Here is a 68296-nt window from a genome sequence, read left to right on the forward strand (position 1 = left end):
ATTATCTTTATTTATTTATTTATTTATTTTTTTGGATTGATTATCTTTAAAACAAAACCAGGGGCTGGGAATTTGTCCTAGTGGTAGAGTTGCTTGCCTAGCATGCATGAAGACCAGGGTTTGATTCCTCAGTACTACATAAATAGAAAAAGCCTGAAGTGGTGCTGTGGCTCAAGTGCTAGAGCTGTAGCCTTGAGAAAGTCCAAGGACAGGGCTCAGGCCCTGAGTTCAAGCCCCAGGACTGGCCAAAAAAAAAAAAAATCAGGCTTAGTAAGATACAATTTACATATCAAAAGGCTCCCTTGTTTTGTTGTACATTACGATTTTTTTTAGTACTTTTACATTCATGCAGCTGTCATCACAATCTGAACTATTTTTATTCCCAGAAACCACTATTCTAAAAGCTGTAGGTGGTGAAACATGGTTGTTAGACTTAGGCCCAAAGTGTAAGAGTCCCAAGGCAATGCTTACCATTTACCCCCATATGCCAAATAAAGAGACATGTTGAAAGACAGGGAAAGGAGATTTATGACATGACAGCCATGGGAAGGCAGCATTTCAGTATATCTTCAGGCATCTTTGGAGGTACAAACACTTGCTTCAGAGTTAAAACAGTCCCAGGCATGGCCTGCCTGGTTGACCATTAGCTCAGTCTTTGTCTTTGTCTTTTGTGAATTCTGGAGATGTTTTTACTTTATTGGGGGAACAGAACAGGAACAAGATGCTCTCCTGAATTTTTGATTGTTTCCTTTAAGATAATAAGTAGACACTGCTTGTTTGAGGGGCAGTTGGCCTTTCATAAAAGGTGCATCTATTCTTTCCTCTTGCAAACAGGTGATTGCAAAGGGATTGCAATAAATAATCACTCAGATCAAAAGGCACAGATAGGCAGGAATTTGGCCTAGTGGTGGAGTGCTTGCCTAGCACTCACAAAGACCTGGGTTCCATTCCTCAGTACCAAATTCATAGAAAAGCTGGAAGTGGGGCTGTGGCTCAAGTGGTAGAGTGCTAGCCTTGAGAAAGCCCAAGGACAGTGTTCAGGCCCTGGGTTCAAACCCCAGGACTGTGAAAAAAAAAAAAAAAAGCTAGATGCCGTGGCTCATGCCTGTAATCTTAGCTATTCAGGAGACTGAGATCTGAGTATCGTGGTTCAAAGCTAGCTCTGGCACTATCGTCCATGAAACTCTTATCTCCAATTAACCACCAGAAAACCCGAAGTGGTGCTGTGGCTCTAAGGGTAGGGTGGTAGCCTTAAGCTGAAGAGCTCAGGGACAGTGCCCAAGCCCAGAGTTCAAGCCCCACTACTGACCAAAAAAAAAAAAAAAGAAAGAAAGAAAAAGGAAAAGGCACAGATAGCCAAGAGCGGATGATTTAAGTGAGATCTCAGTAATCTGAGATCTCAGTTCTAAACCAGCCTGGGAAGGAAAAAAATCTGTGAGACTCTTTTATCCAATTAAGCACCAAAAACCTGGAAGTGGTGCTGTGGCTCAAAGTGGTAGAATGCTAGCCCTGAGCAAAAATCCTCAGGAACAGGACCTAGATCCTCAGTTCAAGCTCCATGAAAGAAAAAAAAAAAAAAAGCACAAATAGAAACTGTGGGCAGGGGACAGGATAGAAGATGGCTGTTAATTCAAAGGATCCAGCAAAAGCATCTTTTAAAAATTCCCTTTTACAATGGAACAACAACTTCATCAGTATATTCAATGCTTTTTCAAACTACAGCTGCATCTTTTTTTTTATTATTTTTTTGCCAGTCCTGGGCCTTGAACTCAGGGTCTGGGCACTGTCCTTGGGCTTTCTCAAGGCTAGAGCTCTACCACTTGGGCCACTAAGCCAAACTCCCAGCCTACAGCTGCATCTTAAACAGCCTCTCAGGAGTCAGAAACTTATGGCAATACTCTAAATTTTCGGAACTGTGAATATGTCCGTTGATTTAGCAATTTCAGCAGAGCACTTTTTGACATTATCAACAATAGTTCTGTAGACTGTGGTGAGAAAGCCCTTGCATTGAGCTCTACATTGTGACCGCACCCTAAACTAGATGTGAGGAGTCCGTGAGGAGGAGTGGTGGTTGCACCATCCCCCACAACCATCCCATCATGCTCAGGACTCAGAATTCCCAGACCATAAGACTTCAAGCCTATTTCCACAGCGGAGGAGGTCTCCTCCCTAGTCTGTCATCATTTTAAGTCTATCATAGAATGGTAGTTCCCAGTAGAGTTGGGTGATTAGAGCTTGGATCTGTGGGCGGAGTGTACACACGCACACAGCCCTTATTGTGTGAAATGACTCTTAGATAAGAAAATACAGGGTACTGACTGAGAATTGAAGATGGATCTTTGCACTGCCGTAGTCAGCAAGAAGTTTGAAAGATCTGAACTTCTTCATGGTGGTATATTTTGCCAGTGTAAAAAGATAAAACATTTTATTTAGCTGAGGGTGGTAATTCACACCTGTAACTCTAGCTACTCAGGACACTGATATCTGAGGATCCAGATTTGAAGCCAGCTCAGGCAGGAAAACCCTCAAGAGTTTTATTACCAATTACTCGCCAAGAAGCCAAAAGTGAAGCTGTGGCTCAGGTGGTAGAGTGCCAGCCTTGAGCAGACTTTCTTACTCAGTCTGGCTTCTAACCTTCATCCTCAGATCTCAGCCTCCTGATTAGCTAGGATTACAGTCATGAGCCACCAGTCTTTAATTTGTGCATCTTTAGGTTGTAAATATGTGCCTTTCAGTATCTCTACCTATCCATCTGGTTTGTTACATACAAATATATATATATATATATATATATATATATATGCATCTGTGAATTAGGTTGTCACTCTTTGACTTCAAGGGAGAACAAGAAGATGGACTGACAGCTGGATCTAGAGGACTATAAATGAAGCTAAAAAATGATAGTATGCTTTCCAAGCGTGTAGGCTAGGTGTTCAGGATGGCATGCACAACACTTCATTAAGCCCAGTTATCCGTGAACTATTAAGATGTTAGTTCTCTCCCCACAACCCTACCTCAAATTTGGGGTTAGAGGTCAGAATTCTGCTTTTGTTGGCCACATTGCTTACAACTTGAGCCAGCCCTCCTCCATGTAAACCCTCCCCCGCTACTTTTTTTTTTTCCTAATTATTTTTGGATTAGGTCCTGAGTGTTTTTCAGATCCCAGAAACTTTCTCCTACCTTCAATTCCCAAGTAATAGAAATGATAGGCTGGCACCCACTACACTGGCCTTGCTGAATGAGATGGGGATCTCGGCTTCCTTCTAACACCCCTCCCACCCCCGTTTATCCCAAACCCTGATCCTTCCAATCTCCCTCTTTCCTGAGTAGCTGGGATTACAGCCTTCAGCTGCTGTGCTAGGCCTAACAAGTTCATTCTTTTTTTTTTTTTTTTGCGGGTCCTGGGGCTTGAACTCAGGGGCTGCGTGCTGATCTTGAACCTCTCTTGTGTCCACCTGGACTACTTCGGGCCTCTGCTGAGTAGATTACTGGAGATAAAAGAGTCTCACGGACTTTCCTGCCCCAGGCTGGCTCTGAGCCTCCAGTCTCAGCCACCTGAGTAGCCAGGACTCCAGGTGTGCGCCGCCGGCCGGCCGGTCCAGTCGCTTGATCTCGAGGGTCTGATTCGACGCTCTCGGAGGTCTCCTCCCACTCCGCCATCTCCCCAGCCCAGCCCATCTCGAAGGCTGCCTCGGTGGCGGGGTCAGTGGGGTTCTTTCCGTTCCTAGTGTGTGTGCTGGAGCCGAAGAGGCTCTATCTGGATGCTCCTTCCTCCTCCAAAGGTCAACCCCTTCGGTTTAGCAGAAAATAAAGATCAGTCAATCAAACGTAGTGCTTCCTGCCACCAGCCAGGGCACAACCGGACTCCGGAGAGGGCCAGGGGCCGCGGAGGAGCCCCGGCCCTGGAACACGAGCGCCAGCACGACCAGCGACGCGGAACCAAAGTGCGGTGTGCGCCGCGTTTCCGGCGACCTCGTCTTCCGGTAACACCCGGGCGCGGTTGCCCTGGAGACGGAGCTGGCTGAATCGATGCCGCTACGGCGCCGGAGCTCGGCCTTGGCTCGCCATCTGCAGACGGGGTTCGCAGGACCGACGCCAAGATGGTGAGTGGCTTCGGATGAGAAGGGAGAACTTTTGAGTAGGTCCTGGGCCCTGAGGTCAGAGATTCCCAGCACACGTTGGGGGAAAACTCTAGATTTGACAAACCTCAGGGGGACCGCAGTGGGGGTGGGGAAGCTCCTTGTGCACCCGGATTCCCACGGGGGAAGGGAAGGGAGGCAAAGGTAAAACCTGGATGCTTGCTTCTCTCCTGCTTCTTCAGGGAGCGGAAAACCCAACGTGGGCAGGCCGAGATGGCAGAAGCTGCGTGAAAAGCATCTTGTGTGGATAAAGAAGTTGGAACTGGGGCCGGGAGTTTGGCCTAGTGGTAGAGTGCTTGCCTAGCATTGCACCAAGACCCGGGTTTGATTCCTCGGTACCACATACATAGAAAAACAACAACAACTGGAAATGGTGCTGTGGCTCAAGAGGTAGAGCGCTAGCCTTGACGAAAGCTCAAGGACAGTGTTCTGGCCCCAGGACTGGCAAAAGTTGGGACTAGTTGGCTCAGCAAAGTGCAGGGTGATAGATCTTGAGAGAGAGAGAGAGAGAGAGAGAGAGAGAGAGAGAGAGAGAGAGAGAGAGAGAGAGAGAGAGAGAGAGAGAGAGAGAGAGAGAGAAAATAGGTGGGTGTTTAGCTTCTTCTCGATTTGTCTTGTAAATTTGTGGCACTGTCATTCTCAAAAATTGACCATCAGATGTAAAGTTTCTTGGCCTTGTTGCTCTTTTATTTCCTTAAAATTAGGTTTATCTGCCTGCCTGTCTCTCTGCCTGCCTACTTACCTACCTGTCTGTCTGCCTGCCTGTCTATGTATCTATCAATCTTTGCTGGTGGAGTGTGGGAAAAAGGGAACTCTATTGCACTGTTGGTGGTACTGTAAACTAGTACAACCACTCTGAAAGGTAGTTCAGAGGTTCCTTAAAAAGCAACATAGAAGTACCCTATGAGGCAACCATACCACTCTTGTGCATCTACCCAGAACATTTTAAGTCAGGATATGATAAAGATACTTGTGTATCCGTGTTAATTGCGGCACTATTCAAGTTATAGAGACAGCCCAGATGTCCCACAACAGATGAGTGGAGCAATAAAACATGGTAAATATACATAATAGAATTTTACTCATCTATTACAAAGAATAAGATCTGTCATTTACAGAGAAATGAATGGATCTAGGACAAATCATGCTAAGTGAGGTAAGCCAAGCTCAGAGAGAGAAACTGTTTTCTCTCATATGTGGAAGCTAGAGCTAAAATATAACTGGACAGGATAACTTATACAGGACTCATGGCATTCACACAGTCAGACTAAAGTGGGATATCTTTAGGAGAAAAACTCAAAGGGTAACTACTCCGAACATTTAAAAGACTATTTGTGCTGGGCGCCGGTGGCTCACACCTGTAATCCTACCTACTCCAGAGGCTGAGATCTGAGGCTCACAATTCAAAGCCAGTCCAGGCATGAAAGTCCGTGAGACTCTTATCTCCAATTAACCACCAGAAAACTGGAAGTGGTGCTGTGTCACAGTGGTACAGTGTTAGCCTAGAGCAGAAGAGCTCAAGGCTAGAGTTCAAGCCCCATGACAGAGAAAAAACAAAAAAATCAAACAACAACAAAAAAACCCAACAATTTGTCAAAACCAACTCCAGGAAATAGAAATGTGGGCTTTGTTGTTGTTGATGGTAGTGGTAGTATTTGTGTGTTTACTTTGGGTTTCCTTTCTGTGGGGTAGAAGAGGAACAAGAAAAGGAGGAATGAAGGGTGAAGAAATGTAGTCATGCTATTCAGTATACACTATGTGGAAAATGACCTATGTAATTTTTGGGTATGGATGAGAGGCAGAAACTGGAGAAAAGCAAAGAAAGGGGTGACATTGTTTTAATATATATATATATATGTACTCATTACTTGACTTATAAAATGGTAACCCTTCTGTGAAACACCTTAATAAAATACTTTTATTCATTTTTGTTGGTTGAGGGGCTTGAACTCAGGGCCTGGGCCTTGTCTCTAATCTTTCTTGCTCAAGGCTAGTACTTTACCTCTTTAAGTCACAGTACCACTTCCTGTTTTCAGGTGGTTAATTGGTAGTTAATGTCTTTTCCTGCCCTGGTTGGCAGTATACCACAATCTTCAGCCTCCTGAGAAGCTAGGATTACAGGCATGAGTTAACAGCACCTGGCTATTTTTTTTTTTTTTTGCCAGTCCTAGAGCTTAAACTCAAGACCTAGGAACTGTCCCTGAGCTATTGCTCAAGGTAAGTACTCTACCACTATGCCACCTTCCCAGCCCCTACATTTTTATATTATTATTATTATTATTATTATTACTATTATTGGTCATGGGGCTTGAACTTGGCTTAGGATCTGTCCCTGAGCTCTTCAGCTCAAGGCTCTACCTTACCCTTAAGTCAAGCCCTACTTCCCATTTTCTAGAGGTTAATTGGAGATGAGAGTCTCAGGTCCTTTAGTGCCTGGGCTGGCTTTGAACCTTTATCCTCAGATTTCAGCCTCCTGAGTAGCTAGTATTACAGGCATGAGCCACCGTGCCTGGCTCCTACAGTTTTTTAAAATGTACTTTTGTCTCTCCTTTTACAGATGCTCTCAAGAGCCAAACCTGCAGTAGGCGGGGAACCACAGCACACTGACAAAAGAAAGAAGAAAGGTAGGAAGATTCCAAAACTTGAGGAGCTACTTTCACAAAGAGATTTCACTGGAGCTATTACTCTCTTGGAGGTAATGTCCAAAGAAGATCGACTACTTCTTATTCTGATATATTTCTGACTTGATGACAGACAAGGGCTGGAGTGAATGTTTTTTACTGTGGGAAAATTCTGGGATTTCTTCAAAGAAGCCCCTGTTAAATCTAGTTAACCAGAGATTCCAAATTTCAAGTTAAGTATAAACCTGGGTAAAGATAAATATAGAGGCTGGGAGCATAGTCTAGTGGTAGAGTGTTCATCCAACATGCACAAAGACCTGGGTACCACATACATAGAAAAACCTGAAGTGGTGCTGTGGCTTTAGTGGCAGAGAGCTAGCCTTAAGCAAAAAGTGTTGCTGGGGGCTCAATGGCTCACTCAGGCATGTAATCCTAGCTACTCAGGAGGCTGAGCTCTGAGAATCACAGTTCAAAGCCAGTCAGGGTACTAAAGGCCATGAGGCTTTTTTTTTTTTTTTGCCAGTCCTGGGCTTGAGTTCAGGGCCTGAGCACTGTCCTTGGACTTTCTCAAGGATGGAGCTCTACCACTTGAGCCTCAGCACCACTTCCAGCTTTTTTCTATGTATGTGGCACCAAGGAATCGAACCTGGGTCTTCGTGCATGCTAGGCAAGCACTCTACCACTAGGCCAAACTACCCGCCCCAAGACCATGAGACTTTTATCTCCAGTTAATCACTAGAAAACCAGAAGTGGCGCTGTGGCTTAAGGGGCAGGACAACGCCCAGGCCCCCACAGTTCAAGCCCTAGCCAAAAAAAAAAGTGTCCAAGGACAGTGCTCGGGCCCTGAGTTTAAGCCCCAGGACTGGCATATATATATATATATATATATATATATATATATATATATATATATGTATATATCATGCTTTTTTTTGACAGTCTTGGTGTTTGTGCTCAAAGCTTCTTGTCACTAGACATGCCCTCTATTTAGTCCTATAGATGATGTTGCTAAGACTGGGTGTTTGGCCTAGTGGTAGAGCGCTTGTCAAGCATGCATGAAGACCCAGGTTCGATTCCTCAGTACCACATACACAGAAAAAGTCAGAAGTGGAGCTGTGGTTCAAGTGGCAGACCTCTAGCCTTGAGAAAGCCCGAAGACAGTACTTAGGCCCTGAGTTCAAGCCCCAGGACTGGCAAAAAAAAAAAAAGATGACGCTAACCTACAGATATGGAGACACATAACTTTAAATAATTTTACTATGCTTATTTTGAAAATACTGCATACCAAGAAAATATTTCAATAGCTTATGAAAGTAATTCTCAAAAAACAACAAAACCAATACCTGGGGTTGAAGACAGAGCCTTCAATGAGTGTTCCACCATTGATCTACACGTCTAGGAGTTCTCGCCTTTTAAAATGTACTGGAAACCCATGGTACTGGTAGCTCATACGTATAATCCTAGGTACTCAGGAGACTGAGATCTGAGGATCATGGTTCAAAGCCAGCCCGCGCAGGAAAGTCCATGAGACTCTCATCTCCAATTAGCCACCAGAAAAGGGAAAATGGAACTGTGGCTCAAAGTGGTAGAGCATTGAGCAGTGCTCAGTACCAGGGCCTCAGGACCAGCCCTCAGGCCGAGTTCAAGCCGCAATTAAAAAACAGTATTAGAAGAACCTAGGAGTGTTACTAAGATGTAACACGCCGGGTACCTGTCTTCACAATCAGATTCCGTGTGCGTTGGGGGGCAGGGGTGTAAGTGTGGGTGTGTGTACATGTGGGTGCGCACACATATGCCATTACTGGGCCTTGAACTCAGGGCCTGGGCATTATCCCTTAAGCTTTTTCAAAGTTTGTGCTCTACCTCTTGAGCCACACCAACCTCCACTTCTGGCTTTTTGATGGTTAATTGGAGATAAGTGTCTCCTGGACTTTCCTGCCCCAGGTAGCTTCTAGCTATTATCTTCAGATCTCAACCTCCTGAATAGATAGAACCAACAGGACACAGCTTGTAATTCAGATTCTGTAGGACTACATTCTTTAGGAATCTGCACTGTAGTTAAGCAGTCTAAGTACTACTAGTATAAATGGTTCAAGGAAACAGCTTTGCAGAGCTGCTTCCTGGGATGCGCATGTCAGAGGAGAGTGCAGAATGCACTGAAGTGGAAGGATTTGCACCAGGGTCCAGTTGTATTATGTTGCATCTTACTATATTTCTGCAAAGGAACTACTCTGTAGCCATATGACTAATTGAGAAAAGGAAAATAGGAGCTGGGAGTTTGGCCTAGCGGTAGAGTGCTTGTGTAGCATGCACAAAGCCCCAGTTTAGATTCCTCAGTACCACATACATTGAAAAAAGCCAGAAGTGGTGCTGAGGCTCAAGTGGTAGAGTTCTAGCCTTGAGAAAGTCCAAGGACAGTGCTCAGGCCCTGAGCTTAAGCCTAGGACTGGCGAGAGAGAGAGAGAGAAAGAGAGAGAGGGAGAGAGAGAGGGAGAGAGGGAGAGAGGGAGAGAGAGAGAGAGAGGAAGAGAGAGAGAGAGAGGGAGAGAGAGAGAGAGAGAGGAAGAGAGAGAGAAGGAAATAATGTTAAAGTGATCATCCTGGCTGATGGTACTCTTATGAATACTATTGATTTATCACTCTATACCATTTAAAAAAACCTCACATTATCATGAAATTCAGAATATGCTTCAAAGTCTCAGTCCTTTCCTGTAGACTTTTGTTGGCTGAGATATTTGTAAATATTTGCTCCCAATTGGCATAAATGAGATTATTCCTTTGCGCATTCTTAACTCTTGTAGATCTGGTATAGGTAATAGAACAATTGAATAGATTTTCCTCAAAGGAAGGTTATAAGCTACTAGTAACTACATGTGTATGTTAATGATATGGGATAGAAGTATGGAGCTACATGCAGGAGGCATGGGACATGGGTTTGGGGGCAGACAGCACTTGACATCTTTATTACCAAACCCACTGTTCTGTGGCTTTGCCTTCACTGATCAGATTCTCTATCCTTCAGTTGTTTAGCTTTAAAAATTTTGCATAGTTTTTCTGTTCCTTACCTAATACCCAGAATCATTACACAACTTAAATACTTCCCAAAGTAAGACATCTGTAAATGTAGAAAAATGAATGGGAGTCTACGGCCATACCACCCTGAGCGCACCCGATCTCGTCTGATCTTGGAAGCTAAGCAGGGTCGGGCCTGGTTAGTACTTGGATGGGAGAAAAACGAATGGGAGGTATTTGAACCTATGTGACAATTGAAAGATTATTGTGCCCAGTCCTATAGGTATGAACTTAATAAAATTGCATATTGTCCTGCTTCTGTTATGTTCCTTGCTGAATATTCATCAATACCTTAACACAGAACGTTTTTCTGTTAAAAGTTTACTATTATTTAAAGTTTTCATGACTTTTTTTCCAATGTATTTCTAACCTGAAGTTCAAACGCCACGCTGGAGAACAAGAAGAAGATACTAATCTGTGGATTGGCTACTGTGCCTTTCATCTGGGGGACTACAAGAGAGCTCTGGAGGTAAGGAAAAAAGAAAAGCCAATGACAATGACATTCTAACAGGACCTTTTAAAAATGATGTTAAGGGGCCGGGAGTTTGTCCTAGTGGTGGAGTGCTCGCCTAGCATGCACAAAGCCCTGGGTTCCATTCCTCGGTACCACATACACAGAAAAAGCTAGAAGTGGTGATATGGCTCAGTGGCCCAAATGGTAGAGCGATAGCCTTGAGAAAGCCCAAGGATGGTGCCCAGGCCCTGAGTTCAGGCCCCAGGACTGGCAAAAAAAATGATATTAAACTGTGTATAGCAACAATACAACTATGGTAAAATCCAAGCAAAGTGGAAGGAAATAACATTAAAGAGAAGCTACTCTGTTTGTCCCCCATCCCATTTCACTTCTTTGTCAGTGAAAGAAAACATTGACACTTGGGGGGTGTTTTTGGTAGTCCAGGGGCTTGAACTCAGGACTGGGCACTGTCCCTGAGCTTCTGGATGGCTACCGCTCTACCATTTGACCCACAGCACCACTTCTAACCTTTTCTGAGTAGTTTATTGGGGATGAGAGACTCACAGACTTTTCTGTCTGGGCTGGCTTAGAACCATGATCCTCAGATCTCCGCCTCCTGAGTAGCTAGGTTTACAGACATGAACTGGGCACCCAGCTAATTTAGAGTTATTCCCTCTGTATGTTCCAGTATATGAGGATGTATCTTGTTTACTTTCTCCTTCTACTAATAAGATTGTATATCACATTAGCATTAGTATTGAACCTGTGGCCTGGGATTATATCATCTTGTCTTCCATATAGTCTTACTTCCAAGATATAATCTAAAGAAGGTCAGGTATAGTGACATACACTTTAATTCCAGTGCTTGAGAAGCTGAGGCAGGAGGTTTGGGCGTTTGATGCCAGCCTTTGCTACATAAAGAGTTTAAGACAAGCCTGAGCTACATAAGATTGAGGCCAGTGTGAGTTTCTCAATGATGCCCTGTCTAAAAAAAAAAAAAAAATGGGCCCGAGTTTGGCCTAGGGGTAAAGTGCTTGCCTAGCACGCACGATGACCCAGGTTCAATGCCTCGGTATCACATACATAGAAAAAAGCCGGAAGTGGTACTGAGGCTCAAGTGGTAGAGCTCTAGCCTTGAGAAAGTCCAAGGACAGCGCAGGCCCTGAGCTCAAGCCCAGGACTGGGGGGAAAAAAACAAACAAACAAACAGAAAACCACTAGACTTGCAAACCTGTAATCTCAGGTATTTGGGAGATAGAGATCAGAAGGATTCTGATTTGAGCACAGCCCTGGCAAAGAAAAAACAAAACAAAACAACAACAACAAAAAAACTAGACCGAGCCTGTCTCAGTCAGTAATCCAGGCATAGTGGCTTATGCTTGTGGTCCCAATCATGCAGAAGGTGGTAGGTAGGAGTATATCAGCCTGAGGATGGCTCCAGGCAGAAATGTGAGACCCTACCTGAAAAACAATGAAAGTGAAGAAGGGCTGGAGGCTTGGTTTAAGAACTTGCCTTGCTATCCCTGAGTTCAAACCCCAGTAGCAGCACCACCAACAACAAAAAAGTAACATATGAAGAACCTACATTAAAAAAACCCAAAACAACTGATGCTTGGCGTTGCGGTCCACACCTGTAATCCTAGCTACTAAGGAGGCTGATGTTTGAGGATCATAGTCTGAAGCCTACTTGGCTAAAAATTCATGAGACTCTTATCTCTAATTAGCTACTCAAAACTCTTTAAATGGGGCTATGACTCAAGTGGTAAAGCTCTATCCTTAAGCAAAAAAAAAAGTTTAGGGACAGTGTCCATACTTTGAGTTCAAGCCCCAGTACAGACACACATACAAATTGAAAATATTCAAGACTAAAGAATGATGTAAAATGAAGAATAGAAAAACTTGCTGAAGGAACAGAAGTGTGGCTTCTAGTGAGGGAAAGTGAGGAGAGCAGATAGTCCAATTATAGTAAGAAAAAGGGAGAGGCACCCAAGAAAGACTGATAAAAAGTAGGAGTATAAGAAAAATATGACTGATAGTGAATCTAAAATGTGTCTTTGGCAGGAAAATACCACCTTTTTGAATGTAAGGCCCAATGCAACAATAATCACTAAGATTGAATTGAAATTTACAGTGTATTAAAGTTATAGGGTTTAGCCAAGCACTGTTGACTCATGCCTTGCCTAACTCAGGAAACTGAGATCTGGGGATTATGGTTTGAAGCTAGTCCAGGCAAGAAAGTCTGGGAAACTTCTGACCTCCAATTAACTAGCAAAATGCCAGAAATGGAGCTGTGGCTCAAATGATAAAGTACTAACTTTGATGGGGAGCCATGTGAGAGTACATGACCTTGAGTTCAAGTGGCTTAATACTAGCACTCAAGAATTAAAAAAAAAAAAAAAAAGCACCAGCCAGGTATGGTGGCTCACACCTGTAATCCTAGCTACTCAGGAAGCTGAGATCTGAGGATCAAGGTTCAAAGCCAGCTTGGCCACAAAAGGGCCTGAGACTCTTATTTCCAGTTAACCTCTAGAAAATGGGAAGTGAGCCTTGGCTCTAAGGTAGGGTAGTAGCCTTGAGCTGAAGAACTCAGGGACAGCACCTAGGCTGACTTCAAATCCCATGACCCACAGGGAAAAAAAAAAAAAAGCACCTTTGGGACCAGGAGTTTGGCCTAGTGGTAGAGTACTTGCCTAGCATGCACAAAGACCTGGGTTTGATTCCTCAGTACCACATGCATAGAAAAAGCCAGAAGTGGTGCTATGGCTCAAGGGGTAAAGCTCTATCCTTGAGAAAGCCCAAGGACAATGTTCAGGCCCTGAGTTCAAGCCCCAGAACTGGGGGGAAAAAGTATTTTTTAAGTTAAAAAATAGTATTTTTCTTTTTTCTATTTTTTTCGTATTTCTGAGATCGTTTAGCTCATACGATTGCAAACTGTGTAGGGAAACCATGTAATGAGGTGTAGGAGAATAGCATTGCCTGGGGCAGGAGCTTCTGGGCTTGTAGGATTTCTTATACCTGAGGTTGCCCTGTGCTCTCTCAGTAAGAAATCCAATTCCATCAATTGCTTCACAGCTATAGAACACTCCTTACTATATGTATATATGTATATTTTAGGAATATGAAAATGTAACAAAGGAAGAAAATTGCAATCCTGAAGTCTGGGTGAACCTAGCCTGCACCTACTTTTTTCTTGGGATGTACAAGCAAGCTGAAGCAGCTGGATTTAAAGGTATGATGGGCTTATATATATATACATACATACATACATACATATATATACACACACATATATACATATATATATTCTTTTACTTTGTAACTGAGAATCTTCAGAGTATGTATCATTTTGGAGATCTTAAAACTTTTCTTAGTCCTTTTTTTTTTTTTTTTGCCAGTCCTGGGCCTTGAGCTCAGGGCATGAGCATTGTCCTTGGGCTTTCTCAAGGCTAGAGCTCTACGACTTGAGCCACAGCATTATTTCTGGCTTTTTCTTTTTCTTTTTTTCTTTTTTTGCCAGTCCTGGGGCTTGAACTCAGGTCTTGAGCATTGCCCTTGGGCTTTTCCCTCAAGGCTAGCACTCTGCCATTTGAGCCACAGCACCATTTCTAGGTTTTCCTATGTATGTGGTACTGAGGAATCAAACCCACGTCTTCATGCATGCTAGGCAAGCACTCTACCACTAGGCCAAACTCCTGGCCCCATTTCTGGCTTTTTCTATATATATGTGTATCAAGGAACCGAACCCACTAGGCCAAACTCTCAGCCATGAGCTCCTTTTATACAGAGCCTAACACTCTACCACTTGAGCCATAATGCCACTTCTGGCTTTTTCTGAGTAGTATATTGGAGTCTCACAGACCTTCTTGTTGGGTTGGCTTTGAGCCTCGATCCTCAAATCTCAGCCTCCTGAGAAGCTAGGATTATAGGCCTAAGCCAATAGCACCCAGCTTCCTTTGTCCTTTTTTTTTTTTTTTTTTTAATGAGGACAAAACTGACTGACATTAGAAAGACAAAAAGTGACGTAGGTGTTGGTAATTCATGTCTATAATCTTAGTTACTCAGGAGACTGAGATTTTGGAATTAAGATTGGAAACTGGCATGGGCAGAAAAGTTTAAGTGACTCTGTGTCCAATTAACTAGCAAAAGAAACTAAACTATAGGTATGGTTCAAATGATAGAGCACTGCCCAGGCCAAAAAAAAAAAACGCAAACAAGAGTACAAGGCCCTGAGTTCAAGCTACAGTACCAGAAGAAGAAAAAAGAAAGGAAAAAAAATGCTAAAAGGTGGTGGGCAAGTAACTCATGCCTATAGTTCTAGCTTCTTGAGAAGTAGAGATTAAGGGATTATGGTTCAAAACTAGTTTGGACAAAAAAGTTGACCAGATCCTATCTCAAGTGATGACTGGACATAGTGCCACATGCCTGTCTTCCCAGCAACAAAGGGAAGAACAAATAGGAGGGCCAGCCCAACCACGAGATGAGACCCTATCTTGAAAATAACCAGTGTGAAGAGGAACTAGAAGATTGGCTTTAGTAATATAGGACTTGCTTGGCAAAGCATGAGACCCAAAGTTCAAATCTCAGTACTGCCATAAAAAGAAAGAAAGCTAGTGGGGTGCAGTGGCTCACACCAGTAATCCTGGCTATTCGGGAGGCTGAGATTTAAGGATTGCGGTTCAAAGCCAGCTTGGGCACTAAAGAACATGAGACTCTTATCTCCAGTTAATCACTAGAAAAACAGAAGTGGCACTGTGGCTCAAGGGGTAGGGCAGTAGCCTTGAGCTGGAAGAGCTCAGGGACAGCTCCCAGGCCCAGAATTCAAGCTCAGGACTGGCAAAAACAAAAAAAAATGGCTCTTGAAAGAAAATACTGCATCTGACCAACTTTGTACTTAAAAAGGTTAATTCCCCTCACTTTTCTCACAGTGCCCTCTTCAAGGAGGGCACTCTGAGAGAAGAAGAGCCGGTGTCGCCATTAGGCCAGCTCAGTAGAGCTGTTATGCTTCTTCAAGGGGAAGAATGTAGATGCTTCTCTTCCCTTCTGCTTTCTTACCACCATGATGGCCATCTCAAGAGAATTAGACTCAAATTTGAAGAGTAAGGGGAAAAGAAAAACTTGGGAGAAAAGATTAAGGATAATTATGGCATAAATGAAAATCAAAGAACTGCAGAGAACATAGACAAGAGAAGGTTCATTAGGAAATTTGTTCTATCTAGGGGAGAATTCATATGAGACTAATAGAAAGTCTGAAGTTCTTCTTCACTTGTGCCCAAACTGTGTCATAGCTACTAGTGTTGTTTCTCCCCCTTGAAAATAGTTACCTGTTGCTTCTAGACTTTGTGCTTGAAAGTGTTTGCACACCAAAAGTGGTTGATAGCTGTGTCCATTTCTTTTTTATGAATTAAAGTACAAATTTTTTTTTGTAGGCCTGGAAGGTGGCTTAGTGGTAGAGTGCTTGCACAGCATGCACAAAGCCCTGGGTTTTATCCTTCAGTACCACATACACAGAAATAGCCAGAAGTAACACTCTGGATATTTCTGGTAGAGTGCTAACCTTGAGCAAAAGAAGCTCAGGGACAGTGCCCAGGCCCTGAGTTTAAGATAATAAACAACAACAATAATAAGATAATAATAATAATAATAGTGCAGAAGTGATGGGCAAGGTGAACATCTTGTCTTTTTTTTTTTTTTTTTGCCAGTCCTGGGCTTGGGCTCAGGGCCTGAGCACTGTCCTTGGACTTTCTCAAGGCTTAGCACTCTACCACTTGATCCTCAGCACCATTTCCAGCTTTTTCTATGTATGTGGTACCGAGGAATCGAACCCGGGTCCTCGTGCATGCTAGGCAAGCACTCAACCACTAGGCCAAACTCCCAACCCCTGAACGTCTTGTCTTGGCTGCCTATTTCAGTGTGCCACATTTCATGAAAAGAGAGCTGATATTTAAGTCAAATATGACTATCTAACTGGAAAAGGAGAACTCAGAAGGAACTGAGGAAAGGTACTAGGATGAAGGGAGGATTGGCAGGGCCCGTCTGTGTGCTGCTGTCAGTGTTTGGACAGTGATGAACAACACAGTGTGGACTGCAGCTGCCCTGTGAAGTCTGCGTGCTGTGGCCCACCACAATGGAATCAGGTCAAGGTGGTAGAAGAGCTGGTGTTTCGTGTTATTGCTGCCGCACTGGGCAGAGAGCAGACACATACCAGCATCCACCAGGTAAAGATTTGGGGAGTGTAAGGTCTGCCGAAAGGAAACTCCATGCAGTTCGGGAGAAGAGGGTTTATTGTGTGAGGAAAGAGCAGACTTCCTGCAGCCCAAGATGGAGTTGCTTGGAGCAGAGCTTATGGAGGGAAGTGAGAGATTATAAAGGGGGAGGGGCGTGGCTGCAGCGGAAGTGGATGTGATCTCAGAGGATGGGGAAATACCTTAGACTGGAGGACCTTCCACTGCCTCCGGGCATCCAGGGTGCAGCGGGAGAGAGCCAAGGGAAGAAGTCATTTCTTTCAGGTGGACCTAACATTCCTGCCTTCTGGTAGTTGTAAAAGGGCGCCGACTCTTTCTGGCTACTTTGCAGTGACAAGGGGCATTGACAATGCGGGTAGAAGGCGAGGATGCTGTCCGGCGGGAAGAAGGCAGCAGTAACAGTTCCATGGTAGTGAACGCATCCTTGCGTGAATTCCAAAAGAAGTCTTAAGAGGCAGGGGTCTCATCTTCTGCAGATGCAAGACAGCTTTAACTTGGTAGGTACAAGAGAAGAGCAGGCATACCTTAGAGTCCTCATCAGTATAGAAGGGGCAAGAGCAGGAGCCTTTTTTACTCTTGACAGAAGAAATAATTATGGCTACCCATTGAACTAAACTGCAGTGAGAGTGGTCAGAAGGGCCTGTCTACTTAGGATGTAAGCCAGACAGAGGAAAGGGCTTTGAGGGGCTTAGGAAGCCTTAGATATGGGACAGTGGGATAAGATCAGAAAGGAATGTCAAAAAGGAAAGTTATCTATTCTACATGGGTAGTTGCAGAGCAAATAAGAAGGCCATCTACCTCACCACTGAGCTCTGGGAGGGAAAAGACAGGCTGGAATATTCAGTAACAACGCATAACTGGCTCCCATATCCAAAGGAAAGGATACAAGTAGCTTGCATGTAACCTGGAGACATGCCCTGGGCTCCTCCATGGTGATGCTTGTGAAATCCAGCGGCCCTGGGCACCATCACACTTCTGTTGCCAAGCTGAGTATCTCGGATAAGTTGGGCTCCTCCCCATGTGTGGGGGGTGGGGGGGACTGGCTCACCTAGTAGAGATGAGAGGATACTCAACTCCCCAGTGTCCCGGTTGTCCACACTTTGGCAGGGTCCAGATGGCGGTTGCAGAGTAGGGCAAGTTGTTCCCAGTAGCCTTCCTTGCCACACTTAAAGCAGGATCTGGTTGGTGTGCGTTGGGTGGTGTATGTTGAGGAGCCCGAAGGGCAGCAGCCAGGAGCTGACAATTTTCCCTATCAGCTTTTTTCTGTTCCTCCCGGTTGTTTAAAACCTTGAAGGCCATGCTCACCAGATCTCCTTGGGGGTTGAGGGCCATCCTCAGCCTTTTTCAACCTTTTTTTTTTTTTTTTTAAATATCAGGAGCTGATTGGGAGATAAAATGGGTATTAAGGACCACTATACCTTCCTTTGACTCCGGGCCCAGCTTAATATAACGCTGGAGTGCTACTGTAAGACACTAAAGAAATTCGGCAGGGTTTTCAGTGGGTCTCTGGGTAACCTCCTTTAGTTTATCATAGCTGACTGCATGGTAAACTATCTTCTAGAGACCAGCTACCAGGCAGGTTACCATCCTATTTCTGCTAACCCTTCCAGGAGCATTCTTTTGGGAATCCCATATGGGCTCTTCCCTGGGCACAGCCCTTACCCCTACCTGTCTAGGCAGTAGGCTTCATCAGCATGTGCCTGGGCTGCAACCCAAACCCTTTCCTTTTCCTCAGAGGTAAGGGTAGAGGACAGGACTGTATATAAGTCATGCCAAGTGAGGTCATAGATCGGAACAAGGTATTTAAACTCTTTGGTATAATTATTGGGGTCTTGGGAATAAGATTCCAGCTGCTTCTCGACCTGGGAGAGATGGGTCATTGAAAAGGGGGCCTGTTGGGGCCGGGGGTTTGACCTAGTGGTAGAGTGCTTGCCTAGCACGCATGAAGACCCGGGTTCAATTCCTCGGCACCACATACATAGGAAAAAGCTGGAAGTGGTGCTAGGCTCAAGTGGTAGAGCTCCAGCCTTGAGAAAGTCCAAGGACAGTGCTCAGGCCCTGAGCTCAAGCCCAGGACTGGCAAAAAAGAAAAGGGGCCTGTGCATGAAACATTCCATCCACTCCTGCCACCTCTCACCGAGGAAATAAGGGGGCTGCTGGAGGCTGTGAGCTACCAGTGCAGGATTGGGTGTGAGCTTTGGGAGGCAAGGATAAAGGAGATGAAGGGGGAGGAGAAGGCACAGAAGGATCACCTTGGGTGGAGAAGCGGAGTCTTCAATGTTGAGTAGGGGATCAGGCACTTTAGGTTTAGGAAGAGGCTCCAGGCTCTTGGGTGATTTGTCAGGGACAGGCTGCCCCTATTCCAGGAGGAAAGAGAAAGTTGGGCAGGATTGGTAGAGAGAAGGGCAAGCATGGAGAGCAAAGAAAGCCTGAACATATAGAACCTCTGGCTATTTACCATTGTATCGGCAGAAACTGTCTAAATTGTTGAGAATATTGTAATTGAAAGTCCCATTTTTGGGCCATTGAGACCAACTGTCTAGCCTATACTTTGGGCAGACTCAATTGCAATAAAAGATGAGCCACTCTGGCTTTATTGAGTCCTTGAGTAAAAGAACATCTAAAGAGTATAAAAGACATCCCAAGGGGGTGAGACTGATGAGACCCCATTGTAAAACACTAAGAAACACTAAGAAGTGAGGAAGTCTGGTGAGGATGAGGGATGGTCAGTGAGGAGGTAGGGGAAGAGTTAGTGAGGTCATGGGGGGTGCCCAGTGGGTGAAGACATCAGGGGGCAGAGCCACTGAGAACTTGGGGCAGAGTCAGTGAGAACATGGGGGTGGAATCACTGAGAATGTCCTTAGGGCAGAGTCAATAAGGATGTAAAGCAGGAAAGTAGAGTGGAGGGGGCGAGTCCAGTCTCACCAGAACAGATTTGGGGGGGGAGGCCTGTGGGAGTCTTAAACTGGATACAGGAAGAGAACTCTAGGTAGGAGTGAGGGCCTTAGACAAGAGTCACTCACCAGGTGCAGACAGGAAACATTGTAGCGAATGCCCAGCCAGCAATGGGAAAGGCAGAGGTCTGGTGGGAATTTCCTTTCTCCTGTTGGAAGGTGGGGCAGAAGGCAGATTGACCCTCGGAAAAGTGGAGGGGATCCAATGTCTCCCCATCGGAGTCAGGCACCAAATAAATGTAAGGTCTGCGGATAGGAAACTCCACGCAGTTCAGGAGAAGAGGGTTTATTGTGTGAGGAAAGAGCAAACCTCCTGCCAGAGGAGAGGAGTGAGAGATTATATAGGGGAAGAGGATGTGATCTCGGAGGACGGGGAAATACCTTAGACTGGGGGACCTCCCACTGTCCCCAGGCATCCAGGGTGCAGGAGTGAGAGCCAAGGGAAGAAGTCATTTCTTCCAGGTGAGTTTCCTTTTAATATTGCAAGAGACTGAGGGCTAGACTGCTGAGTTCTTTAAAAAACAGCTTGGATTATCTTTTTCTTTTTTTTCTCCAGCTCCAAAAAGCCGGCTCCAAAACCGTTTGCTGTTCCATTTGGCTCACAAGGTATTTTCTGTTTTCATTCTCCCCCATCCCCCCATTTTTTTTGTTTTTTGTTTTGTTTTGTTGTTTTTTTGAAAACATTTCTCTAGTATCCGTTTTGTCACCAACAATAGTGAAAGACAGTTACCTGGAATCTAGGTGGCAGTGTTAAAGGATCTCCCTCTTCATGGTGGTTGGGGTGGGGGTGGTGGTGGTGGTAGTGGAATTATGTGGGGTTTTTTGTAGGTCATGGGGCTTAAACTCAGCCTGGGTGCTGTTCCTGAGCTCTTCATCTCAAAGCTACTCACCTTATCCTTGAGCCAAGTCCCACTTCCCCTGTTCTTTAGGTTAATTGGAGATAAGAGTCTCAGGTCCTTTTGTGCCCATGCTGGCTATGAACCTTGATCCTCAGATCTCAGCCTCCTGAGTAGCTAGGATTACAGGCGTGAGCCACAGCACCTGGCTGATGGTTCTTTATCTTCTTAATCAGAGATATCAGGTTCTAGTCCCCTCAAGCGGCAGTCATGGTTGGTGTAGATTCCACATGAGTTGAAAGTAAGTGATACTTATAGCTGGGCAGTAGCCTTGAGCTGAAATGCTCTGGGACAGCTCCCAGGCCAAGTCCCATGACCCACAAAAAAAAAAAAAAGAAGTGATAGCCTTTTGAGCTTGCCTTATCTCACCCCCATCAGTGGGTCTCTAGTTCTATACATTTTCCTGTAAATGATTTAATTTTACTCTTTACTGCCTCATCATATTTCACTGTGTATACATACCACACATTCTTTATCTCTTCATTGGCTGTTGAATATGTAGGCTGAGTCCACAGGTTGGCTAATATGAACATCCATTTAATAAAGATGGGAATATAGATATCAGTATCTATCTTGTATATTGATATGTGCTCAAGAATGTTACAGCAGAAGCCGTGCACCGGTAGCTCACACCTATAATCATAGCTACTCAGGAGGCTGATATCTGAGAATCACAGTTCAAAGCCAGGCTGGGCACAAAAAGTCGGTGAGACTCTTATCTCCAACTAACCACGAGAAAACGGAAAGTGGCGCAGTGGTAGAGCTATAGCCTTGAGCTGAAGAGCCCAGGGACAGTAGCTAGAGTTCAAGCCCCAGGATCAACTATAACAACAAAAAAAGAATGTTACAGTAGAGACAAGAGACTCATATCATGAGGCAACTCCATATTGATTTCCACAGCAGTTGCAGGAATTTACATTTCCACCAGCAGTGTATTTCCACTCATAGGGATCATCGTGTGTCTTTTCTCCTACAATTTTAGTTCAATGATGAGAAAAAATTGATGAACTTTCACCAAAATCTTCAGGATATCACAGAAGATCAGCTCAGTTTGGCCTCAATCCACTACATGCGATCTCATTATCAAGAAGCTATTGATATATATAAGCGGATTCTGCTGGATAACAGGTCTGTGGCTTTTCATACTAGTTCCTAGTCTTATGTTGCTAGTTTCTTTGTTTTTTGTTTCTTTTTCTTACCTCGGTACTGGGGCTTGATTCTCTTGCTTAGCATTTTTTTTAAGGCTGGTACTCTATCACTTGAGCCACACTTCTTTCTTGTTTTTGCTGGCTAATTGGAGACAAGACTTTCCCTGATTTTGTCTTCTCCGGCTGGCTTCAAACTTTGATCCTCAGATCTCAGGTGGCTTGGTCTACTGGTGTGAACCACTGGTATCTAGCTTGTTAGTTCTTTCATAGGTAGGTTGGCCAGGTAACTAGTATTCTTTGGATCTAGTACTCTATGAATTTAATCTGTGTATTTGATCATCTAGTATTTCTTTATGGATAATTTAGGCCTAACCTTCTCTCTCTTTTTTATTATCACCTACATAAGGAATTTTTCTTGTGGGTCATGGAGCTTGAACTCGGCCGGGCACTGTCCCTAAGGTCTTCAGCTCAAGACTATTGCCCTACTCAGGTCCTTTTGTGCCCCGACTGGCGTTGAACCTTGATCCTCAGATCTTAGCCTCCGGAGTAGCTAGGATTACAGGTGTGAGCCACAGTTCCCAGCTATAGAACAATACCTTTCTGAAAAACAAACTAAAGCAAAAGGACTGGGGGCATGGTTATATCACCATAAAAAGCAGTGAAAAATGAAAGGATTCAAATGATTCAGGATTGCTTAACAGGAGGTCCTGGACTTATTCTCCAGTACTGGAAGGAAGAAAGGAAAGAAGGAGAGAAAGAGGAAAACATAGAGAGAAAGAAATAACTTCCTGAAAGATTGAGAAACAAACTCTTCTGAAGAATGAACGTCCAAAAACTGGTTCAACATACGCAAATCAATTAATATAATTCAACATATCAACAGGAACAAGGACAAAAATCACATGATTGTATCAATAGATGCAGAAAAGGCATTTGACAAGATCCAACACCCCTTTATGTTAAAAGCTCTGGAGAAACTAGGAATCCATGGAACATTCCTCAATATAATAAAGACTGTGTATGACAAACCCACTGCTAGTATTACACTTAATGGTGAAAATCTAAAGCCATTCCCTCTAAAATCAGGAACGAGACAAGGATGCCCACTCTCTCCGCTACTTTTTAATATAGTACTAGAATTCCTAGCCAGTGCAATGAGGCAAGAAGCAAGCATAAAGGGGATCCAAATAGGGAAAGAGGAAGTAAAACTTTCCCTCTTTGCAGATGACATGATTCTGTATTTAAAGAATCCTATAGACTCTACTCCCAAGCTCCTTGAGCTGATTCAAAACTTTGGGAGGGTAGCAGGTTTAAAATTAACCTTCAAAAATCAACTGCCTTCCTCTACGCCAACAGTGAGAAGAACGAGGCAACAATCAGGAAAGCAACTCCTTTTGCAATAGCCTCAAAGAAAATAAAGTACCTAGGAATTACCTTAACTAAGAATGTAAAGGACCTTTTTGATGAAAACTTTAAAACCCTGAAAAAGGAAATTAAAGCAGAACTGAGGAAATGGAAAAACCTCCCATGCTCCTGGATTGGAAGAATCAACATCGTGAAAATGACAATCTTGCCAAGGGCTATCTACAAATTCAACGCAATACCCATCAATATCCCAATGGCATTCTTTAAAGAAATAGAAGAGGCAATCCAAAATTTCATATGGAATAATAAAAGACCCCGTAGTGGGCCGGGAGTTTGGCCTAGTGGTTAAAGTGCTTGCCTAGCATGCGCGAAGACCCGGGTTCGATTCCTTGGTACCACATACATACAAAAAAGCTAGAAGTGGTGCTGAGGCTCAAGTGGTAGAGCTCTAGCCTTGAGAAAGTCCAAGGACAGTGCTCAGGCCCTGAGCTCAAGCCCAGGACTAGCAAAAAAATAAATAAATAAATAAAAAATAAAAGACCCCGTATAGCAAAAACACTTCTTAGCAGAAAGAACAGTGCAGGAGGAATTTCAATACCAAACTTTAGACTCTATTACAGAGCTATAATTATCAAAACAGCTTGGTACTGGCACAAGAACAGGCCTGAAGATCAATGGAATAGAACTGAGGACCCAGATATTAAAACACAGACCTATGGCCACCTAATCTTTGACAAGGGAGCCAAAAAAATAGAATGGAAGAAAGACAGCCTCTTCAACAAGTGATGTTGGCAGAACTGGTTAAGCACCTGCAGAAAACTTGGATCCTTCCTTGTCACCCTGCACTAAAATTAACTCCAAATGGATCAAAGACCTTGAGGTAAAAGCTGACACACTGAAAACTTTACAAGAAGGAATAGGAGATACACTAGACCTACTTGGCACATGTCAAAACTTTCTTAATAAGGACCAAGAATCACAACAAATCAGAGAAAGGTTGGATAAGTGGGACTGCATTAAACTGCAGAGCTTTTGTATGGCAAAGGACATAGCTAGTAAATTAACTAGGAAGCCTACAGAGTGGGAGAAGATCTTCACCAACCATACAGTGGACAAAGGTCTCATATCTAAAATATATCAGCAGCTCAAAAAATTGAATCACTCCAAAACTAATCTCCAAAGTAACAACCATCCCATTAAAAGATGGGCCAAAGACTTAAAGAGAGTCTTCTCTGAAGAAGAAACAAAAATGGCCTATAGACACATGAAGAAATGCTCAACATCTCTGGTCATAAAAGAAATGCAAGTCAAAACAACTCTAAGATTCCACCTCACTCCAGTTAGAATGGCCAGGATCAAGAAAACTAATAACAACAGATGCTGAAGGGGATGTGGCCAGGAGGGATCACTACTACACTGTTGGTGGGAGTGCAAACTTGTTCAACTACTATGGAAAGCAGTATGGCAGTTCCTCAAAAGACTAAACATAGAGCTCCCCTATGACCCAGCAATTCCACTACTAGACATTTACCCAATCATCCAGAAACAAGGACATACTAAATCTACTAGCACAACAATGTTCATTGCAGCACTACTTACCATAGCAAAGATTTGGAACCAACCTAGATGTCCCTCAGTTGATGAATGATTCAACAAGATGTGGTATTTGTATACAATGGAATTCTATGCTGCTGTCAGAAAGAACAACATCGCCCCATTTGTTAGGAAATGGAAAGACTTAGAAAAAATCATATTAAGTGAAGTAAGCCAGACTCAAAGGAACTTAGGCTCAATGGTTTCCCTCATTTGTCATAATCAGTAGAAACCTTGGGCTCTCCTAGCAGAGATTTACAATAGAAGAAACCTTGATATATAAGGCCATATAGTATGACGCTAAATGAAAGGACCTCCAGGATATAGAAACAAAAGCCATATAATGAATGATTGTTGTCCTTAATGTACTATGTTATCTCTTATCTCTTTTGCTTCCCTTGGTTATCTCATATTGTTACAGTATCCCACTTTGTTACCTGATATATCAGATATATTTGTATTTGGTTATTTGAAATTGGATAGAGAAGGGGGGAAAACAAGATGAGGGGTGGGAGTGTGGGGGAGGGAAATAGGGATCAAGACATGTGAAAGGGTATCAATGTATATGAATTAATGTACCTCCTATCTGCAAATATCATGTAACCCTTCTATTAATTACAATAAAAAATATGAAAAAAAAAAGAATGAAGGTCCAACTTCATCACTTAACCCTTGTCTCTCTCCAGATCGCATCTGCTTTTCTTTTTTCCTCTTGCACTGCCTCCAGTCTCCCACCAGTTCTCCTTTCCAACCTTTGGACCTATTTGCTACCACTCTCCCTTCCCTGTACACTGTGTGCCTATTCTTTTATACTTAATTGTAGAATGTTCATGTCTCCAGAAGAGCAGGATGGCCTTTTCCCTTGCATTGTCACCTCATACTCTATTTTTATTAGAATACCCCCTAAAAATCAGGGAAGGTAACACATGCCTGTGAGCTCTAGCTCTGGGGGGGGGGGGTCGAAAGGGACGTATTTGAGATCAGTCTAGGCAACATAGGAAGAACCTAGTTCAAACACAATAATAAATAAAAGTAAAAACTAAGTGAACTGAAATATTACAAAGCAAATGGAAGTTAAAAAATACAATGATTATTGATTGCTTTCTTCACAAGGCAAACAGTTGATGTGTTTTTGTCTGTCTGAGTTTTGTAGTATGACGGCATTTCTGGGAGGAACACTTAAACTATTAACCCTTCATTCTCCCCTCACATAGGGAATACCTGGCTCTCAACGTGTATGTGGCTCTCTGTTACTACAAGTTGGATTACTACGATGTGTCTCAAGAGGTTCTTGCTGTTTATCTTCAACAAATTCCTGATAGCACTATTGCACTTAATCTTAAGGCCTGTAATCATTTTCGCCTTTACAATGGCAAAGCAGCTGAGGTAAGGATGCAACTATGTTTCTAGTTGACTTAACTCCAATTGAATTACCTCACAAGTTCCAAGATATTCAGTAAGCTCTGTCATCTGTGAACCCTCCTTAATACCTTCTAGTCACTGACACCATGATTCTATAGAAAACTACTTGTATAAGTATTGTTGTTGTTGTTTTCTTTGCCAGTCCTGGGGTTTGAACTCAGAGCCTACGCACTGTCCTTGGACACATTTTTTTTTTTTTTGCAAGTCCTGGGGCTTAAATTCAGGGCCTGAATACTGTCCTTGGGCTTTCCTCAAGGCTAGCACTCTTACCACTTGAGCCACAGCACCACTTCCAGCCTTTTCTATGTATGTGGTACTGAGGAATCGAACCTCAGTCTTCATGCATGCTAGGCAAGCACTCTACCACTAGGCCAAACTCCCAGCCCTCTTGGACACTTTTTGTTCAAGGCTAGTATTTTACCTCTTAAGCCATAATCCCACTTCCAGCTTTTTCTATGTATGTGGTACTAAGGAATTGAACTCAGGGCTTCATGCATGCTAGTGGAGCACTCTACCACTAGGCTCCACTCCTGGCCCTTTTTTGTTTGTTTGTTTGTTTGTTTGTTTTTTGCCATCCCTGGGCTTGGGCTCAGGGCCTGAGCACTGACCCTGAACTTTACCCACTTAAAGCTAGCCCTCTACCACTTAAGCCACAGCTCCACTTCCAGCTTTTTGGTTGGTTGATGGGAAAAAAGCATCTCACAGGGGAGCTGAGAGCATAGCCTAGTGGTAGATTGTTTGCCTAGCATGCATGAAGACCTGGGTTGGGTTTAATTCCTCAATACCACATACACAGAAAAAGCCAGAAATGGTGCTGTGGCTCAATTGGTAGAGCCAACTTTGAGAAAGCCCAAGGACAGTGCCCAGGCCCTGAATTTAAGCCCCAGGATGGCAAAAAAAAAAAAGTCTTAAGAGTCTCACAGACTTTCCTGCCCGGTCTGGCTTTAAACTGTTATACTCAGATCTCAGCCTCCTGAGTAACTAAGATTAGAGGAGTGAGTTACTGGCACCTGGAGAAGAATGTTGACTTTGAAATTGTCTATGTTGTACCTAACCTATTTAGATGATTTTACCTAGGTGCCTTCTTTGAAACCAAATGATTCAGCTTCTTCCTCTATGTTTGTGGGTCTGTGGTTGAATGTTATTAACATCTGAAACCACATTAGAGCTGGGTGCTCTTATGTCATTAACAGGAAAAAGCTGGAAGTAGAGGCATGACTCATGGCAGAGCACCAGATGTGAGCAAAAAAGGTTTATAGTATGGCCCCAAGTGCAAACACCAAAAAGCTTATCAAAAACTTTGGATATCTGTCATTCTCTTCTCCTTCATCTCATTCATCTACCAATCCCTATCAGTTACATGTTGAAGATTTCTCTGTTAGTTCAGAGCTGGGGGGTCTTGCTCCTAGCTAGACAAGTAGGTACTCCTGAGTATGTAGCTCTAACACTGAGCTGCATCTTCAAGCCTGTATTTCTCTGTCTCTATGTCTCTATGTCTCTGGTGTTTCTCTCTCTCTCTCTCTCTTTCTCTCTCTCTCTCTCTCTCTCTCTCTCTCTCTCTCTCTCTCTCTCTCTCTCTCTCTCTCTCTCTCTCTGCCTTTTTCTCAGAACTCTGTACACCTAGAGCTTTTGGAGTCCAGACCAGACACTTTTTGGAGTCAGACTATACTTCCAATCACAAATGCATGCTTTTTCTCCTACAACTGTGTCAATACAGTTTACATAGTAATGATATAGTGGGATCCAGTCAGAGATAGCTGTGTTAAAGATACCTTAAGAATTGCCTCTTCCCAATATGGTATAATTTCAGTCTGATTATGTTAATCTATTTTTTACCAGCCCTGGAGCTTGAACTCAGGGCCTGAGCACTGTCCTTGGACTGTCTCAATGCTAGAACTCTACCACTTGAGCCACAGCATCACTTCTGGCTTTTTCTGTGTATGTGGTATTGAGGAATCAAACCCAGGGCTTCGTGCATGGTAGTTAAGCACTCTACCACCACGCTCCTGGCCAGTAAATGTGTTTTGTTTTATTTAATTTATTTATTTATTTTTTGCCAGTCCTGGGCTTGAGCTCAGGGCCTGAGCACTGTCCTTGGGCTTTCTCAAGGCTAGAGCTCTACCACTTGAGCCTCAGCACCACTTCCGGCTTTTTTCTATGTATGTGGTACCGAGGAATCGAACCCAGGTCTTCATGGATGCTAGGCAAGCACTTTAACCACTAGGCCAAACTCCCGGCCCTGCTTTATTTTATTTTTTTTTTAATTCTCTCTCTGTGTCTCTCTGTCTCTCTGTCTCTCTCTGTCTCTCTTTGTCTGTCTGTCTGTCTCTCTCTCTGTATGTGTCTCTCTCTCTGTCTGTCTGTCTCTCTTTCTCTCTTTATTTTTCAGTATGAGCATTAATTGTAATACTGTAGCCCAGGGACTATCAAAATGTGATCTGGAGCCAGGTGTGGTAGTACATACCAGTAATCACAGTTACTTGGGTGGTAGAGACAGGAGAATTATGAGCTCAGATAAAGTTATCAAGACCTTATCTTGAAAACAAAATAAAACAATGGGATTAGGGGTGTGATTCACATGGGTAGGACCGTTGTGTGGAATGTGTGAGGCCGTGGGTTCAATACCCAGTAGTGGAAAAACAGGTGTGATCTGGGACCCCAGAGCCTTTGAGACCCCTTCAGAGTTTCTGTGAGTCAGGGCCAGGGCTAAAACAAGTCCCACAAGCTGTCCACTGGCATTGGCACTCACGCCATCACATCAGTGTGAGCGCCTCGGTTACTTTTGGCGCTGGCACCTCCCTTGTCACCGAGTATCTCTACCCAGCTCATTTGACTATCCTCTAAAAAGCCAGATGTTTTAGAGACCTGTGGAAAAAGTACAACAGCCACTCCTCTCACTACATTTTTGGGGGTTAATCCAGTTTTTCAATAAAAATAATTGAGATCCTTATAATTTAAGAGTATAAAAGGAATCTTGAGCCCAAAAAGCTTGAAAACTGCTGAGCTAGCCTAGCATTATCCAAAATGAGAGAACTGCTGCTGTGGACAAGAGATGAATAAAAGGATTGCTGAACAGAAGTGAGCTTCCAGCTGAGATTAGGCAGATTTAGCTAGGAGAGCCTGGAGAGAACAATCAAGAATGCCATGATTTTATCTAGAAAGCTTAACTAGTCACTGGTGGAAACAAAACAATTCAGAGAAAGATTATTCAGAAGCTAGTCTGGAAAAGGCAGGGGGAGGAGAAAGTGGGGCTAGAGGACCTCAAGCCTCAGTGAAGACACTTGTGGAGACAATGACTTTTTATTTTAAGGTGAGTTAAAGGGAAAGAAGAATGCAGAGAAGAGATACAACAAACCTATTGTGTTCTAACATTGAAGGGTGAAGGTACTTGAGTTGTATGAAGGAAATGAAGTTGAAGAATCAGCCTTGTTAAAGGCCTGACTCCTGCATGGAAATGTAGCTTAGTGGTAGAGTGTTTGCCTAGCATGCATGAAGGCCTGGGTTCAATTTCCTACTACCACATAAACAGAAAAAGCTGGTAGTCGTGCTGTGGCTTAAGTGGTAGAGTGCAAGCCTTGAGCAAAAAGCAGCTTAGGAACAAAGCCCAGGCCCTGAGTTGAAATCCCAGGACTAGGGGGAAAAAAAAAAAAAGGTTCAGCTCCTAAACTGTGTGTGTGTGTGTGTGTGTTTGTGTGTGCACTTACCAGTACTGGGCTTTGAACCCAGCACACACTTAAGTGCCTTTGTCCCGTCCCCCCCCCCCCCCACTCAAAGCTGGCACTCTTAGCTCAAATGGTGCTATTTGAGCTACAGCTTTACTTTTCAATGATGGCTTCAAACTTTGGCTCTCAGATCCCAGCCTCCTGAGCTGAAAGGATTACAAGTGTGAGCCACCAGCACGAGGCTTCTCCTAAATGCTTGTCACTGAAAATAAAGACCAACTTGAGAAGCCCTCAAGCTGGAGAAGCCCTCAAGCTGGAGTGCACTTGTTTTCAAACTTATTACCTAAGTATAACCTTAAGACACTAAACCATTATACTCATTTGTTAAAGTATGGGCAATAACAATTACACTGACTTACAGTCTCAAGGCTAAATGAAAGTAAATATTAGTTTTTGTAAACTAGAAAGCATTGTGTAAAAACATGTAGGTTAAGAACTATACCTCTGGAGCCCAGAATTTGGCCTAGTGGTAGAGTGCTTGCCTAGCATGCCTGAAGACCCAGGTTCAATTCCTTGGTACCACATACATGGAAAAAGCCAAAGTGGTGCTGTGGCTCAAGTGGTAGAGCTCTAGTCTTGAGAAAGCCCAAGGACAGTGCTCAGGCCCTGAGCTCAAGGCCAGGACTGGCAAAAAAAAAAAAAAAAGAAAGAAAGAAAGAAAGAACTATATATCTGACTGGATACCTGTGGCTTATGCCTATAATTCTAGCTACTCAGAAGGCTGAAATCTAATGATCACAGTTTAAAACCAGCCCGTGGAGAAAAGTCTGATACTCTTACTCCAATAAACCGCAAAAAACTGGAAGTGAAGTGGTGAATCAAGTTGGGCAGCACTAGGCTTGAGCATAAATAAATGTTCAGGCATAGTTCCCAGATCCTGAGTTCAAGCCCCAGAACCAGTGCAAAAAGAAAACCAAAACCAAATAAAAACTATGCCTCTGTTACTTTCATCAGTCTTTCTTTTTTATGTTTCAGGCAGAACTCAAAAGCTTGATGGACAATGCTTCATCACCCTTTGAATTTGCCAAAGAACTCATCCGGCACAATCTGGTGAATAACAGTTTTCTAGCTTCAGTCCTAGTCTACGTGGGTACATCATAGTAATTAGAAAGCAGAATGGAAGGAAGTGCCTTAGCAAATGCTGCTTTTCTCCACAGGAATGCCTCCTTACTGTAGGAGAGACAGAGTGAATTTAAAATATCAGTCTCCCCGTGGGAAGGGTGGAAAGATCTATGTTGCCCAGGCTGGCCTGGAAATCCTCTAGGCGAGCAATCCTCCTGCCTTAGCCTCCAAAGTGGTGAGACTACAGTATGCATGACCATGCCCAGTCCCCCAGGGACTTTTAACAGTTGAATTGGGGCCCAGGTACAGTGTATTTTTTAAAAGCTTCACAGATGAATATAATATATAGCGCAAGGCAAATAAATACTAACTATACGGACTAATTGCACATCAGCAATTAAATAAATGGAAATTATTTTTGGAACATGGAATTAGGTAAGTAAGAATATGGAAATTTTTCTCTATTTTTTTTTTTTGCCAGTCCTGGGGCTTGAACTCATGGCCTAGGCACTGTCTCCAAACACTCTTTGCCACAATGCCATATCTGGCCTTTTCTGTTTATGTGACACCAAGAAATGCAACCCAGGGCTTCATGCATGCTAGGCAAGCACTTTTACCACTAGGCCATACTCCTGGCCCAAATTTCTCTCTTTTTTTCATTTGAAATGCTGTATGTTAGATTCTTTTTTTTTTTTTTCTTTTTTTGGTGGGTTGTAGGGCTTGAACTCTGGGCCTGGGCGCTATCCCTGAGCTCTTCAGCTCAACCTGGTTGAAATCTGAGAATTGAGGTTTAAAGCCAGCCCAGCATGAAAGTCTGTGAGACTCTTATCTCCAACTAACCACCAGAAAACTGGAAGTGGCACTGTGGCTTAAGTAGTAGAGCAATAGCCTTGATCTGAAGTATTCAGGGACAGCACCCAGGTCCTGAGTTCAAATCTCACAACTGACCAAAAAAAAGCCTGAAAAATGTCACAGTGACAACAGTATAAATGGTTAAGAGTATCAACTGTTGAAGGGAAATGTAATGATCAAAATCAAACTATACTAAATACAGCTTTGTAATACTAAAACTTTGTAACTTCAAGGAAGTCTCTTGACATTGCTTAGTCTGAATGTTCCCATATGTAGAACAGAGAAAAGTAAAGCACCTAGCTCTTTTTTTTTTCTTTTTGTCAGTCATGGGGCTTGAATGCTGGGCCTGTCCCTAAGCTCTTCAGCTCAAGGCTATTGCTCTATCACTTGAGCTACAGTGCTACTTCCCGTTTTCTCGTGATTAGTTGGAGATAAATGGCTCACAGACTTTGATGCCCCGGCTGGCTTTGAACCTCAATCCTCAAATTTCAGCCTCCTAAGGAGCTAGGATTACAGATGTGAGCCACAGGGATCTGGCGCCCTAGCTCTTTTTTTGAAGGTTGAATGAGGTCTTGTGTGTAAGATGGTTTGCACAGTACTTAGCAAATACAGCTTGAGTATCTCCTTTGAAATAGTTGAGACCAAAAATGATTCAAAGTTTAGGGTTTGGAATATTTGTCTTGAGTCCACTTTGCATCAACTGTGACAAAATACCTGAGATTTGAATCTGACATTTCAGATTCAAACCATGATGCTATATGCGTTTGCATAGTCATACAGAGGTATCTTAGGAGAGGACCCAAATCTAGATATGCAATTCACATATGTTTCATATAGACCTAATTATAGTCTAGAATCACTCAGATAATATTTTCAGTGAGTATGCTTTCAATTTTTATTTATTTTTTTTACATTTTAAATGAGTAACCCATGCTGACCTCAAACTCCAGATCCATTTGCCTTAGCTGGTTGAGTGCTGCGATAACAAGCAAGTGCCATCATTCCTGATCTGAGCCTGCAGTTTGACTACAACCTGTCTCACAAGATCATGTGTGAAATTTTCCAGTGTGGCATTCTGTCAGCACTTTTAGAATCAAGTTTGGGACTGTTGGGTTAGGGATTCGCAACCCGTAGGAAGCAGGTGGGGTTGTAACTATTGTCCTATAGGTCAGTTTCTATGGGAACTGCAGACATGAAGAAAAAAGAAGGAAACATCCTTTGGTTCAGTTAAAAGGGTTAATGGAGAGAGTAAGTTTATTAGTGTATTGGGAACAATCTTCTGAAGCAGAGTACTAAAGGGAAGAAGGAGAATAGAGCACTATCCAGAGAGAACAATGCAACCAAGTGGCAGAATTTTCAAGAGAACAAAAATCCTGAGTGTTTAAGGTGGAGAAGTTGGGTCAGTGCTCTTGGAAGTTTCAGGACAACAGTGACTAATGGAGAAACAAAGTCCAGATGCTGTTAGAAGTGGTAGGATCAAGAAGACAGGTGGAAGCTGGGCGCTGGTGGTTCACACCTGTAATCCTGGCTACCCAGGAGGCTGAGATCTGAGGATCACAGTTCAGAGTCAGCCCAGATATGAAATTCCGTGAGACTCCTATCTCCAATTAACCATGAGGGGATAAAAAAGGGAAGTGGTGCTATGGCTCAAATGGTAGAGCAGAAGCCTTGAGTTGAAGAGCTCAGGGACAGTGCCCAGGCCCAGAGTTCAAGCCCCATGACCAACAACAACAAAAAAATTAAGGGGCCAAGAGTGTAGCCTAGTGATAGAATGCTTGCCTAGCATGCACAAATATCTGGGTTTAATTCCTCGGTACCACATACATAGAAAAAGCCAGAAGTGGGCCGGGAGTTTGGCCTAGTGGTTAAAGTGCTTGCCTAGCAAGCATGAAGACCCAGGTTCAATTCCTCGGTACCACATATAGAAAAAAGCCGGAAGTGGTACTGAGGCTCAAGTGGTAGAGCTCTAACCTTGAGAAAGTCCAAAGACAGTGCTCAGGCCCTGAGCTCAAGCCCAGGACTGGCAAAAAAAAAAAAAAAAAAAAATAGAAAAAGAAAAGAAAAAGCCAGAAGTGTTGCTGTGGGTCAAGACCTTTAGGCTTGAGAAAGCCAAAGAATAGTGCTGAGGCCCTGAGTTCAAGCCAGGACTGGCAAAAAAAAAAAATGATATTAATTACTAGATAATTTCTTTGTTTTCTGGGCTGAGGGTATAGCTAGTTGGTTGACAGAAAGTGTACATATTCAACATACATGAGTCTCTAGCGTGCGTGTGTGTGTGTGTGTGTGTGCGTGTGTGTGTGTGTGTGTGTGTGTGTGTGTGTGTGATGGGCTTGAACTCTGGGCCTGGCATTGTCCCTGAGCTCTTCAGCTTAAGGCTACTGCCCTACCCCTTGAACCACAGCCTCACTTCCCATTTTCTAGTGATTATTTGGAGATAAAAGTCACATTCTTTAGTGCCTGGGCTGGCTTTGAACCTTGATCCTCAGATCTCAGCCTCCTGAGTAGCTAGGATTACAGGCATGAGCCACTGTACCGGGCCAGGCTCTAGTTTTGATCCACAACACCAACACAAACAAATGAATTGTAAAAAGGAAGAAAGAGAGAAAACAAAAAGCCAAAGAGGATTTCCTGAATTTTTACAAAGAGAAAAGGAAACCTGAACATCATGATTTGGGCTTTCTGGGCTCACACCTGTGTGCACTCAGGAGCTCCAGAGGCATCCCACTGGTCTCCAAAACACCCAAGAAAAAAGAAGATAGGTTCTACCTTCTTTTAATTCTTACCATTCTGTAAATAATAGTTTTCCTTCAGTGAGGTCAGAGGCATTTGTATAGAATATCAAAAATATAGTCATCCCTTCAAAAAAGAAACCTGACTGTACCAGTCACTAAATGAAGAGCTCTTTGTTATATGGCACTTTTATTTCCATACACAAATGAAGAAATATGTGATAAAATGTGGTAGTGTGTGCTATGAATGAAGATGGGGAAGAGGACAGAGAGTGAAGTGGAGATAGGTTTCAGGCAGAGTGAAAGTGAATAAATACATCAGGGCTATTAGAGGATTAAGAGCAAAAGGGCAGGGGGAAAAAAGGGGGTTAAAAGCCTGGGATCAGACAATACTAAATTGAACCAACAATAAAAGTTCCCAGTGTGATACCTGACCCAGAGCTATTGTATTTGGACATCATGAACCTTGATTAATATTTCCACTCACATTGTATCTACATATCACAGCAGTAACGTGATTTCTCAATGTCTAGGTGGTTTTCCGGGGAGGTGAAGGGGCTTTGCAAGTTTTACCTCCTCTGGTTGACGTGATTCCTGAAGCCAGGCTAAACCTGGTGATTTACTATCTTCGTCAAGGTTAGAAAAAAATTATCTTATTCTTTTTAATAATGACATTTCCGAATATTTAATCTGTGATTGACCTATTTATTATTTTTACTTTTTTTTTTTTTGCCAGTTCTGGGGCTTAACTCAGGGCCTGGACTCTGTCTCTCAGCTTCTCTGTGCTCAAGGCTAGCACTTTGCCATTTGAACTACAGCACTACTTCCAGCTTTTTCCCTTTATGTGGTGCTGAGAAGTCAAAACTAGGGCTTCATGAATGTTAGGCAAGCACTCTACCACAAAGCCACATTCTCAGCCCCTATTTGTATGTTTTAATTCATAATTCTTCAAAAGTATATTTGCACCAACTTCATAAACCAGATTTAGGAAGGTACTTATCTGTTATGTATTTTCTCTTCACTATCTCTTTTCTTCTGCTGTCTACCTTTTCTCTCTCTGTTTTTGATTTTCCCCTTATGCTACTGTCCTCCTTTCTCTACTTTCTGTCTACTCATTTTCCACTGTTTTCCTTTCCCTTCTCTGGTAGTTGTTCCTTTTTCTTGGAATGGCTTTAAGTATATAGACTAGTATAACCTCCACGTGTTTTACATTTCAGATGATGTACAAGAAGCTTATAACTTAATTAAGGACCTGGAACCTACTACTCCTCAGGTAACTGAAAATGTTATACATATTTACTAAACAAGTACTGTGGAAAAATGGAACTTCAGACATGTAGTTAGAAAGTATGTCAGAAAGCCGGGCGCAGGCTCAAGCCTGTCATCCTAACTACTCAGGAGGCTGAGATCGGAGGATCATGGTTTAGAGCCAGCCAGGGCTGGGAGTTTGACCTAGTGGTACCACATACATAGAACAGTCTGGAAGTGGGCCAGGAGTTTGGCCTAGTGGTAGAGTGCTTGTCTACCATGCAGAAGGACCTGGGTTTAATTCCTCTAGACCACATACATAGAAAAAGCCAAAAGTGGTGCTGTGGCTTCAGTGGTAGAACTCTAACCTTGAGAAATCCCAGAGATACTGCTCAGCCCCTGAGTTCAAAGCCCCAGGACTGGAAAGAACAACAACAACAACTGGTAGAAGATATTTATGAAAACGGGAAGTGGGGCTTGGCTCAAGTGGTAGAGCTCTAGCCTTGAGAAAGTCCAAGGACAGCACCCCAGCTCTGAGCTCACGCTCCAAGACTGGCACAAAAAAATACATTCTAAAAGCTCTCTCTAAGCCGGGTGTGGTGGCTTATGCCTGTAATCCTAGCTACTCAGGAGACTGAGGTCTGAAGATCCTGGTTCAAAGCCAGACCAGGCACTAAAGACCATGAAACTTTTATCTCCAATTAACTACTAGAAAACCAGAAATGGTGCTGTGGCTGAAGTGGTAGGGTGGTAGCCTTGAGCTGAAGCATTCAGGAACAGCGCCCAAACCCAGGGGTCAGGACCCATGACCTACCTCCCCCCCCAAAAAAGCTTTCTATTAGAAAAAAAAAGCTTCAGTTTTTGTGTTGTTCTTTTAATGAATCCCCTTAAGTAATAGTGGATAAAATTACTAAGGAAGATTATCTACTTAAAAAAATTGAACCAAGGGCTGGGAGTTTGGCCCAGTGGTAGAGTGCTTGCCTAGCAGGCGCGAAGACCCAGGTTCGATTCCTTGGTATCACATACTTAGAAAAAGCCGGAAATGGTGCTGAGGCTCAAGTGGAGAGCGCTAGCCTTGAGAAAAATGCAAGGACAGTGCTCAGGCCCTGAGCTTAAGCCCAGAACTGGCAAAAAAAAAAAAATTGAACCAAATCTGAGGGGGAAAAAAGATATAAATGAGGCCCCAGGACTCTAGAAGTGGGAATCAGAAGAATTTTTTGTTTTATTCTGTTTTGAGGAAAAGGATCAATAGTGAAGGTTATTATAGCACTAGAAATATACATATTTATGCATATAGTTATTATATTTTTATAATATAAATTATACTTTTTACTATATTTTTATAATCTATAAGTGAATCTATGCATATATGTATGACATGTTTGTAGAAAGTAGTTGTGGCTGGTAAGGTAATAAAAATGATCACGTCAAAACTTGATTGGTTTTTCAGCCGGGCATGGTGGCATATGCCTGTAATCCTAGCTACTCAGGTGGCTGAAATCTGAGTATCATTGGTCAAAGCCAGCCTGGGAACTGCAGTGAAACTCTTATCTCCAGTTAACCACTAGAAAACCAGAAATGGTGCTGTGGCTCCAAGGGTAGGGCTGTAGCCTTGAGCTGAAGAGCTCAGGAATAGTGCCCAGGCTTAGAGTGCAAGCCCCACAACTGAAAAAACACAAAAGAACAAAAATTAAAAAAAAAAAAAAACTTTACTGGTTTTTCACCTTGAGTTGAAATAAAACTTGCTGCTGAGAAATTCCTTTGAGGGTTTTTTTTTTTTGGTCATGAGGCTTGAACTCGGCCTGGGCTGGGCACTGCCCCTGAGCTCTTCAGCTCAAGGCTACTGCTCTATCATTGAGCCAAGCCTCACTTTCTGTTTTCTAGGGGTTATTGGAGAGAAGAATCTCAGGTTCTTTGGTACCCAGCCTGGCTTTGAACCTTGATCCTCAGATCTCAGCATCCTGAGTAGCCAGGATTATAGGCGTGAGCCACCACTCCTGGCTTTCCTTTGAGTTCTTAAGATTAAGAACTTGCAGATATGATGAATTCTATTATGTGGACATTTGCTTGCTAGAAATTAAATGAAATCTGGGGCCAGGAGTTTGGCCTTGTAGAATGCTTGCCTAGTATGCACAAAGACCTGGGTTCAATTCCTCCGTACCACATACATAGAAAAAAGCTGGAAGTGGTGCTGAGGCTAAAGTGGTAGAGCTCTAGCCTTGAGAAAAGTCTAAGAGCAGTGCTCAGGCCCTGAGCTCAAGCCCAGGACTGGCAGGAAGGAAGGAAGGAAGGAAGGAAGGAAGGAAAGAAAGAAGGAAGGAAGGAAAGAAAGGAAATGAAATTCCCCTCCCTCCCTTTAGAATAACCCAATATAAGAAATTCTGATTTGCTGCAAAGGGTTAGCAAGGGTGACATTGCATACTTTCATCTCCCTGTAAATAAATCAGTTTCGTTGTGTGTTTCCAGGAATACATCCTTAAGGGAGTGGTGAATGCAGCCCTTGGCCAGGAAATGGGTTCGGTGAGTATGGAATCACTGGTACTAACTTCCCAAGGTTAGAGATGTATGAAATGACATAAATGGATACCAAAAGGCAGCTGGTAACAGCCTTGCTGCATAGGCTCTTCTCTGGTTCCCGCTGTTTCTCCGAATCCCCTAACCCAGATTCCATGTACGCAGCACTTATTCAGAAACAACATTGAAAAGCTTTAACTTTAAAACTTGCTGTTTCGTCTTAAAGGAGCCCTATTTTTACAAAGGACTTATATGTCATAACAAAACCAAGAGATCATTGTTCAGCTTTATTCTATTTATTATATTTTCAGTGACTTAAAAACCCTTGTACATTTCTGACTATAGTTTTGGCATCTGTAAAGTAGAGAACATTTGAAAATTGTTTCTTTAGGAAAGCTTTTAAAAATTACGTATTGGCCGGGAGTTTGGCCTAGTGGTTAAAGTGCTTGCCTAGCATGCATGAAGACCTGGGTTCGATTCCTCGGTACCACATACATAGAAAAAAGCCGGAAGTGGTGCTGAGGCTCAAGTGGTAGAGCTCTAGCCTTGAGAAAGTCCAAGGACAGTGCTCAGACCCTGAGCCCAAGCCCAGGACTGGCAAAAAAAAAAAAAAAATTACGTATTATTTCTAAGATCCTAAGCACAACTTAGAACCTTACATACATTCTACCACTGTAGGAAAACTTTTTTTTCCTGTTCCTGGGGCTCCAACTCTAGGCTTAGGCACTGTCTCTGAGCTCATTTTTGCTCAAGGCTTGAGCCACAGAACTACTTCTGGCTTTTTCCGTGATTAATTTGAAATAAGAGCCTCACATACTTTCTTGCCTGGGGTGGCTTTGAATCACTATGCTCAGACCTTAGCCTCCTGAGTAGCTAGGATTACAGGCATGAGCCACTAGCACCTGGCTAGGAAAGTTTTTTATTTTATTTTAATTTATTTATTTATTTATTTATTGCCAGTCCTGGGGCTTTAACTCAAGGCCTGGGCACTGTCGTTGGGCTTTCTCAAAGCTAGTGCTCTGCTGCTTGAGCCACAGTACCAATTCTAGCCTTTTCTGTCTATGCAGTACTGAGAAATCAAACTGAGGGCTTCATGCATGCTAGACAAGCACTTTGCCACTAAGCCATGCTTCCAGCCCCAGCTTATTATTTTTTTTTGCCAGTCCTGGAGCTTGAACTCAGGGCTGGGCACTCTCCCTGGGCTTCTTTTGAGCACTCTACCATTGGAGCCATAATACTACTTCTGGCTTTTTCTGTTTCTGTTTATCTTACTCAATTTATCTGGTCATGGTAAAATAAAGATATTTTTTTTTAAATCTCAGTTCTCTCTATACTGCCTTTTATAGTATCTTGGTATTAAATGCTACATAAATAAATGAGTTATTTAAGAACTTCTCATTATGGTAGATGTACATCAGGGTCACATTAAGTATTTGTTAAATGAATGAATTCATAGCTGGGTGCTAGTGGCTCACACCTGTAATCCTAGGTATTCAGGAGGCTGAGATCTGAGGATTGTAGTTCAAAGCCAGCCCAGGCACAAAAGTCCATGAGACTCTTAACTCTAATAAACTACTTAAAAAAGCCAGAAGTGGCACTGTGGCTCAAGTAGTAGAATATTAGGCTTGAGCAAAAGAAGCTCAGGGACAATGCACAGGCTTAGAATACAAGCCCCAAGACCAGCAATAAATAAATTAATTTAATGTAGGTACTTTTAGGATAGAATTTGGGGAATTAGATCTCTTTTTTTTTTGCCTATTCATCCAGTGTAAGTTTTCATTTCATTCCAGGTTATCATTTTCTAGTTGTTTACATTAATGAGAATTAGTATTATTTGCTAGCATGATTTAAAACAAGGTATATATATCAGATAGCATCATGACAAATATGTTAGAATCATAAAGTACGTATAAACATAGTTATTTTTTTTTGGCAGTCCTGGGGCTTGAACTCAGGGCCTGAGCACTGTCCTTGGGCTTTCTCAAGGCTCTACGCATTGAGCCACAGCACCACTTCCGACTTTTTCTGTGTATGTGGTACCAAGGAATTGAACCTGGGTCTTCATGCATAGTAGGCAAGCAATATACCACTAGGCCACAGTTCAGGCCCAAATAAAGTATTACCTGCTCTGTGTCTTCCACTTCTGTTTGACTTTTCAGAGGGATCATATGAAGATTGCCCAGCAGTTCTTCCAGTTGGTGGGAGGCTCAGCTAGCGAATGTGGTAGGTCTGAAATCTGTAGAGTTATGTTCTCTGGCTGGGGATATTAAGTATTACCTTATAAAGTTGGAGATCAGAAAAACTGGGATTGGCTCTCCAGAACATGTCAGCTAAAATAGAGAATTAATTAAATAAGTAAAGGAATACTGTTTAGCTCATGAAAGTTTTTTTTTAATCAAATCAGTTTTAAATACGAAATGTTAAAATTTAGTGAATTTTCAACAGCTCTATACATATTTGCCATTTTTGTGTGAGTCAGTCGTAGGGCTTGAACTCTGGGCCTGGGCACTGTCCCTGAACTCTTCAGTTGAAGACTCCTGCCCTACCCCTGGAACCACAGTGCTACTTCCCGTTTTCTAGTGGTTAATTGGAGATAAGAGTCTCACAACCCTTCTATTAATTACAATAAAAAGTATATGAAAAAAAAAAGAGTCTCATAAACTTCAGTGCTTGGGCTGGTATTGAGCCATGATCCTTATTTCTCAGCATCCCGAGTAGCTAGGATTACCGGCGTGAGCTACCATGCCCAGCTCCTATTTGCCTTTTTGACATGTTACAGATATTTATTTCAGTGGGTCATTTAAAAATGTGTACCTGTAGTATTTTTTGGGGGGGGGAGTTCAAGGGGGTTGAACTCTGGGCATAGGGGCTGTCCCTGATCTCTTCAGTTCCAGGTTACTTGAGCCACAGCTCCACTTCTCATTTTCTAATGATTAATTGGAGATAAGAGTCTCATAGCTTTGTAGGCTTTGTATTTCCCAGGCTGGCTATATGTGATCCTCAGATCTCAGCCTCCTGAGTAGCTAGGATTACAGGCGTGAGCCATTGTACCTGGCTTGTACTATATATATTTTTTAATATAAAATACTAAAGCTGAGAGCCAGATGCCAGTGGCTCAGACCTGTAATCCTACCTGAGATCTGAAGATCATGGTTTAAAGCCAACCTGGACACAAAAGCCTATGAGACTATTATCTTCAGTTAACCACCAGAGAGCTAGAAGTGGCACTGTGGCTCAAGTGGTAGAGCACTAGCCTTGAGCAGAAGAGCTCAGGGGCAGTGCCCAGGCCCAGAGTTCAAGTCCCAGGACCCACTTTAAAAAAAAAAAATAAAGCTGGTATGGTAGTGTACACACACCTGTATACCTGTAATCCCAGTGCTTGAGAGGCTGCGGCAGTATTATTGTGAGTTCAAGGACAACCTGGGATCCATAGTGAGACCCTGCATAAAATTATTAATAGTGTAAGATTTAATTGGCCATCAGGGACAGTGGCCCAGGCCTGGAGTTCAAGTCTCACAACCCACAAAAAAAAAAAAGGAGAAGGAGAATGAGAGGCCAGACAAGCTTGAATACAACTGTACCACTTGTCTATTCTATTCTGTTTCAGTATTCTAATTAGCAGTGCTCATTTTGTGGACAGATTATTAACTATTCTTACCATACTAGAAATTCACAAAATTTCACCAACGTTTGTATGAAGAATATTTCCTTCCCAGTATCATTCATCCATTCAACAAAAATTTATTGCGGTATTGGAATGACTTAGTAAGTCAACAGCACTCCTTCCTCTCATGGAGCATACAGTCCAGTATGACAGAAAAAGCATAATTTGTAAACACATAGTATGTCAGACTGTGATAAAATCTCTTGGTGAGAAAAATTGAAGTGGGTAGAATCTTGAGGTTGTGCTATCCTCTGTTACCCCAAAAAGAAGTCTGTGAAAAAGTTGTGTCAGAGTCAGAATTAGAATCAGGTTAGTTCCATGGCAAACTATTTCTTGATTCAAGATTGGAGGTGCCAGGTTGTCTTAGACAGACAAAGCTGGACATCTAGTTGCATGAATTTAATTTGTAGATGGAATTGGATGGAAGAATCCACACCCTGGAAAATGATCTGGAGACTGCTGCAGCCAGTGCACTGTGGAGCATGCCTTAAACCCCTCGGATAGATGAGTCTCCCTGCCCGTCCTGTGACCCCTGTTAAATGCTAGAGTTTTGAAAAAATTGGAATTATTTTCAAAATCTAGAAAGATGTTTTGAAACACTTTTTTTAAAATCTAAATTACACAATATCTCAAATTTTAGCTAAAGACCACTTTTTTGTTTCATGGTTTTCTTTTCCCTGTCTTTCAGATACAATACCAGGGAGACAGTGCATGGCTTCCTGCTTCTTTCTACTGAAGCAATTTGATGATGTCTTGATTTACCTCAACTCATTTAAGGTCAGTATAGAATTGTCTATACGACCTTTTGTTAGAAGTTATAATGCTCTTACAGAAAGTCTTTTTTCTCTGGTGGCATTACTAACATCAATAAATTAATCTAATTCCCTAGGACTTCTTGTGTTTTTCTTTTTTAAGTTATTATTAAAAATTTACTGTTACTATAAAGGTGATGTACAGTGAGGTTACAGTTATATAAGTAATGAGTATATTTCCTTTTGCACAATGTCACCCATAACTGATGATTTTATATTTTAAATATTAATGCTCAACGTGACCTGTTCTTGGTATTTGTTTTTTAGAGTTACTTCTATAACGATGACATCTTTAACTTTAATTATGCCCAAGCCAAAGCTGCAACAGGCAATACCAGTGAAGGAGAAGAGGTATGTGTTTGCTGCTTTGTTTGTAAATGGTGACATGTATTAAGGTACCTCCTTTTGAGTGCAATTGAATGATTCTGTCTAAATCATCTTTATCTTTTTCTCACTAAAATAAAATGGTCATGCTAAGTATAATAGTCAATACCTATAATCCCAGGTACTTGGGAGGTATAAATGGAAGGATTGAGAATTAATGCTATCTAGGGCAAAAAAGGAGAGAACCTATTTGTTTTGTTTTGTTTTTTTTTTCTGGTCCTGGGCTTGGGTCCTGTCCCTGGGCTACATTTGCTCAAGGAGAACAATCTACCACTTGAGAGCCACAGTGCCACTTCTGCTTTTTTTGAGTAATTTATTGGCGATAAGAATCTCACAGTTCACTGTCCAGGCTGATTTTGAACTACGATCCTCAGATCTCAGCTCGTGAGTAGTTAAGATTACAGGTGTGAGCCACTGGCACCCAGCAAGCAAGAAACCCTGTTTGAAAATAAACTGAAGTGAAGGGAGCTAGGAGTGTGACACAAGTTGTAGAGTCCTTGCTAGCCTGAGTTTAAACACCAATATGGCCAAAAGATTTTAAAATGAAATAAATTAATAAAAGGGTCAAGGGTGCAGACTATTAAACAGTCTTTGCTTTTAGGGCACATTAAAAAGCACAAGGTCCTATAAATCTACAAGTAAACACACTACATGGTAGAAGACAAAACATAACACTTGGGCTTAGTAGTAGAGTGCTTACCTAGCTTGCACAATGACCCAGGTTCAATTCCTCAGTACCACATACATAAAAAAAACCCAGAAGTGTTGCAGTGGCTCACATGGTAATGCTTTAGCCTTGAGAAAGCTCAAGGACAGTGCTCAGGCCCTGAGTTCAAGCCCCCAGCCTGGCAAAAAAAATACACATAGACATGGTAAATTATAGAGGACTCTAAACATTCATACAGTGAGACCAAATGAGGCACAGTGGCTCACGCCTGTAATCCTAGCTACTCAGGAAGCTGAGGTCTTAGGGTCAAGGTTCAAAGCCAACCAACCTAGGCACTAAAGACCATAAGAATCTTACTTCCAATTAACCACTAGAATACCGGAAGTGGTGCTCTGGCTCAAGAGTAGGGTGATAGCTTTGAGCTGAAGAGCTCAGAGACAATGTCCAGGCCTAGAGTCCAGTGACCAAAAAACAAAAAAAAGTTTTTTGGAGAAGAGCAAACTGCCAGCTGGCAGTAGATGGAGGCAAATAGAGAGAGAAAAGAGAGGGGGTGGAGCAATTCTGTCCATATAACCAGTACTTAGCTCATGTAACTGTGTTACCATAACTCATACAACATTTCTTTTTAAGTCAGTCCCTTTCTGCCAGGGCTAACCACATCCTTGCTTCAAGCTCCTTGGAGGATGTGTTTAAATTCTTATTTTGTCATTAATCTGTAAGGCTATAATGCTCATCAGTATAAGGCACGCTGATACATATGTATATACACTCACAAACATACACAAACACATACACACATTTATTGCAAAGGCAGCCTGCCTCATGTCTATCTCTTTCTTTTCTTCTGTTGCAGATTTTCCTCCTGATTCAAAGTGAGAAGATGAAAAATGATTACATTTACCTCAGTTGGTTAGCTCGGTGCTGTAAGTCTTCTTTTAAACAACAGGAATATTCTTTTAGTTTTCCCTCCCTTCCTCCCTCCCTCCCTCCCTCCCTCCCTCCATTCCTTCCTTCCTTATCTTGTGGCTTGTGTAAGGAAAATGGAGAATGTAAAAGGAATAGTGCAGATTCGATCGCCAGCAGGCGAGGACTGTTTATTGAGGAACAGTGAGGGGTACAAACCTTCCTGCGGGATTGGAGGTTGTGCTAGGGACTGGATTTTGGGGTTGGCTTATATAGCGCTTAACAAGGAAGCAAAAATAAAAAATGGGTCATGGTCTCCTGGGGCCTCAGGTGTCCTTAGCCAGGCCCACAGTGAAATGCTCCACCTTGGATGTGGGGGCCATTATCCCCTGGGGACCAAGGTTGCCTGGAGACAAGCACAAGCACGTGAGCATGCACCTGGTGCTATGCTTGACCTTGGGGAATAAGAAAAGATTCAATCCGGGGCCGGGAGTTTGGCCTAGTGGTTAAAGTGCTTGCCTAGCATGCATGAAGACCCGGGTTCGATTCCTCGGTACCACATATAGAAAAAAAAGCCAGAAGTGGTGCTGAGGCTCAAGTGGTAGAGCTCTAGCCTTGAGAAAGTCCAAGGACAGTGGTCAGGCCCTGAGCTCAAGCCCAGGACTGGCAAAAAAAAAAAGACTCAATCCTTCATATTCCATCTTTAGATTGGGCCTAGAGGGAAGAAGAGAATCCTTCAGCTTGAACTCAGGGCCTGGGCATTATCCCTGACCTTTTTGCTCAAGGATAGTACTCTACCACTTGAGCTACAGCACCACTTCCAGCTTTTTCTGCTTTATGTGGTACTGAGGAATCGAACCCAGGGCTTCATGCATTCTAGGCAAGCACTCTACCACTAAGACACATTTCCAGCCCCATGCTTTTGTAGTTACAGAAAAATTTTAGGCTGGAATTATGAAGATTGGGTGATCGATAGGTACTTTCTTTAAGAAGATGGGCATGAGAGGCTTGGAGTGTGGCCTAGCAGTAGAGTGTTTACCTAGCATACACAAAGACCGGGGTTCAATTCCTTGGTAGCACATACATAGAAAAAGCTGGAACTCATGCTGTGGCTTGAGTGATGGAGCTCTATCCTGGAGAAAGCTCAATGACAGTGCCTAGGCCCTGAGTTCAAGCCCCAGGATTGGCCAAAAAAAAAAAATAAGCATGATGGCATACATCTATAATGCCAGCATTTAGGATGCTGTAACAAGAAAAGCGTGAGCTCCAGGACAGTCTGCGCAACACAGAGAGGCACTATCTCAAAAATGCTGTAAGGATAAATCTTTGTTTCTTTTTGTAGATATTATGAATAAGAAACCAAGACTAGCTTGGGAACTTTATCTCAAGATGGAAACCTCTGGTGAATCCTTTAGTCTCCTGCAGCTCATTGCCAATGACTGTTACAAGGTAAGTTTTGGTGAGAGTAAATAGAGAAAGTGAATATCAGCACCCCATGGATGTATTGGCTAAATATTAGGGAGAAGTAACCTAGATGCAGAGTAGCTACTAGTGAGGAGATTAGCGTGGTGCTCTCAGGAATGTCATTTTCTTTATGAATGATCTGAATTCAGAGATTTCAGTTTTACCCATATATGAAAGTTTTAGATTTCTAAAAGCTATGAAATTTTAGATACTACCCATTGAGCGATAATCATATAGTGGTTGAAACTTTGAAGCTAAGTCTATATCTGATGTCTACAGATATAAACTAGGAACCATCACCACTATTTAAGTAATAATCGAATCCCTCAAAAGCAGTGAAAGAGCCAGGCACAGGTGGTTAATGCCTATAACCCTAGGCCAGGCAGCAAATTCTATGATACCTTATCTTTAATTAATGACCAAAAAGCCAGAAGTGGGACTATAGCTCAAGTGGTAAAATATTAGCTTTGAGCAAAAAAAAAGCTTAGGGACAGTGCCCAGGCACTGAGTTCAAGCCCTAGGACTAGCACAAATATATATATATATATATATACAAATAATCAGAAACAGAAATGAAGCTGTGATAGAACACAAGCCTTGAGTGAAAAAACCAAGTAAGACCCCAAGGCACTGAGTTTAACCCCGGTTTGAGTAAGCCAAAGAACTAGGTACTATCAAGAAGTAGAAACTGGCCAGGAGTTTGGCCTAGTGGTAGAGTGCTTGCCTAGCATGCATGAAGACCCAGGTTCAATTCCTTGGTACCACATACATACATAGAAAAGCCAGAAGTGGTGCTGCGGCTCAAAGGGTAGAGCACTAGCCTTGAGAAAGCCCAAGGACGATGCTCAGGCCCTGAGTTCAAAGCCAGGACTGGCACAAAAAAAAAAGTAGAAACTGTCAAGGCAAAGAGAAGATAGAAAGGGTAGGGGAGATATTACATATGTATTTCCATGGTATATATGTAATACATATGTAATTATTTATAAATGAATTATATACTGCACATAAAATCAGTTTATATCTATTCCTGTTTTGTTTAGTAAATGAAATTTAAATTGCTAGCCAAAATTTTTGTCATTTCCATGTGCATTTACATGTTCAAGTGAAATGTATATGTTTAATTTACTTTTAAATGTTTATACTGTTTCCATAAAACATTTATATATCTCATATATTGTCCCTCCCTGTGTGTTTAGTTTCATGATGTCTAATCTTTTGAGTGTAATTGTTAACACACATTTGTTTTATTCAGATGGGCCAGTTTTACTATTCAGCCAAAGCTTTTGATGTCCTGGAGAGGCTTGATCCCAATCCTGAATACTGGGAAGGCAAAAGGGGCGCATGTGTGGGCATTTTCCAGATGATCTTAGCAGGGAGAGAACCCAAGTAAGTAATCAAACAGGTGCTACTGCCTCTGCATTTGCTATTGTGTGACGGAAAGCAATTGTTGTCCTTGGATGATACCTTTTGTAAACTCAAAATTAGAAAGAGGCCTTAGAATGAATTTTTTTTTTTTCGGTTGTGGGGCTTAGACTCTGGGCTTTGGCGCTGTTCCTGAGCTCTCAGCTCAAGGCTACTGCCCTACCCCTTAAGCCACAGCACCACTTTATAGTTTTCTAGTGGTTAACTGGCGGTAAGAGACGCACAGTCTTAGTGCCTGGGCTGGCTTTGAACTGCAATCCTCAAATCTCAGCCTCCTGAGTAGCTAGGTTTAATGAGCCACCTCACCAGAAGCTTTAAAATGATTAATCAGTTAACCACCAGAAAACCAGAACTGGCACTGAGGCTCAAAGGATAGGGCAGTAGTCTTGAGCTAAAGAGCTTAGGGACAGTGCCCAAGCCCAGAATTCAAGTCCCATGACTGCCCCCTTCCTGAAAAATGATTTTTTAAAAGTTAAGATGTTTAAAATTAGTATATGATCATTTTTTCAGAAATACCTTTGTTTTGCTAGGGGTGGTAGCTCACATTTTGGGGCCAGGAGTTTGGCCTCCTGGTAGAGTGCTTGCCTAGCATGCACGAACACCCAGGTTCAATTCCTTAGTACCATATGCATAGGAAAAAAGCCGGAAGTGGTGCTGTGGCTCAAGTGGTAGAGCTCTAACCTCAAGAAAAGTCCAAGGACAGTGCTCAGTCCCTGAGCACTGGAGAAAAAAAAAATCTATATTTTATAGAATAAAGTCATCCTGAATTACATTTACTAGGAACACAGAATATTGTTTAGCTCAGAAATATACGGGCAAGTTGTATATTTGGTTTCAAATGAATACCCATTTTCTTTTTTTTTTTTTTTTTTTTGCATTTTTTTTTGCATTTTTTTTATTGTAATTAGTAAAAGGGTTACATGATATTTGCCAGATAGAAGGTGCATTAATTCACATAGATTGATACCCCTTCACATGTCTTGGTACCCATTTCCCTCCCCCATGAATACCCATTTTCATAAACAAAATGGTTTTCACTCTAGTTCTATTTTATTTTCCTATTGAGCTGGTATGCATGTACCATTTAATTTAGGCCTCAAAGAATTAAAAATAGCATGGATATAGTTGATAATCCTGATATTTCTTCTGCTCTTTATGTTCCAGAAAATGCTAAACCATTAGATTACATATGGCTCCATTTGAACAAAAATTAAAATGCTTTAAATTCAGGCTATAAAATAGTTTCACATAATGCATTTATTACTGATGTATATAAATTAAAATTTTAATTTTTTTTGCTAGTCCTGGGACTTGAACTCAGGACTTGGCACTGTCCTTGGACTTTCTCAAGGCTAGTGCTCTCACACTTGAGCCACACTGCCACCTTTTTTTTTTTTGTGGGTCATGGGACTTGAACTCAGCCTGGTTGCTGTCCCTGAGCTCTTCAGCTCAAGGTTACCACCTACCCTTGAGCTAAGCCCCACTTCCTGTTTTCTAGAGGTTAATTGGAGATAAGAGTCTCAGGTCCTTTTGTGCTGGACTGGCTTTGAACCTTGATCCTCAGATCTCAGCCTTCTGAGTAGCTAGGATTACATGCGTGAACCATTGTGCCCAGCTTTTTTTTTTTTTTTTTTTCCCAGTCCTGGGGCTTGAACTCTGGGCCTGGGCATTGTCCCTAAGCTCTTAGGCTTACTGCTATGGCTCTCCCACTTGAGCCACAACACCACTTCTGGTTTCCTGGTGGTTAGTTGGAGACAAGAGTCTCCCAGATGTCAATGCCTGGGCTGGCTTTGAACTGAGATCCTCAGATTTCAGCCTTCTGAGTAGCTAGGATTACAGGCGTGAGCCACCATGCCTGGCTAACTTTCTAGCTTTTTATGCAAAATAAGCACAGGAATAAGAATGGTTAATATTTGCAGGAATGCTTCGGCACATGATTGTATCATGAAGTGTTCTCTTACCATCCAAGATATAGGTCATCTTGGTGATGATAAATTTCTCCATCTTAAGGAACTTTATCTTGTTCCTGTATATAATAGGAAAACCCAAATACCTCCAACAAGAGGTTAACCAGTGAGAATCCTTTGCTGATCTGAAGACCTGGTCTTACATGGAGCCTGGGAATGATGAGGGATATTAAACCATGTGACTGCTCAACTCCAGGCTAAGATTAGGGGAGCCTCAACCTTTGGAGACTATTACAGGAAGATTTCAGACCCTTCGACAATCCAGTTTCAATTTTCTCTGTCGTTTTCATTTCTCTAATAAAATTGCTTTTTTATTGTGAAAAACAAAATAAATAGGAATGGTTAGATCATTTCAAAAGGACAAAAAGATGAATCATATGTATGTAGATAGTATTGATAAGGAAAACCTGAGTTGACAGAAAAGAATTCCCATTTTGTACTGCCATTACCAGAACAGCAAGCTAGGAAGGTTGTGGTGGGGTTGTGAGTACACAGCAGAGGAATCTATTTCCCTGCCTTACTAAGAGTATACTTACAAACTCACAAAGTTACAGATTATAGTACAGTAATAAAGTACTGCAAACTGTTCACCAAACGACTATAAATTAATGAAGCTTGTAAGTTGTACAGACTGTACTTGGTACAGTTACAAAACTTGGTACATTAATTTTGTCTTTTTTTTTTGTTGTTTTGATTGGTTGTGAGGCTTGTACTCTGGGCCTGGGCACTGTCCCTGATCTCTTCAGAAGCTCAGGGCTAGTGTTCTAACACTTGAACCACAACACCACTTCTGGCTTTCTGGTGGTTACTTGGAGATAAGAGTCTCACAGACTTTTGTGCCCAGGCTGGCTTTAAACCATGTTCTCAGATCTCTCAGCTTCCTGAGTAGCTAAGATTACAGGGGTGAGCCACTGACACCCAGCTTATTTGTTAGTTTTTATGCTCAATTGAAACATCTTGTCATCACAATCTTTTCTTCAGAGAGACGCTTCGAGAAGTTCTCCATCTACTGAGAAGCACAGGTAACACCCAAGTGGAATACATCATCCGAATCATGAAGAAATGGGCCAAAGAAAACCGAGTGCCTATCTAAAGTAGCTCTGTGGTAAACCTAAGGACCAGCTCCAACTTTGACATTACATTGGGAGACATCTTCCTTAAGTTGAATCAAAGATACGGGGCTTTACTTGATTGACATGTACCATCCTTGCTCAAGACTCAAGATCAGTAACTGACTTGTTTAAGACCTACTCTCCTGGCCTAACCAAGTGCTGTGGCCCTGTTATTTTCCTACCAGCAATAACTCATTGAATTTACCTGGTGCCTTTCTTCAGAGAATTGTCATGTAGTTTACTGACATTTCTTTTCATTTTAGGATTTCATGGTATTTTCTCCTAGTGCAATAAGTGACTTTCATGATAAAGAATCACTATCACTTGTCCTCTTACCATCTCTCATTTGTGAACATTGTCCTGCTTTTGGTTTCTTGGAGGGAATTTCATAGTTTTTTTTTTTTAACAAGCAAGGACTGTTTATTGAGGAACAGCTAGGGGCACAAACCTTCCAGCATCATAAGGAGTTTTATAACACATTTCTAAATCTTAGGAGAACAGGATTTTAATTAACTAGCTGTGTGACACTAGTAGCCATAAGATTCTCTATCAAACTGTCTAGCCATCGATGGCAAAGATGTGTGTGGGATTCCGCTCTCGCGGTCATTGACTGTCGATGATCATAACGCTCATGTTACAGTGGAGTCAACTGAGCTCTGCTGTTTGTTTTTAAAGGTAAGTACTATGAAAAAGATTGTGTAATGTCTCTAAAGGAATTCATGAAACAAAGTCTACAGATGTCATTAGTCATCTCTTCAGTGTATCTTAGATAAGAAAAGCTAGTTGGATTTAAATATATCTGCTCAGTAAACACCAATTTTGAAGGTAGAGATACCAAATTTGCACGTGCTCCTGCAGGCTTGTATTCCTGTGATGACAGCGTGCCACCGTGGTGTGGTGGCCTCACAGGGTCCTCTTCACTGGCTGGACTTCATTAAGCTCACTGCAGCACCATGTTTCTGAGCTCTCTTAACATCTTTTCTACAGCTGAGCATTCTGAGGCTCATGGCCTAGCTTCAGAAGACAGATCCATGTCCACTTATATATTAATTTCCTTTGTTTCTGTATCATTTCCTCATATTTAATATACCCACTGTGAAGTCTAGAAAGTACAGAGCCATCCCTATCCATCATAAAGTGGGTGTGAGTCCTAGAGGCAGTCACATTAGAGGAATTCCTATTCTACTGCATTGATTATTTTCCTCTTGTCCCCAACATCCCCAGCCCTGGGGATAGCAGCGCTGTATAGAATGGCCATGGACATCCAGCCAGACTAAAAGTAGCCTAGGAGAGAGCTAGGCCACTGAAGAGAAGCTTACCTCCAGTTGGTGGTAAGGGTCCTTCTTTACTCAGGAAGATAGCCAGTCCTCCTCTCATCTTCCACTCAGCTGTAGTCCTTCTAAAGCACAAATCATAATCAGCTGGCCTGAACTCAAGACAGCAAAGCAACATCCTTGCCAGGCTTCTCTGACTGCTTATTATCTTATTCCTGCTGGTTTAATAAAAGCTAGTTCTCAGCATCAAAGGATTGGATGTTACATTTTTTAAAAATCATTCCTGTAAAACTTTAGCTTGCTTAAAATACTGGGAAACACAATAATGGCAAAGATTGCTCTTCTTAGTAGCTTTTGGCAAATAAATTTGTCTTCCAGTGGAATTGCTATGATTTTTAAATATTCTTGACTTGGAAAGCTTTTCTACCAATAGTGGTTTACTGTTAAATGAGTTTGTATTGAATTTAACAATTTACTATTCACTCTGACATTTTCTTGTCTTTTAGGGGAAAAAAAGCATATTCCAAAAAGTAGCAGAATCTTAGACCACTTTTTTAAACAGTTTTTAATCTGTAAGATTGAGTCAGAATCATACAGATTTGTTTAAAGCGAAGTATATCCAATTCTACCATTAAGGAAACTGCTTCTGTATATCTTGACAAGGTTCAAGAGTGCATGTTGTTTGCTCATATGTGGTGATAGGGTGAAAGGAATGTATAATGATGTATATAGTTTATATAATCAATGTTCTATTTATAGTTTAAAACATACATCACTTGCAAATGGAAAGCAAAATCTTTTGCAGTTATTTTTGTACCTTAAAGTAATTATTACACATCATTGTATTATATTCCAATTAAAGTTTATTACTTGGTTTTTATCATGGCATTCTGTCTCATATATTGAGTATGTCATAGCATACCTCGGGTATGTCATAAGCCATCTCCCTTTCTTTCCTGGCACTAGAATGAAGGTACAAATTACTGTCTACTATAGAGGAAAGTAGATATTTCCTAAGAAGTATTTTCCAGTAAGAGCTGATGAATCTAGGTTTGGCTTTTTGCTGAATTACCATCTGCTCAGAAGTTCTATGAACAGTACATAGTGCAGCTCCTCACATACAGAACTCTCTTAATTAGTTGCTGGCTGTACACATTTGATAACTGGTGGAGCAAGGGAGTAGTGAGATCATACCTCATGGATTACGGTTCCCATCTAATGATTGTTGTGTTGTGTGCTGAGACCACACAGGGTGCAACAGATGTTAAGAGAACAGTGTAGGGCTGGGAGCATAGCTTAGTGGTAGTGTGCTTACCTAGCATGCACAAAGCCCTGGGTTCAATTCCCCGGAACCACATACACAGAAAAAGATGGAAATGGCACTGTGGCTCAAGTGGCAGAGTGCTAGCCTTGAGTGAAAAGTGTCCAAGGACAGTGCCCAGGCCCTGAGTTCAAGCCCCAGGACTGGTGAGAGAGACAGAGACAGAGAGAGAGAGAGAGAGAGAGAGAGAGAGAGAGAGAGAGAGAGAGAGAGAGAGAGAACTAGTATACAGTCCTAGCCCTTACAAAGTCAGTCTAACAGCTAGATCTAGTATGTGATTAACATCATCATCAGACAAAAGGTTCACAGAAGACTGGGCAGGGTGTAAGGGGCTCACATCTGTGATACTAGCTACTCAAGAGGTCAAGATTGGAAATATTACGGTTCAAAACCAATTTCACTAGACTCCATCTCCAAAATAAGCAGCCCAAAGCTAGACTAAGCTAGGCACCAGTGGCTCAAGCCTGTAATCCTAGCTCTTTAGGAGGCTGAGATCTGACGATCACAGTTTGAAGCCAGCCCAGGTCCACAAGACTCTTATCTCCAGTTAGATGCCAAAACTGGAAATGGAGGTGTGGGTTGAAGTGGTAGAACACTAGATGAGCAGAAAAGCTCTGGGACAGCTTCCAGGCCCTAAGTTGAAGCACCCTGCCTGATCTCTCCCTAAAAAAAAAAAAAAAAAAAAAAAGTATGTGCCAGAATTACTGAATATAATAAAAAATTCTTCAAGCTTCCTATAAACTAAAGCAAAATGAAGTAAAACCAGCTACAAAATCCACAATTCATATGTTTTTATCAGCTACCTAAGAATTAAGAAGAATTGGATGTTTCATGGTCTCTGATTGTTCTTGAACTCAGAACTTTGTTCTTCCCCAGCAGACCTTCTATGACTGGGACTGGAAGTTGGGTCTCCAGCCCTTTGGCTCTAAGTTGTTTTTTTATTTTTATTTTTTTCCAATCCTGGGGCTTGAACTCAGGGCCTGGGCTCTGTCTCTGAGCTTCTTTTACTCAAGGCTAGCACTCTACAGCTTGAGCCACAGCATCACTTCCAGCCTTTTCTGTTTATATGGTACTGAGGAAATCGAGCCCATGGCTTCGTGCATGCTAGGCAAGCACTCTACTACTGAGCCACATTCCTAGCCCAGTCCTGAGTGTTGTTGAAGTAGGGTTTTCCTTTTGGCCTACTCCAGCCTGGATCGCCATCTTCCTATTTTTGCTTCTCACCATAGCTGGGATGGTAAGAACAAGCCACCACACCCATGGAATCTTGAGGATACTTTTTGCCTGGACTGGGTGGAAACGAGACTTTTGGATCTCAGCCTCCCATGAAGCTGGGATGGCAGGCACTGCACCGTCAGAGGTCTGCAAATGAGGACTTTCCAAACAAGCTCCATTTTAGCTCAGCTCTTTCCTACTGAAACAACTGGGTGACAGTTAAATAACTGCACTTGCCCTTCCATTGTTAGTTTTCTCTATAAACATGCAATTGGTTCGTTCCTCTCTCCTCTGCCACTTTCTAACAATGTTTACAGGGTTTTGTTTTTGTGGGTCATGGGGCTTGAACTCGCTGGATGCTGTTCCTGAGCTCTTCAGCTCAAGGATACCACCCTACCCTTGAGCCAAGCCCCACTTCCCGTTTTTGTTTTTGTAGTCCTAGGCTTAAGCTCAGGGCCTGAAAACTGTCCTTGGATTTTTCTCAAAGCTAGAACTCTACCACTTGAGCCTCAGCATCACTTCCGGCTTTTTCTAAGTATGTGGTACCAAGGAATCGAACCCGGGTCTTCATGCATGCTAGGCAAGCACTCTACCTCTAGGCCAAACTCCCAGCCCCTCACCACTTCCCATTTGTTAAAGGTTAATTGGAGATGAGTCTCAGATCCTTTTGTGCCCATGCTGGCTTTGAACCTTGATCCTCAGATCTCAGCCTCCTGAGTAACTAGGATTACAAGCATGAGCCACCACGCCCAGCTGATTACAGTTTTTTTTTTTTTTTTTGCCAGTCCTGGGCTTGAGCTCAGGGCCTGAGCACTGTCCTTGGACTTTCTCAAGGCTAGAGCTCTACCACTTAAGCCTCAGCGCCACTTCTGGCTTTTTTCTATGTATGTGGTACCAAGGATCGAACCCAGGTCATCATGCATGCTAGGCAAGCACTTTAACCATGAGGCCAAACTCCCGGCCCTGATTACAGTTTTTAAATTGCAAGCATGTTGCCGGGCGTGGTGGCTCACACCCTTAATCCTAGCTACACAAGAGGCTGAGATCTGAGGATCAAGGTTCAAACCCATCCTGGGCACTAAAGACCATGAGCCTTTTATCTCCAGTTAGCCACTAGAAAACCTGAATTGGTGCTGTGGCTCAAGGGATAGGGCAGTAGCCTTGAGCTGAAGTGCTCAGGGATAGTGCCTAGCCCCAGAATTCAAGCCCCATGACCAACAAGGGGGGAAAAAAAAAAAAACCCTGTAAGCATGTTATAGCACGAAAATATAAATACCAACATTCAAAAGAATACATTGTGACCTATACAATAAAGACAGTAAAGTTCTGGATAATATAGTTTATACATTTATTGACAGATTGCAAGGGGAGAAAAAGTGCAGTTATTAAACAGAAAAGACCATACGGGAAAGGAGAATCTTAAGCTAATACTTTAAGAGTTTAGACAAAAACAAGTAAATTATGTCAGAACAAAATAACAGCAGATGTAGGTGCTGGTGGCTCATGCCTATAATCTTAGCTAGTAAGTTTGAGATCCAAGGATTACAATTTGAAGTCAGCCTGAACCAGAAAGTCCTTGAGACTCTTATCTCCAATGAACTACCAAAAAAGCTGCAAGTGGAGTTGTAGTTCAAGGACAGAGTATTAGCTTTGAGAAAAAACAAAACCACAAAAACTCAGGGACAGTCCACAGACCCTGGAATCCGAGCACTAGGAAACACACACACACACACACACACAAAAGAGAAAATAACAGCATATATGTATGTAATCTTGAGTAAACTACATTAATATTTAAATTTTTTTGTTTGTGTATGTGCAGGTACTGGGCTTGACCTAAGTGTTCGGCACTGTCCCTTAGCCTTCTCACACAAGCTAGCACTCTACCTCTTGAGCCCTACCTCCACTTCTGGTTTTTGGAGATGGTTAATTGGAGATGAAAGTCTCATGGATATCTTTGCATAGGTTGATTTCAAACTAAGATCCTCAGATCTTGGCCTCCTAGGTTTACAGACAGGAGCACCCAGCTAGATGTTGAATCCTAATTTTCATCTATCTGTGTGTTTATTGAGAGTCGCTCAGCCTTTTAAGTGCTGGGATTTAATCTCCAATTGTCCAATTCTTATTTTTCTTGTCTTCGGGATTAATTTCTGGTTCTTTGAGAAAACAATATGCCCTTGTCTTACAAACTTGTATCATACTACAATTCTGCCATTTCAGTCTTTACTCTGTGCCCAAGAGACAACTGTATACAAGCACTGGAGGAAATGTGTTGGAAAGCAACCACCTCAACCCTGTCCCAGGAGGAAACTGAAAGCATTACTGTACCCAAGGTCCATAAATGAACTCTGCTAGAGTCACACTATGATACAAAATAAATCATAACTTCTTGAAACAATGTGAATGAATCTTAGCAATAAGTTGATTATAGCAATAGCCTTGTCTAAGTTAAAGATAACTAAAAAGCAGTGGGGAAGGAGGAACTCAGAAATCACAAAACTAGCTACCAGGAGAGGAGGAGCCAGGAGCTGGTATAGGGAAGAGGTTGCATCAGCAAGATTTCATTTTCCTGTGGATGGTGAGTCATGGGGTGTCGCCTTGGTAAACTATAAATACACTAGTAAACTGTAAATAGGTAATGTCGGAGGAACATTGGTGAGAGTGTAATTAAGCCAGAGAGATGACGACCAACCACAAACCACAAACATAGATCCACAATAAAATACAAACATAAGAACATAAAAACAATGATTGGCTTTAAATGGTGGAATTGAGTAGTCTTATATTCTTTTTTTTTTTTTTTGGTTGGTTGTGAGACTTGAACTCTGAGCCTGGGCGTTGTCCCTGAGCTCTTCAGCTACTGCCCTACTCCTGGAGCCATAGGGACTTCCAGTTTTTTGGTGGTTAATTGGAGATGAGTCTGATGGACTTTAGTGCTAGGCTGGCTTTGAACTGTGATCCTCAGATCTCAACCTCCTGAGTAGCCAAGATTAGAGGCCAGAGCTACCACACCCAACTGAGTAACAACATATTTTTTTCCCTTCTAGATTTTTTTGCTTTTTTTCATATATTTTTATTGTAATTAATAGAAGGGGATTTTTTTGCTTTTCTAGAATAAACATGTGGTACTTATTTTTTAACATGTGTTACTTATATTGTTAAATGACAATATATAAAAATAAATGTATATAAATAGATGTAAAACAATACATAATAGAAAGAAAAAAAGAAAGTCAACACTGGTTCCCCAACTACAAAAGAGGGCCATGATGACATTCTGAGTCTCTGGAAATAGTGTCAATTAAGAGCTGTGTCTTGGGCTGGGAATGTGCATTAGTGGAAGAGTGCTTGCCTAGAATGCATGAAGCCTTGGGTTCAATTCCTCAGTACCACATAAATAGAAAAAGCCAGAAGTATCACTGTGGCACAAGTGGTAGAGTGCTGGCTTTGAGCACAGAGAGGCTCAAGGATAGAGACTCTGAATGCAAGCCCCAAAACTAAAAGAAAAAAACAAAACAAGAGCTGTGTCTTATAGTTCTTGAATGCTTAGTATTCTCTAACATACTGTCCCTTGAGTAAGCGGCCGTAGGTCTTTATGCAAATGATAGGAAAATCATTAAGATACATCTAGATCTATATCTATATAGATATAGATATAGTATTCACCCTATGACTACACATTTACCAAAATGAACGGAATTGTACATTTCTATAGTGATTTTTTTTTTTTTTTTTGCCAGTCCTGGGCTTGAGCTCAGGGCCTGAGCACTGTCCTTGGACTTTCCCAAGGCTAGAGCTCTACCACTTGAGCCTCAGCACCACTTCTGGCTTTTTTCTATGTATGTGGTACCAAGGAATTAAACCCAGGTCTTCATGCATGCTAGGCAAGCACTCTACCATTAGGCCAAACTCCTGGCCCTTTCTATAGTGATTAAAAAAAAATTATGCTTTGTTTGTTATGTAGACAAACTCTCATATGTATCCTAGCCTAGCTTGCCACTCCCTATAGCCCAGATTCACTCTCAATCCTTCTGCCTCAGCCTTACAAATACTGGAATTATGAGTATGAGCCTATAGGTACACATGTAGCTAACAAAGCTATTTATTTATTTATTTTTGCCAGTCCTTGGGCTCATGGCACTCTACCACTAGGCCAAACTCCCAGCCCGCTATTTAATTTTTTTTTAATTATATGGCTTATGTTTACATCATATTTTAAATGACAAGTTTAACAAACAATTGTTCAAGGTATTTAATTTTTTTTTAAATTTAAACTCATACTCTTTATGTTCAGAGATGGAAATTAGATAATGTATATCAGTCCAGAGCACCAGTAGAAATAACAGAGTTGGGTGCGGTGGCTCACGCCTGTAATCCTAGCTACTCAGGAGGCTGAGATCTGAGGATTGTGGTTCAAAGCCAGCTTGGGCACAAAAGACAGGGCAGGGATGAATTTCAAGACCATTGTGCCAGCCATGCCAGATAACTAATACAAAGCTCCAGACAGACTCTCTCAGGATTAAATCCATAGAAAATCTCATCTACGAGCTGGGTGCTGATGGCTCTGCCTATAATCCTATCTACTCAGGAGGCTGAGATGTGAGGATGTGGCTCGAAACCAGTCCAGGCAGTAAAGTCCATGAAAACTCTTATCTCCAACTAAACCTCCAGAAAACCAAAAGTGGTGCTGTGGTGCTGTGGCCTAAGTGATAGAGTGCTAGCCTTGAGCTGAATAGCTCAGGGATAGCACCCAGGCTCAGAGTTCAAGCCCCATGACAAACCAAAAAAAAAAAAAAATAAATCTCATTTATTATACCTTGAGAGAGTTCAGGTGACAATATTAAGGTAATCTATACCATAAACTGTGGGAATGAGAAGCTAATGACTACGATGTGCATGCAAGGGAGACTACTTAGACTTCATGCCTCAGCTGTAAAGAACATTTATATGCTTATAAAAATATAAGTACTCACCACTAACAATTATCGATCCAATGGTATTTAGGAGATGGAAATGTCCATGTATGTGCCTGTGTGTGTGCGTGTGTGTGTGCGTGTGTGTGCGTGTGTGTGTGTGTGTGTGTGTGTGTTACATTCTCATTCTAATTTTGTTGCACTGTGATGCATTTAGACAGAATCTAAAATATATTTCTGAGAAGTAGAGAAGACATCAGAGTGAGAGCTCCCAGTTGCTCATCAAATGAGATGAAGACTGAATGCAGAAATGGGGTGCTAGTGGCCACTCAGGAGGGTAAGATCTGAGGATCACAGACGCAAGGGTAGAAAAGTCCATGACTCTTTTTTTTTTGGGGGGGGGAGAGGATTATGGGGCTTGAACTCTACCCTGAGCACTGTCCCTGAGCTCTTTAGCTCAAGGTTACCACCCTATCCTTGAGTTACAGCCCCACTTCCCATTTTCTAGTGATTAATTGGATATGAGTCTCTCTGCTTTGTGTTGCCCAGGCTGGCTTTGAACCATGGATCTGAAGATCTCATCCACTTGCATAACTAGGATTATAAGCATGAGCCACCGTGCCCAGCTAAGTCCATTACTCTTTATTTCTAACCAACCAGCAAGAAACCAGAAGTGGAGTTGAGCTCTAGTGGTAGAGATCCAATCTTCAGCTAAAAAAACAAAGCTGGGGCTGGGAGTTTGGCCTAGTGGTAGAGTGCTTACCTAGCATGCACAAAGGCCCAGGTTCAATTCCTCAGTACCACATACATAGATAAAAAGCCAGAAGTGGTGCTGTGGCTCAAGTAGTAGAGCTCTAGCCTGGAGAAAGCCCAAGGACAGTGCTCAGACCCTGAGCTCAAGGCCCAGAACTGGCAAAAAAACAAAAACAAAAACAAAACAAAACACAAAGTGGGGGCTGGGAGTTTGGGCTAGTGGTAGAGTGCTTGTCTAGCATGCATGAAGACCCAGGTTTGATTCCTCGGTACCACATACATAGAAAAATCTGGAAATGGTGCTGTGGCTTAAGTGGTAAGAGCTCTAGCCTTGAGAAAGTCCAAGGACATAGCTCAGACTCTGAGTTTAAGCCCCAGGACTGGCCAAAAAAAAAAAAAAGCTGAGAGTTCAAGCCTTAGAACTGACATGCATAATCCTCCTCTACCCCCACACTACTGAGTCAGAAGGTACACGCCTATTCGGTAAACAAACATAAGGTTGACCCAACAGCTGGATGTATGAAAACAGATGTTGCAGGAAAAGTAATTTTCCTCAATGATGAACCAAATCAAACAAATGATAGTTTTAAAAAATTATTTTTTTAAAAAATTAGCCCAAGGGGGTCGGGGGTTTGTGCTAGCTTAGCATGCACAAAGACCCAGGTTCAATTCCTCATTACCACCTATATAGAAAAAAGCTGGAAATGATGCTGTAGCTTAAGTGGTAGGGCTCTAGCCTTGAGAAAGCCCAGGACAGCGCTCAGGTCCTGAGTTCATGGCCCAGGACTGGCAAAAAAAAAAAAAAAATTAGCACAAGGGTGGGGCCGGGAGTTTGGCCTAGTTGTAGAGTGCTTGCCTCACATGCACAAAGACTTGGGTTTGATTCCTTGGTACCACATACATAGAAAAGCTGGAAATGATACTGTGTTTCAAGTGGTAGAACACTAGATTTGAGGAAAGCCCAAGGACAGTGCTTAGTCCCTGAGTTCAAGCCCCAGGACTGGAAAAAAAAATAGCACAAGGGAAATAGGGGAAAGAAGTTAACATGAAAAGAATGTCACTAAAAATTGATGAGGAAAATAGTTGTACCAATTATTTTATCAAATGGTATCTAAAATAATATTGAAAGTGCTAAATTGAGTCACAGATGTATGAGTATATTTTACAATACCAAGTTAAGAAACAAAATGTAGATAAAGATACATAATTTTCATCATTGGACATTATAGACAATGCCCAAAGAAACTAACATTAAGGTTGTTTTAAAGTCATCTCACAACCGCCACAACAAAAGGGGAGTTTTTTTTTAAAGACTTAAAGGAGAAAGGATAACTTAATATAATGTGAAAGACTATGTTCAACCATACCCTTCATATGAAAAATGTAGATGGGGCTTAACTCACCTTGTAAAAGAAAAGACTGGCCAGATTGGATCACAAAGCAAAATCCAACTCTGGGTTGTTTGCTTTGACTCAGAGCAAAAGCATGCACGAAAGCAAGATGGGCAACAGTACAATTAGCAAATGTAAATGAAATGAGAGCAGGTGTCACAATCAAGCAAGGTTGAATCCAGGTCAAAGTCATTAAGCAAGTCAAAGAAATGCATTCTAAATGATGAAAAATTCATTATTCAATGAAGTTATAATAGTGACAAAGAAAATAACATCACTACTCAAAAATATAACCCATGAGAGTCACAAGGATAGTAACAGGGGAAAATTATAGTCCATGAGAAGTGAGATAAAAATGTAAAGTCTGGAGGTAATCTAAAGATCACAAATTATAAGGAACAGATTGATGCTATGGCTTGGGTGTTCCAAACAAAGAGAAGACTGAGCGTAGAATGCTTGCTTTGCTTTGTGGCTCTCACAAAGCTGATGCTAGTAAGCAGGGTAGCTGGACGTCAGCCCAAACAACCTGCCTTCACCTTAGGCTCTACATGAGCACAAGTGAAGGGGCTTTCCTCAGTGAGCTGCCACAACAAGCAACCATGCGGGGATTTTCCAAACATAATGCCATAAATTAATGCCATAAATTAATTCCAATTAAAGGAGAAAAGTAGCCTGCCACCTAAAACCATTATTTGTACATATGTAATATATACACGTAATTGGAAACCAGCGTTGGGGCTTGAACTCAGGACCTGAGTAGTATCCTCGACTTCCTTTTGCCCAAGGCTAGCACTCTACATTTAGGCCACAGCTCCACTTCTGTTTTTTTGGAAGTTTGTGGGAAATGAGAGTCTCCTGGACTTTCCTGCCTGGGTTAGTTTAGACCTGGGATCTTTGGATCTTAACTTCCCGAGTAGCTAATGTTACATGTGTGAGTCCTCGGGATCCAGCCATATGTAATATTAAAAAATGTTTTTTGAGATAAGATCTCACTCTGTAGCCCAGGCTGTCTTTAAGCTTGCACTTCTCCTGCCTCCTCCCAAGTACTGGGATTATGAGGATGTAACACCACATCTGGTTACAACAGTTTTTGCACATATATGTCCTGATAGGGATCAAACTTGAGGCTTTATGGATGGTGGGCATGTGTTCTACCAATGAGCTAAAACTTTTTTTTTTTTGCTAGTCCTGGGCTTGAACTCATGGCCTGAGCACTGTCCTTGGGCTTTTTCAAGGCTTAGCACTCTACCACTTGAGCCTCAGCACCACTTCCGGCTTTTTTTCTATATGTGGTACCGAGGAATCGAACCCGGGTCTTCATGCATGCTAGGCAAGCACTTTAACCACTAGGCCAAACTCCCGGCCCCTTTTTTTGTTTTTAAACAAAGAAAACCAACTAATCAGTTGACTAGCCAAAGAAACAACAAACATATAATCAAGATTTTTCTTTTCACTTTTGTGTAAAAAAGAAATTCCAAATTGCATTAGAGGAAAGCTCAAGAGATAAGGTTAGGTCTTAAGTCCTTTTGTTAACAAGAAAAAATTTAAATGAGTGACTTAGGGATCTTATGAAGAAGTTATAAAAAGATTATTGAAATAAACATAAGAACACAAAGAAAAATGAATATAGTCTGTAATTGATGAATTAAAAACAAGCCGGTTATGGTAGTACATACCTGTAATCTCAGCACTCAGGAGGCTGGGATATCTAGCAAGACCCTGTGTCACAAAAACAAAATACAGAAAAGAAAAAATAGTGAAGTGTTATTACCGGTGAACATATTGATGAAACTAGTTCCTCAAAAACAAAACAAATAGTAAACCTTTCTTTTGGTCAGTTGTAGGACTTGAACTCTGGGCCTGGGCATTATCCCTGAGCTCTTCAGCTCAAGGACACCACCCTACCCCTTAAGCCAAGCCCCACTTCCAGTTTTCTAGAGGTTAGTTGGAGATAAGAATCTCAGGTCCCTTTATAACCAGGCTGGCTTTGAACCTTGATCCTCAGATTTCAGCCTTCTGAGCAGCTAGGATTACAGGTGTGAGTCACCATGCCCGGCACATGAAATAAAACACTTTAAGGGAGACTCATTTTGACTCACGGTTTCAGAGTTTTTAGTCACTCATAGTAAGAAGGGCATGCAGCTGAAATGAAAGAGGAGGAAGGGAGGGAGAGGGAAGGGGAAGTGGGGGAGAGAGGGAGGGAGAGACAGAGACAGAGACAGAGAGGCAGACAGAGACAGAGACAGAGAAGAGAGAGAGGAGGGAGGGAGGGAGAGAGAGAGAGAAGAGAGACAGAGAGACAGAAAGAAAATGAACACCTGTATTAGAGAGGCTCTCTCATTAATCTCCTCGATGGTTATCAATCCAATCAATTGACAATTAAGATTCATGCTCACAGCTAGGCCCTGCTGGCTCGTGTCTGAATTCCTGGCTCCTCAGGAAGCTGAGGATTTCGGATCCAAGCCAGCCAGAGCAGTAAAATCTGACTCCTATTAGCAGTTAACCATTAAAAAGCCTAAAGGTGAGCCAGCTTTAGAGAGTGCTAACCTTGAACCTAGTCACTGGTCTAATGATCAGGCTCTTGAGTTCAACATTTTCCTGGAGTAAAAGAAAAGGGGTTGCAGGTGTGTGTGTGTGTGTGTGTGTTCCTGGAGTGTAGCTTACTGATAGAGTGCTTGCCTAGCATGCACAAAGACTGGGGTTCGATTCCTCAGTACCAAATACATAGAAAAAGCTGCCTGGGTTCAATTCCTCAGTACCACATAAACAGAAAAATCCAGAAGTGGTTCTGTGGCTTAAGTGGTAGAGTGCTAGTCTTAAGCAAAAGAAGCTCAAGAGACAGTGCCCAGGACCTGAGTTCAATCCGCAGGAATGGCAAAAAAAAAAAAAAAAAAAATCCAAGTTCATCCAGGAACATTAAGAAAGACCGTTTGCCAAATTCAGCCATCATTTTGTTCTCTCATTTTCCCAGAGTTCATGGATACTGTAAGCTGTTAACTCCCACTAAAATTTACTACAAGATATCAAAATGTAACACACGAATCCTTATCTGGAACTGCTACAGTTTAGTTGGTAAAGATCGGAGCTCTAGTCAGGCAGGAAGAAGTCACTCCCCTGGAATATCTCTTTATTTGCTAGTCAGAGATCATTTTAAAATCTAATACTCCCAGAAGTATTAGAAAATGAAATACAGAGGAATTTTGTTGGATGAAATTTCAGGGGCCGGGAGTTTGGCCTAGTGGTAGAGTGCTTGCCTAGCATGCACGAGGACTGGAGTTTGATTCCTCAGTACCACATACACAGAAAAAGCCAGAAGTGATGCTGTGGCTCAAGTGGTAGAGCTCCAGCCTTGAGAAAGCCCAAGGACAGTGCTCAGGCCCTGAATTCAAGCCCCAGAACTGCAAAAAAAAAAAAGAAAAAGAAAAGGAATTTGAGAACTTTCTGGCTGGGAGCTTGGCTTCGTTGTAGAGTGCTTGCCTAGCATGCACAAAGACTGGGGTTTGATTTCTCTGTACCACATACATAGAAAGAGCTGGAAGTAGTGCTGTGGCTCAAGTAGAGCTCTAGCCTTGAGAAAAGCCAAAGGACAGGGCTCAGATCCTGAGTTCAAGCCCCACAACTGGCAAAAAAAAAATAAATTTCAGTTGAGTTGTAGTGAAGAACGCTGGGGGGCAGGAAATGAATATCACCTGATGTGGGTTGTTTATGATGTATTACTGAAATTGATGCAAATGACTCTAAAAGGGTTTTGTAGCTTATTTTATTGCTGTACAGAGGGGTTACAGTGCACAAGAAAGGTAAAGGGTATATTTCTTTCCAGACAGCTCTTCCCTTGTTTTCCCAGTTTTTTTCCTCCCATCTCCACTCACAAGATATATAGCACAATGTAATGTTTCTATATAATGTTTAGTGAGTACCACTGCTGCAAAAAAATGTTTTATTAGATGAGGAATAGGAAAGTAAAAAACATTGAGGTATGTCTGCATTTAGCTGCTGGATCTAGAATTACACATATGAAGAAAATATTCCCTTTAGTCAGTAAACATTTACTTTATAGCACATTTTTAAAAATGAAAATGATGTTTCGTTGTAGACAAAAGTTTATATATTCAAAATTAAAAGGACATCTGAAACTATATGTCCCTCAAATAAGTTTAGAAAAGATGTAAAGTTATTGGCATAAAAATTTTAGGCCAGGCAGTGGTAGCTCGCTCCTGAAATCTTAGCTACTCAGGGGGCTGAGGTCTGATGATCACAGTTCAAAGCCAGCCTTAGTACAAAAGTCCATGAGTTTGGCCTAGTGGTAGAGTGCTTGTCTAGTATGCACGAAGACCTCTAGGTTCAATTCTTTGTTACCACAAACATAGAAAAAGCCAGAAATGATGCTGTGGCTCAAGTGGTAGAGCTCTAGCCTTGAGAAAGCCCAAGGACAGTGCTCAGACCCCGAGTTCAGTTCCCAGGATTGGCAAAAACAGAAAAGTTCCTGAGACTTCCCCCCACCCGGGGTGGGGGGGAGGGGCAGTCCATGGGGCTTGAACCGTCTGTGATCCTCAGATCTCAGCCTCCAGAGTAGCTAGGATTACAGGCATGAGGCACCTCGACTCACAAGTCCCTAAGACTCTTATCTCCAATTAACCACCAGAAAATGGGAAGTGGTGTGGTGGCTCAAAGTGGTAGAATATTAACCTTGAGTGCAAGAGCTCAGAGACAGTGCCCAGGCCCTGAGGTTAAACCCCCAGACCAGAAAGAGAGAGAGAGAGAGGAAGGAAGGAAGGAAGGAAGGAAGGAAGGAAGGAAGGAAGGAAGGAAGGAAGGAAGGGCGTTGGGGATTTGGCTCAGCAGAAGAGCCCTTGCCTGGAAAGTGCAAGGCCCTGAGTTTGGTCCTCAGCTCTGGGAAAAAAAGAAAGAAAGAAAGAAAAAATAGAATCTCATTTATTACACAAATCCTAAAAAGGACAATCTTGGCATTAAGTTGCTTACTGGTGCAGCAAAAGAAATACTGGGTCATTGCCGGGTGCAGTGGTTCACGCCTGTAATACTAGTTACTCGGGAAGCTGAGATCTGAGGATTAATGTTCAAAGGCAGCTCAGGCACAAAAGGACCTGAGACTTATCTCCAATTAACCTCTAGAAAATGGGAAGTGGGGAAGTGGGCCTTGGTTCTAGGGTAGAGCAGTAGCCTTGAGCTGAAGAGCTCAGGGACAACACCCAGGCCCAGGGGTAGGGTGGTAGCCTTGAACTGAAAAGCTCAAGGACAGCACCCAGGCAGAGTTCAAGCTCCATGACCCACAAATAAATAAATAAATAAATAAATAAATAAATAAATAAATAAATAATGGGGTCATACTAAGAACTCTTCTTTATCTAGCATTGATGGATATGGTATATAAGCTTTTTGATGACAAAATGAATTATCAGGTTGTCAAACTACTTGGTGATAACAGACCAATTCAGTTACTACAGAACATTAAAAGGTACTACTACAAGTTGAGGAACATTTGTGCCAGATACATGCAACAAGACAACTACTACTGTTATTATGAAGAAAAATATAGTTCACATAGACATACTATTGTGATCCATAATTGCTGCAATATGTGAACTAAGAGTTTCATTTTCACCGACAAATACATCATTAAACTAAAACCTTCCCTAGTATATTTCTCTATCATTTATAAGATGGTATTGATATTGCTCTTTCTTTTCTTCCCTGGGTATTTCATTTTTCCAGGCACAAATGTGGCACTACAAGAGCCTGTCCCCCTTTCAAGGAGTTTGGAAAACTAAGTTCACACCCTGCTTCCTGGGAATGGAGCAGAAGGCTAAGATGGTTTGTTTCTGCATTGTATAATAATTTTTGTGACCTTACATAGGTAAATATTAAGAAACTTGTATCTCTACTAGGTACATGTGTGTACACTGGGTTGCAACATAAAATCATTTTCTTTATTTCAAAAACTTTGAAGTAACACTTTATTGTGCTAAAAGCTAAGAGAAAATAATATTGTCGGAGTAAGTAGTAGCCCTGCAGAATGAATGATTTAGTACAATGGTCAACAGTTTGTACTCTCTGGGTTCAAGTGGAAAACAGTGAGAGAAGGCTTTACATTGCATGTAAATTCTAGCTTGGATAGAGAGTGATGTAACTACAGGTGTTTTAGAAACATTTTACCGTGGCCACATTGTCAGATGGATGGAATAGAAAGAGTCTGAGGGTAAGGTCACCTTGGAGCTACTATTCCAGTCCAAAAATATAACCCTACTTGGAATCAGAAGACTGGGAAAGGAAGATGGAGCTAAACTATGATGCGAAGGGGAAGGGGGGAAATATTAACCTTGGAGAACTGGTATGACTTTTGGAATAATCATTCCATTGCCTCTTTGGTACAAAACTTTGGCAAAAAAAAGAAAAAACCCTCTGAATCTACTAGAGTCCTCAACAGTCACTGTAGTGAAATGCAACGTGGAGAAGGCTTGGGTTCACGCGCGGATGTGGGTAGCTAGCCCTGCAATTGACTTCCCGTCGAGGCATTCGGCCTGCTAGTAGTGCTCATCGGTCCAGTCAGAATTTCCCGGCGTCCCAGGTAGGCTCCTCCCCGCCGAGAGAAGGGTCCCGTCACCTTTCAGTGGTTAGGTCCTCCAACGCACCATCAACCCCTCAACCCAGTGAGGATTCCACTGCCTTCCACAGTTAGGCCTCACGAATGAACTCACAACCGTGGATCTGCTGGTTCCAGTTTTCAGCCGTGGCGCACTCTTGAGCATTTCACATCGGTGTCCACGGCGGCCGAGCGAGGGAATCCGGCCTGGGTTTGGGAAGCGGAGGCCGGGGCGGGGGGCCGGCGAGGCGGGGAGGCCCCGGGGCCAGCCTGGCTCCAGCCGACTGCGTCCTTCCCCCCCACGTACAACCGCGGAGCTTCAGGATCCTCTTCCCTGTCCGGGAGTCCGCCTGGAACAGTCACGCTGACAAGTCCCAGGCGAGCGGAGTCCCGGGGCGCGCAG

At 42.3% G+C, this 68296-nt stretch overlaps 1 protein-coding gene across 4 annotated transcripts; it reads left to right on the plus strand.

The window, feature by feature from the left end:
* The first annotated feature begins 3995 nt into the window (after positions 1–3995).
* Ift56 (intraflagellar transport 56) lies at positions 3996–50654 on the plus strand. 4 transcript variants are annotated; one of them, XM_090333385.1, is made up of 18 exons: positions 3996–4103; positions 6697–6834; positions 10209–10301; positions 13401–13515; positions 20039–20088; positions 21361–21506; positions 25699–25870; positions 30604–30678; positions 34805–34907; positions 35489–35544; positions 37986–38039; positions 40193–40256; positions 42386–42474; positions 42777–42860; positions 44414–44483; positions 45806–45912; positions 47180–47313; positions 50298–50654. In XM_090333385.1, the coding sequence occupies exons 1-18, from the start codon at positions 4101–4103 to the stop codon at positions 50407–50409; spliced, it is 1665 nt and encodes a 554-aa protein (XP_090189511.1). In that variant the 5' UTR covers positions 3996–4100; the 3' UTR covers positions 50410–50654. The 4 variants fall into 4 exon arrangements, with proteins under 4 accessions (XP_090189511.1, XP_090189515.1, XP_090189512.1 ...); XM_090333386.1 differs by lacking the exons at positions 3996–4103; positions 6697–6834; positions 10209–10301; positions 13401–13515 and adding exons at positions 17574–18265; positions 19895–19944; XM_090333388.1 differs by lacking the exons at positions 3996–4103; positions 6697–6834; positions 10209–10301; positions 13401–13515 and adding exons at positions 18194–18327; positions 19895–19944.
* Positions 50655–68296: the final 17642 nt, after the last annotated feature.

The sequence above is a fragment of the Megascapheus bottae genome, chromosome 5, assembly GCF_031878675.1.
Source record: "Megascapheus bottae isolate mThoBot1 chromosome 5, mThoBot2.hap1, whole genome shotgun sequence".
Taxonomy (NCBI): Eukaryota; Metazoa; Chordata; class Mammalia; order Rodentia; family Geomyidae; genus Megascapheus; species Megascapheus bottae.

Coding starts and splice junctions, on each gene's coding strand:
- Ift56 (XM_090333385.1), top strand. Junction 20,089..21,360: donor TGTTCCATTTGGCTCACAAG/GTATTTTCTGTT, acceptor CTACAATTTTAG/TTCAATGATGAGAAAAAATT. Junction 42,861..44,413: donor ATACCAGTGAAGGAGAAGAG/GTATGTGTTTGC, acceptor CTTCTGTTGCAG/ATTTTCCTCCTGATTCAAAG.